Consider the following 72089-nt stretch of genomic DNA (forward strand, 5'->3'; position numbering starts at 1 on the left):
CTCTGGCAGAGGTGAATTGAAGGGTTTGTGCTTTCAAAGTATATTGTAACAAGCACCACAGCAGGAGAGGCATAGCGGGAATCATTCCCTTAGTACAAATATATTGTGCTGAAGGCTGCAGTGGACCTGTCTCACCCCAAGGTGCTCATCTAGGGGTGGGAACCTGTTCCACTTTTCCTATTGTGTCTATAGGTAAATATCCTCCATTCTAACAGGTCTGCAGGGCTCTGCTTGAACCCTAAGGGCAGCAGTCAGTCTTCTTATTAGATTGGTCAATTCCTTGTCTTAACAGAGAATACTTAATATCACTATTAGATATGAACACAATTTATAAGCACTTACCACTCTCAGTAATTTTTTTTGTTGTGATTCTAGCAAAAATTGCAATGATGGATAGCAATTACATTTTACAATTCAGTTTGTTCCTCTTTTTAAAAATACTTCAACAAAATAAAGAAGAGCCTGAGTTTCCAATTAATTGAACATGAAAATAGGCTTTGGTGGTTAATTCTAGAAAGAGATTTAAAGAATTAGATGAAATCTAGCTAATAAAATTCCCACTCCCAGCTCTACATATTTTCTAAAAAATTTCACTAATATTTTTATTAGGTGTTTAAAATTACATTTATTTATTTACTTATTTATTTTGTGGGATAGGGTGTGCACACTGCGGTTTAAGTGTGGAGGCCAGAGGACAACTTTTAAGAGCTGATTCTCTCTCTCTATCATGTGGCCCCTACAAACTGTACTCAGGATGCCAGGATCAGTGTCAAGTGTCTTAACCCATCAGGACACCTAGCCAGCCCATTTTTTTGTGTTGTTTTGATTTCTTATTTGTTTGCTCTATTTTTTTCATACAGATCCCTGACGTAGAATTTTGTCTTCCTTATTACTCCTCTATGCAGTCCAGGTTGCCCTCAAACTTATGAAAATTCTCCATCCTCTACCTCTGAAGTGATGGAATTATAGTTGCCTTCACCACCATTCCTGGCTTTCTGGGTATTTATATTTAATAAATAGAAATAATATTGTACCAAATTATAACTTATTCTAGAGCTAAGAAATTGTTCACAAATACATGAGTTAACCATGGGAATATATCGATATCATTAGCAAATAAATGTAGAATAAAATGTTTCTTTATGTGAAACATTTATAAAGTAGTATAAACATATAGTTATACATATGTTACAGCCATATAAAATATAAATATACTTAGAAACATATCAGAAAGCATGTGTGATTTTGTCATTTTTTCCAATTAGTATTTCATAAAATTAAAACAACAACTCAATCTCCAGGAGCGAAATTAACATTCAAAATCTTACAGATGTTAAGAAAAATAAATATTATATATTTTCTTTTATTCTTAGAGAAAAGAAAATGCAAACTTGTGGGTGAAAATCACCTAAGGCCAAAGTGCCTTTAGTTATCATGGCTGAACGCCATACTTTAACCATTAGTGTTAATATAAGTGCTAAGAAGTGAAATGGTTGTCATGGGAACACATCACAAAACAGCATGATCACTGATATCAACCTCAGTCCTCCACAGGCACATTCAAACACATGTACATGCAATTTCACACACAGGTTTACATACACACATGCATACCACACACACATACATATGAATAAATACAAATAAAAATAAACTTTTAAATAGGGGATTAAAATCCTTGATTGAGGAAGTTAAGATGAAGATGAAATAAGGTCCTGATGCTAACATGGTACTTGGGATCTCATGGTACATGGTGAATATGTAGCATGATCTTAGAGTATATTAAAACCACAAAACACATCTGCTTTATATTTCTCCTTCTCTTGTTTTCTCTTTCTTTTTCCTAATGTATTTGCCTACTCTGTTGCTGCCCATGTCATTGATCTCTCGTAGGTTAATGACTTAGAGGAATAATTTTCACAAAGAACCTTGTGAGAGCCTTGTAGGGAAAGTTGGGAGTAAGGCTTAGGAGGAAAGAAAGCCATGGATGGGGCTCAGTTGAGGGCTTGCTTACCTCCACGTGTGCTGATGACTATTAGGAGACAATCTTTCTTTGGTTTCAGTGGGCAATTTAAATTGAGCATCCATGGACCACAACATGTTCAAACCAGTAGGACTTGAAGGTGAGAACTTATATCATGCAGTTTCTCTACTTTGGGACATTTTCTGTTATTGGTTTGGAGTTGGGGCAGGAACTCAAGGTAGTAACCTAGAGGCAGAAGCTGAAGCAGAAGTCATGGAGGAAAACTGCTTACTAACTTGATCATCACTTGCTCATGTCTTGTTCAGCCTGATTATCTACAGCACCCAAGATCACCTGCATACCCAGGGGTAGCACTGCCCACAGTGAGCTGGACCATACACATCAACAATCAGTCAAGAAAATGCCCCACAGGTCAATCTAGTGGAGGCATTTTTTTCAATTAAGGTTCCCTTTTCTGAATGATTCTAGTTGTAGGCATTCTGCATGCATTTGGCCTTTTGAAAAAGATACACAGTACTACCCCTCAGAGCTGGAGACATGGGGAGCAACTGGGGCCTGCTGGTTAGAGGAAGGAGCAATAGGTAGAAGCTGGGAGGGTGGTTGGATCAAGAACCTAATTTTTAAGAAGACATCCAGTCCAGATGGTCAGCCTCAGGAGAATGCCTAACAAACACTATCACATCAAGCTCCTCCCTTGCTCTGTACTTCTTCTGGAATTCCTAGAATATCAGAAGAATAGAAAAGAGAGCCCACTGAGGCAACCCATTGTCTTTGGACTTGGAGTAGGAGGTAGAAGACAGAGCCTTGACCAATAGAAAAGTAAGATACTAGCCCACTTGGGTGTGGTCGCTTATGCTAGAAATGCAGTTGTAAAGTCAGCACTTGCTCTCTTGCTTCCAGCTGCTAGACTCTGTTTCTGTTCCCCATTTGTGCAGAGGACTGTGATCTAGGACATGTGTCTGTCATTGTGTATGTGTGTCTGTGTCTCTACCTCCTTTTGTATGAGTGCATATGTATATTTGTGAACATACCATGTGGAGGCCAGATATTAAGGTTGGTTTCTTTGTCAAGCACTTTTGACCTTAAGGATCTTTTTTTATTAACTAATTTTTTTTTATCTTACATCCAGAACATAGCTTCCCCTCCCTCCTCCCCTTCCGTACCCCCCATATCCACTCTACCCTCCCCCATCCACTCTTCTTCAGAAGGGGCAGGCCTCTCATGGGCATCAACAAAACATGGCACACTAAGTTTGGGTGAAGAAACAGCATGGAGAACAGGTTCCCAAAAGCCAGCTCAAGTGCCAGGGACAGACAGGTCCTGATTCCAGTGCTGGGAGCCCCAAAAACAGACCAAGCTGCATAACTGTCACACACATGCAGAGGCCTAGGTTGGTTCCATGCAGGCTTTCTAGCTGTTGGTCCAGAGTCAGTGAGCTCTCACTGGCTCAGGTAAGCAATCTCTGTATTCCCCACATCATGACCTTGACACTCTCCCCCCTACCCGGCTCATATAATCCCTCATCTCTCTCTTCAACATGACTCCCTGCATTTGGCCCAGTGCTTGGCTGTGGATCTCTGCATCTTCTTCCATCAGTTACTGAATGAAGGCTCTCTGATGACAATTAGGGTAGTCACCAAGGCAGACAAATTGACAGAACTAGAAAAAAAATCATGCTGAGAGAGATAACCCAGATCCAGAAAGATAAATGTGGTATATATTCACTCAGAAGTGGATATTAGGTATAAAGGATAAGGAAGCTATAATCTACAGCCACAGGGAGACTAGGTAACAAGAAGGGACCAAATAGCGACATATAGATTTCCCTGAGAAGGGAAAATAGAAGAGTTCTCCTGCAGAAACTGGGGGAGGAGGGGATGGAATGGGGGGATGGGAACATGAGGCATTGGGTTAGGTGGGTTGGGGGTGGGGCAGAGGGGGAGAGTAATGAGAAAGATGTCTTGATAAGGGGGCATTTTGGGGGTTAAGTAGAAACCTGGTGCCAGGGAAATTCTCAGGAATCCACAAAGATGACCTCAGCTAAGACTTCTAGTAGTAGTAGAGGGAGTGCTTGACCTTAATGTTTATTAAGGTGTGATCACTTTTGACTTTATTTTATTTATAAGAATGTTTTTGTTTTCGTGTATGTGTATGCACTGAATGTGTGCCTGGCAGAGGCCAGAAGAGGGCTTTGGATCCCCAGGGACTGGAGTTACAGATGGTTATGTTCCACATTGTGGTTGCTGGGAACTGAACCTGAGTCTTCCGAGGAACACAGAGGACTCAGAACTTCTGAGCCTTCTCTCTCCAGACTATACCCTGATAGCTTGAGAGGAAATCTCTCGCTGTATTTGTGTTCACAGATTCAGCTTGACTGGCAGGGCTGTCCAGCAAGTCCTAGGAATTCCCATCTTATTCTCGAGTATGGGAAGGGCGGGAGTAGTGGAGTGGGTGTAGTTGCAGGTGTATATTGCCGTGTACAGGTTTTTATATATGTGTTGCAGATCTGAACTCAGGTACCTGTGTTTTCATGACAAGCACTCTTACTGACTGGGCCATTGCCCCACTGTTTAAATACTCATTTGACTACTTTAAACACAAGTGCTGTTTTAGTTTGTTGTGTGTGGATATTTTGTGTGTGTGTGTATGTGCACACGCGCTCACTGTGTAAGTTCCTAGCTACTGCAAAAGCCACAAGAGGGCATCAGATACCCTGGAATGTAATTGCAGATAGTTGTGTGCTACCTTGTGGGTGACAGAAATTAAAGCCAGGCCCTCTGGAAAGAGCAGCAAGCACCCCGACCCACCAAGTCATCACTCCAGCCATTAAAGTATGATAATTTTATCTAGTTTTAAATGCTTGGATAACAGTAGTTAAAATGTGGGATTAGTGCTTGCATGGCAAATGTTTGCAATATAAAATATGCTTACTCTGGATTCTATAGGAAGTCAAGTATTTGCAGTGAAGACTAAACATATCAGCGCAGAATCTTAGCTTAGTAACAGGCTTCACATTGTTATGTTTGAGATAGAGTGCTTAGCTCAATACACTGAAGTCCTTAAGGGGCTTCCCTATCACAGTAATCACACCAGTAGTCAGGGACAAGCTAAGCCCTAAATACAGAATGTGGCCTTTGAGGTGTTGCCAGTGCGAGACATTTCAATTATCACTAACACATGGTTTGAAACTACAACTGAAGTGTGAGATATTTTACCTTCAATGAAGAATGTTAAGAAATACAAGAGCTCTATAGCTATTGATTTAAAGACAATGAGGGGATTTAGGTTCTACATGGTTTCGGGAGTCTCCTTCGATATCTTGAAGACTCTGAGGCATGGTCAGAAGCTACCTTGGCTGCTGGAGGAAAGGAATACCTTTCCTCCACCCTCAGAGCTCTAGACAGCTTTTCTAGAACCTTCCTCCTGAAAGCTAACCTCCTGAAAGCTAACCTTGGGTTGTCCTCCTTCTCGAAACTACTCAGAATCTTTCAGCTAAACGTGTTTCTACCAGTGACCCCAGAGAAAATCTGTTTGCAGAACTCTACGACCCTGGCTGTCCCAGCCAGGATAGGTCATTTGGACTGCCTGTGCCCACAATGATTGAGCAAATGGAGCACAGCTGTCCCTTGATTTTCTAGGAGGTGATTAATATTTTCAAAGCTTTGTAAACCAACTTCCCAAAAATATCATTTAATGTTCTTCCCTTAACCAAGTATCATTTTTTTTTGTTCTTTTTTATTGGTGTGGAGTTTCATACAGACATATGGGCTGTGGTAACATCCACTCACCATTGCCTTCACTCCAGTTCCGTTCCTATTCCCCTCCTACACTTTCTTCCCAACTTCATGTGCCCCTTTATAAAACCTGTGGAATCCATGTATCCCTATCAGTTTGTACATGGGTATAAGGGCATCTACTGGAGCATGGGGCCACAGCTCTGAAGACAGCTGGTCTCTCCACCCCATCAGTTACCAGCGTCTCTTCAGGAAGGGGTGGAACCTCATCCTGTCCCCAGCTTTGATCTTGTGCAGGCCTTGTGCAGCCAATCACAACCATTGTGAGCAGATGGATGAAAATAGTTCTGTCCTGTCTGGGAAACAGTGTTTCCCTGGAGCCACCCATTCCCCCCGCTCTTGCAAGCTTTTCTTATTTCTGCAATGATCCCTGAACCTTCAGAGAAGGGGTATTAATATAGATGTCCCAATTAGGGTGAAATCTCCACAGCATCTCATTGTTGGAGTGATGGCCTATTGTGGCTCTGTGTATTAATGCCCATCTACTGCAAAAGGGTTGAGAGCTGTTCTGATATATGCTAACCCAGTATATGGAACTTATTGTTTTATCATTGACATGACAGATCAAACTGACGCTCCAGGCTGAAAGGAGTTTCTTCTTAAGAGAAAATGTGGCCAATCAGCTTCTGTGAACTCTGTTCTCATCTCTCTCAACAGAATTATCTCCTTCTCTCTGAAGTTGTTTATCATATTTATCTCACCATTTTGTGATCTTTTTCTCAAAAGCTAGTAATTCAGCCATTCTTTTTAACTGTGTGTAGAGTCCGTGTTCCTTGCTGACTTGATGGAGTAAATGCTCAATAAATATGCTTTATTTCTTATTAACAGCTGGATAAACTTGGGCATTTCCAAACAGATAAATATGCACAATGACAGCCCCAGATGATAGGACCAGCATGTCACAGATTTTATTAGATTCTGCGCTAGATAGCGTCCAATCCACCTCACTCAGAGAATAAGGCATAGATGAGCACAGTCAATCTAAGAGGACATTTGAGAGACCATCACAGACATTTTAGTCACACAGAACTCTCAGTCAAACTACAGTGAGCTGATTGCTATCTTGTCTCTCATCCATTGTCTAATTCTATCTTTCTTATCTAATAATATACATGGCACCCACAGTGATATCATATTGAAGGTTATTAGTTAAACCCTAGACAGCCAAAGAAGGATTTTGTAATTATAGAGGTACCTTTTGGCAATATGTAAAATCTATGCCGACAAATACTTATATGTCTGAGACAGTCATACTTCTCTGCAATTCTTAGTGGTAACCTAAAAAGAAATAACCTATGCTACTCAAAATCTTTTAGAATTATGAAAATAATTTTAATAATTTTTGTGTCTTTTCCCCTTCCCCAAATGTTGCAGTGTTTTCAGAGTGGGAAGTACTCATTGGGTAACTTCTCTGTAGGCATTGTTCATATGATGGAGTCAATGACAGGAAGCTTAGTTCCTTTCAAATAGCGGCATGTACAGTGATTGTGAGGCAGCTTCTTGTCCAATGGGGATCTATAAGTAAGGAACATCAGACAAATAAACAAACGTCTATTGTACTAGAAATGAAACATACTATAATAACACTACACAGAAACGTCTGGTTTTATAAGGAGGTTTTGTGTGTGTGTGTGTGTGTGTGTGTGTGTGTGTGCATGTGTATGAGAGAGATAGAGACAGAGGCACAGAGAGACACACACAGAAAGAAAGTCTTAGCTGTTTAGTCCTGGATAGCTTGGAACCCACTATTTTAGATCAGGCTTTCTTTCAACTCTTATATATCCATCCACCTGATTCTTTTCTCTAGCCCCAACTGCTGGATTATATGTGTGCACCAAAGCATTCAACTAATTTTTTTTTTCTTTAAAGAAGAGAGGAAGTATACCTTGAAGGGAAAAATTTAGGATTCTGCATTCTTACGGTCAGGATAAACTATGCTACACTAATAAATGAAGAAAACAATTCACCACAGCAAAGGTTAGTGTTACTTTCTCATTGTGTGTGCCCACTGTGCGTTCAGAAAGTATTCTGTCCCCACAATCATTCAAGGTGATAAAGCAACTATGGACTTGTATTTTGCCTTTAAGACCACTGACTTCTAGGGTCTCTGACATAAGGGACAGAAGAGATTGCTTGTGGAATTCAAAAGTGCTGTGTGTCACTTCCACTCACTTGTGGCTGTTTAGAGGGAGTCACACGTGTTTCTGCTTACTGTGAGTGAACTAGAAAGTGTGGTGTACCTGGGTATCTAGGGAAGGGAGAAGAACTGGGCATGGATGAACACTGATTTCAAACAAGTTTTCTACGGGGATGCTGAGGGCATTTTGTGTGATCTTTGAAGAAAAAATGGAAATCTGTGTATTTCAAAAGAGGAAATGGCATGCATACAAACACGGAATAGAGAAGGGGTAGGAGAGGGTTCTCGAAAAGCCACAAATAGACTTCTTTTCTCATGACATGAAATGAAAGGGTAGAGTAATACCAGAGATTTAATGTATATATAATCTAGGAAATATTACACAGAATGAAGTGTATAGAGCAAAGCATGGTGTTGTTGGAATTTTCTTTGGGCCATTAACCAGCTCCCAAATAAAGACATGGAAACTTATTGTCAATTATGAATGCTTGGCTTTAGCTTAGGCTTGTCCCACCAGCTCTTTTAACTTAATTTAACTATTTCTATTCATCTATGTTTTACCTCAGGGCTTTTATCTTTTCTTTCCTTCTGTGTATCTTACTTTTCTGCTTCTTCTGCATCTGGCTGGCTGGCCCCTGTTGATTCCCTGGTGTCTCTTTTTCCTTCTTCCCTCAGCTTAAATTCCTGCTCCTACTTACAATCCCTTCCCAGAAGTTACACCTCTACCTTCTCCCTCACTTTTGGCCATTCAGCTTTTTATTAGACTAATCAGGTATGTTAGGCAGGCAAAGTAAACAGCAACCCATCTTTATATGATTAAATAAATGCAACACATCTTTAGATGTTAAACAAGCATTCTACACCATAAACAATTGCAACATATCTTTACACAGTCAAGCAAATATTACACAACAGCATGGACACCAAATTTCATTAGCAATGGGTTTATATTTGGACCCTTGTTTATAACTCACAGAGTCTTCCTTTACATAACAGCTTGGGGTAAAATGACCTAGAAGAGAGAAGAGACATATAAAACATTTGCAAGATGGTACAGATGATTCAAAAAATCAGGATGGGAAGAAATGGAAAAGAAAGCAAATTTTAGAGGGCTATGCAGAGGTAACATCTACATCACCCAACAAATAACTGAATTTGGAGAATTGGAGAGAAGGAGTTAAGTGATGCTGGAGCTGAGGCACTGCTGGTGTTGGAATCCATGTTTCAGCAAAGTCATGAAAACCAGAAAGGGATGCTAGCCTATCAATTATGTGTTTAGATAGAAGTCATCCACATAAGAGAACAGCAATATCATATTGTGTTTAAGACACAAGACTGAAGTTCTCGGTGCCAAAGGTCTTCATTTTAAGAATACTAACTGTAGTGCCATTTCATTTGTATTTTAATAAATAAAGCTTGCCTGAAGATTAGAGAGTAAAACAGCTGCCCTGGTCAGCCTTACAGACCAAGTAGTGGTGAAACACACCTTTAATTCCAGTAGCCACACTAGTTTGCCATAGAAACAAAGCAGGTAGTAGTGGTGCACACCTTTAGTCCCAGCACTAGAAAGGAATATAAAATTGGAGTAGACAGTTCTCAGAAACAGTCTCATTCTGAGGATTCCTGGAGGAAGACTTGCCATTTTGGACTGAGGTAGAGGTAAGAGCCAGTGGCTGACTGTTTTGCTTTTCTGACCATCAGGTTAAACCCCAATATCTATCTCTGGGTACTTATTAATTGTGCTACACCTAACTGTACCACTTGCTGATTGTGGAGCTGGCTTAACCTCTCCAGACTTCATTATCCTCATCCGAAAAGCAGGGGTGCTAAGAACACTTTCACCATAGACTTACTATAACCATCAAAGCGGTGGCTGGCAAAACATCTGACATATGAGATGAGATGCCTGAAGAACCTTAGGTTAATAAAGCAATTATTGAGGTAAGATACAAAGACAGGGATTATTACAGAGATGTAAGGAGAAAAGGAAGCTCTTCACTCTAGAGTCTGGTTTTGTTCACTCAGTTTTACCCCACATGCTTACATAAAGGAAGTTTCAGGAACACATGATGCAGGAATTCTAATATCATTCCACTTGCTGTGAAGGCTGCCGTGGTGATTTGAGTAAGAATGGTCCTCGTTTGAATGATTAGTCACAGGGAGTGAAACTGTCTGAAAGGATTGGAAGGAGTAGGAAGCGTGGCCTTGTTGGCAGAAGTGTGTCACTGGGGTGTCATCCTGTCATGCTCCCCACCATGATAATAATAGACTAAATCTCTGAAATTGTCAACAAACCCCCAATTAAATGCTCTCTCTTAGAAGAGTCGCCTTAGTCATGGTGTGTCTTTACAGCAACAGAACAGTGTCTTAGACAGTTACTGACAACGAGATAACATTTCTTCTTAGTTAGAAAAATTTTTGAAATAATACTATTATAATTACAATAAACCAGGCTCCAACTCTGAGCAGATACGACCTCAAGTGTGACCTTACTTCTTTCCTGAAGAATTTCTTGGAATTTCACAAACAAAATGTCTGCCTTTTGTATACAGTGACAACAGTCTTAACTTTCCTCTTATCTAGAGTTTCACCTTCCCAATTGTATCCCAATGGTGGTGGGAAAGAAAATACCCCACAAAGGGAATGGCACTGTTAGGAGGTGTGGCCTTGTGGCAGTAGGTATTGTCTTATTGAAGGAAACGTGTCACTGTGGGGCTGGGTTTTGAGCTCTCCTGTGCTCAAGATACTACCCAGTGTCTTAGTTCACTTCTGGTTGCTTGCAAGTCAAATTATAGGACTCTCCGCTCCATCTCCAGCACCATGTCTACCTGCAGGCCACCAAGCTGCACCATGATGATAATGGACTAAATTTCTGAAAATGTAAGCCATCCTGATTAAATGTTTTTCCTTTATAAGGGTTGCCATGGTCATGGTATTTCTCCACAGCTATATAAATCCTAATGAAGATGCCAGTCCACTGCAAACCAAACCATTATGTGATTTTATTTCAATATTTTATTAACACTTTGGGAATAACCTCAGAATTAATCACAATAGTCTATATGACTGCTGTAAGAACAATAAAGTATGATTCTCCCTTGAGAAAACCATACCCGTACTGGGTATGTCTTGTGCTTTCCCTGAGTATCTCTCAAACCTTTGTGTTGGTCCTGAAACTACTTTCTGTGGTGGAATAATACCCTTGACTTTACCTGAGTGCTGGTGTTTTAGTTTCTATTTCTGTTGCTGTGATAAAGTTCTCTGGTCCAGTAACACAGGGCTTGAAATGATTCTGTCTCATAGTTCATGGATGTAGTCTATCAGGGTAGGGAAGTCAAGGCACAAAGCAATTGGTCACATCACACCTACAGTCAAGAGGCAGAGTGGTGAATGTATGCTTTTGCTCAATTCCCTTTCTCTACTGACATAGCACAGGACCCAAACCAGGGAATGGTGCCACTCATAGGGAATTAATTCCTACCTTAAATAATATAATCAAGATAATACCCGGAGACCCATCTCCTAGGTCACTCTAGATCCTGTCAAGTTGACTACACTAACAGTGACAGGCAGTCTCTAAAAACTCAGATTGCTCCCACCACCAGCTGCAACAGTTGCGAGAGCATGCCCTGCCCATCGCATGGACAACACAATAGAGGCAAACCCATCTGTGGAGGTGTGGTTGAACCAGCCTTAAAGCAGTGAGCATGGGAGAACCGTCCATGTTACTCGTCTGTCATGTGGCAACATGAGTGGGTGATAGCTGGCCCAGAGATAATAAGGGTGGGCGAGTTACCCTTGTCCCCCTACCACCAGCTGCAACACTCAGGAGAGCAGATCCTGCAACTCTTGTGAGCAGTGCAGAGTCAATCCCTTTGGAGGAGGTGTGGGTGAACCAGCTCTGAAGTTGTGAGCATGAAAGAACTGTCCCTTTTACTCGCTTGTCAGATGGTGGCATGAACAGGAAAGTTGCCCCCCTCCTACGCCTACCTCTGGCCCATCAACACCTGAGGCACATACATGCAAGAGCTGCCCCTCAGGTCATAGGAGTGGGAGAGTTGTTCCTGCCCCTCAGCAGCAGTGGTAGCACGCGGAAGAGTGTTCCCTATGCCATGCATGAGCAACACAGTAGAGCTGGCCCTGAAGGTATAGGTGTGGGAGATATGACCCTAAGAACGTGAAAGCAAGAGAACTGACCCAGCTCCTTTATCATTGATGCAAGGGATAAACTTGCCAGGGCAATTCAGGAGAGCTCACCCCGGTGGTGAGGACAGGGGATAGCTGGCAGGCTAACCAATCCTGCAGCTAACCAGGCCAAGAACCAGGGTTATGTGTTGGCCCATCCCGGTATTCACCCCATCTGTGATTTGGTAGAACACATGAAGGAACCGGTCTTGTAGACCCGAAGATAACAGGATTTTCACAACACAGAGAAATAGCATAATAACCAAGAGAAGTCCCCGTGAGAGCCCAGCATTGATAGTGTAGCAGAAACCAGAGTTCTCGAACCAGACCAGTGACTCCTTGCAATGAACACTTGCAAGCAAAGATGCATGGACAAAGGGTGTTACTGAGTGATTCACTGTGTCGCATTACAGTTTCCATGATGAGATTTTTTTTTCCTCTTTTTTCTTCTTTTTTCTCTTAAATTTTATTTGGAGGGGTGGCTGCAAGGGCAGAGGGCAGATATGAATGGACAAGAAATTAATGGAATTGGGATACATGATATGAAAGACACAAAGAATAAAAAAAGAAAGATTAAAAAAAGAAGAAAGGGTCATAAATTTGGTTGAGAGTATAAGGAACACAGGAAGAGTTAGAGAAGGAAGAGGGAGGTGTGGAAAGGTGTAAATACTATTCTCATCTATGAAATTCTCAAAAAGCATATTAACAATTCTATTCATTCGTGTGTTCTTTTTTTTTTTTTTTTTTTTTTTTTTTTTTTTTTTTTTTTTTTTTTTTTTTTTTGGTTTTTCGAGACAGGGTTTTTCTGTGTTTTTGGAGCCTGTCCTGGAACTAGCTCTTGTAGACCAGGCTGGTCTCAAACTCACAGAGATCCGCCTGCCTCTGCCTCCCGAGTGCTGGGATTAAAGGCGTGCGCCACCACCGCCCGGCTTCATTCGTGTGTTCTTATGCTCCATGCTTTGCTACTGGAAATAATGTAACTTCATGTACAGTGTTTTAAATGTCTTCAGAAATAAAATGGTATAACTAACACATGGACGACCTTCAGGTGCTTCAAGGATTCTTCCAGAAATCAAATACTTTTCCAGCACAGCTCCTCATTTTTTCTTGTAACAAGCTCAAGGTTATTGATGCTGTCTGTACCCAAGGAAGGACAAACAGAGCTTGGAAGTCAAGGGAAGAACAAGGTGAACAGTGCTCCCTAGACTTGGGAAAGATTGGAGGAGGCCTTGGGTCCTGAAGATGGGATGGCGTGGATTTACTCCCTGTCAGAATGTTCCCAGAGGACAGGGAGACCTACTTGCCTAAAGAAGTAGGTCTTCAAATTGGAGAACTCAGACTTGCTGATTATTGCTTCCCCCTAAGTGTGGGTTAAAGGCAGCAACACGGCTTATGCTGATGAGACCTCTGAGCTGGAATGGAGGCACTGAAGTGCTCAGCATCAGGACATGTGATAGAAAGAGACTTTCAGATGGTTTCAGACTCTGCCATGTCCTCTAAAAGAAAAAGATAGCAGCAATGACCAAGTCGCAGTCATCCCAGAAACATGAGAATTTCTTTAACACACAGATTTCCAGTGCAGAGCCTGTGCTCCCAACATCGTCACATGTACATGTACCATATTTGCTTCTTAAATAGAAATTGTTTCTTAGTTTTGGGTGGTGCTGGGGAGGCTTCTGAGTTGCATTCTCTGGGTCCCATGATCTCCGTACTTTAATTCATAAGGCTCATCCATATGGGAGTGTCTTGCAAAAAGCTAATAGAAAAGGTTAAGCAATATCAGTTCATAGATTAAAGAAACATACACTCCAGAAATATGCAGACAAAATAAAATCAAATATTTAATAAAAATTGGAATGTGCATAGGATAGTGGTACCTCTTGGAAGACAAAGGTTATCTTAAAAAGTTTTGTTCTCCTAAAACTGCCTCTATATCATTTTAATCCTTTTAAATTACTGAAAATTACTATTTGTTTTATTTTGGTGAAAGAAAAAACATGCATTAACTTTAGGGGATTGGTTACAGTGTCCTAAAAATATGATTTAGGTCAAGGTAGATAATAGTGTTATTTAATTTTCTCTGTTTATAAAAATCCTTCCTTCTTTTATCCCTTCCTCTTTCTCCCTTTTTCCTTTACTCTTTTCCTTTCTCCCTCCCTTTTTCTTTTCTTTTCTTCCTTTAGTACTTCACTTATTTTCTCTTTCCTTGTTATCTTCCCTTTTTTGTATAGTAAACGTAACAATTACTAAATGATGAATTTCTCATAATACAATGGCAGAATTGTCTGTTTCTGTCTTAAACACACACACACAGTCACACATGAATAATGTTATGTTTAGCTGCATACAAACTTAAATGTTTTAGGTTTTTACGAAGAAGTGTGTCGTTATGGAACACTCATTTTTATTTCTGGCTTTACTCTTCACATGAAGACTTAATTGCTCATGTTATTGTATCCGCTACAAAAGTGGTTCTCAACCTTCCTAATGCTGCTTAGGAACTTAGTACAGTTCCTCACGTTGTGGTGACACTCAAGCAATAAAATTATTTTCATTGCTAATTCATAACAGCAATTTTGCTACTGTTATGAACTGTGATATAAATACCTTTGTTTTCTGATGTTATTAAGTGACACCTGAGAAAGGGTTGTTCAACCCCCAAGGGGTCATGACCCATAGGTTGTTCGACCCCCAAGGGGTCATGACCCATAGGTTATTCGACCCCCAAGGGGTCATGACACATAGGTTGAGAACCACTGCTCTACAGTCTTCTCTTTTGTATGACCAAGTCTTTCCAACCATTCAGCCTGTGTCTTTGTATTTGAAAAGTATCTCATCTATAGAGTATAGGGTTTATTATTAAATTTTATTTATTCTGAGAATCTCAGCATCTTAGTTTGTAAAGTTGTTATCATAATTTGACTAAGATACTTTTAGCTTATTATTTTTAGATTTTTCCCAGTTATCATTGCTGATTTTATTTCTCTTTTCTTGACTTATATGCATATTTTTAAAGAAATTGTCTGTTCCTGGATGGAGCGGGGAGAACCTTGGAATACCCACAGGGCAGGGAACCCTGACTGCTCTTTGGACTGGGGAGGGAGGGGGAGGGGAAGTTGGGGGATGTGGGAGAGAAATGGAAGGAGGTGGAAATTTTTAATAATAATAATAAATAAATAATTGTCTGTTACCTTTTATCTATATTAAGTCAATATCTTTTAAACATTGAAAATACTATATTTAATGATTATAATTAAATAATCAAATAATCAAAGTATTATTTATGATTACATTTAATATTAGGTTCTTTTGGAAAATTGAAACTCTTTTTAATTTATATAGTTTTAGAAATGTGGAAAATTTATAGGGAGCCAGGGGAGAAATCAGAAATGACAAAAGATCTGGCCCGGGAACCAAAGAAGATAAATGAGCAGATACATTTGGCCTGAAGATGAGAAAGCGCAAAGATAACATTTGTCTTTAAATCAATGGAGAATTTCATATGGTGACCAGATGTTTTTATCTTCACCCAGAAGAAAAGAAAGTAGCATTGACTATAACAAAGTAGACTTAATAATTTCTAGGGGGTAGGGCAGTAATATTAACTCCTCATTTCCATGAAGGTAAAGTTCCTGAAAAATAGCAATCTTCACTGTGGTGAATATGGCTTTATGAATATATCCTTTGTTCCTGATGACTGTTCCATTCCCCTTATTCATAAAGGATGCCCACAATTGATCTGCCATTGATAATGTTTTTCAGGTGTGTATTACCAACATGAAGACCAAAAGATGAAATGAGACTGGCAAAGTACTAAAAATTTGCAACCAAATACCAATGGCATGTACCCATTGATTTGATTAAGACAAAACATACAAAATAAAACTGCAAGTTTATTCAGGCAGAGGGTCACATACAGATTTTATAATTAAACATAACCTGTCCAGTCAAATTAGTGGTTTATTTTTAACTAACTGTGTCCCAGGGCTGGGGAGATGACTTTGTCAGTAAAGTATTTGCTGCCCAGGCATGGTGGCATGTGCCTGCCATTTTAGGGATCAAGGAGTGGCAACAAGTAGATCCTCGGGGCTCACTGGCTGGTTAGACTAGCCTAAAAATTGTGAGCTTCAGGTCCCAGAGATCTCTAACTGTCTTAAACAGTAAGGTGGATGACTCCTGAGAGATGATACCAGAGGTTTTCCTACAGCTTCTACATGCATGCACACACACAGAGAAAGAGAGACATGTGCAATCACACTCACCATATGTACGAATATACTTACACATCCATTCATTCATCCATCCACCAATTCATCCATCCATCTATACATACATATGAGTAGATAAGCATAGTTAACTTTGCCTCTCTGAGTGCACCTTTAGTGTTTTGTAAAAAATTTTCAACAGCCAATGAATCATTTTATGTTCTTTAATTGATAACAATATTTCTTAGAAGACTTGCCCTGCTGTTTTGATTTCTATTATAGACTAAGCCAACTTACATAAAGATGTGCATGTAGATCAGCTATCAGCTATATGAGGCTCCTGAATATAGTTTCAGAAGTATTAGAAGTCATTATTTGACTTAGCACAATTGGTACTACTCTGTAAATGGAGACTGTACCTTTGCTTCCTGGTCGCTCAGATCCGAAATTATATTAATTACAACATTGCTTGGCCAATGGCTTAGGCATATTCCTACCTAACTCTTTTTTTTTCCTACCTAACTCTTATATCCTAAATTAACCCATTTCTATTATTTCATATTTTACCACAAGGCTCATGGTTTGTTACCTCCTACTTCTTGGGCAGCTGCATGGTGTCTCCCTGACTCCACCTTCTTTCTCCCTGCATTCAGTTTAGTTTTCCTACCTACCTATATTCTGCCCTTCTATAGGCTGAAGAATCTTCTTTATTGACCAATGGTAATAAAACATATTCACAGCATACAGAAGGAAATCCCACATCATCATTCCTCATGTTAAATGGTGGAATATAATTCCTCTTTGCTTTGAATCCAGCATAGTCTGAGTGAAGTGTGGAGCAATACAATGTGATAACAGTGACGTTCCAGGAACTCTGGGATTGACTCAGAAGAAAACTCATCATTTCTACCTGAGTCTCTGGCAATGCTCACTCTGGGGAATTTCCCTCAGACCCATTTACGATGCTATGGAAGGCTCAAACAGTATGGAAAAGTCACATTTGGTGACCTAATTGTCTTTGTTGGATCCTCAGTCAGCCAACTGAACTTGTTTGAAGTGATCCATCTTGAACACTGACCAAGGCTCTGTCACTAACTGGATCTATGTCAAACTACTCTAAGCCTTTATCTACTCAGCCTTCATCTTCGCTGTTGATTTTTAAAAACAGCATCCAGTCCCATTAGTCCCTCAGGCGACCGAATCCCCAGATAACTGCAAAGTTCAAGCTTCACAGAGGAGACATCCAACCTTTCAAACTGTGACAAACAGCACTAAATTGTTGTTTAGAAGCAGTAAATTCTGTAGTGGTTTATTTTGTAATAGATACTTGTCATTTTGCTGAAAAGTTGTAAACTTTCATTAAAAATTCACCTTAAAATAAATGGACACAAACACATACCATTTTATTATCCATGCCAAAAAAAGCATATATATAAATGGTTGTGTGTGTGTGTGTGTGTGTGTGTGAAGCCTAAACTTGAAAATGAGAACATATTGATTTAAAGCTCAACCAGAAGAAAAGCTGAATAAATTGTCTAAGTACTTCAGCTCTCTGTTATCTTCACTTAAGGAAGTAATCATGCCAGCATCACTCATTTCTTAAACACACACACACACACACATTTTTTTCTAGTTAGAAAGTAGATAGTGAAGTAACAAAGATGACTCAGCATTTAAGAGTGCTGAATGCTTCTGCAGGGGACCTGAATTGGGTATCTAGTAACCCCAGTATTCAGTGAGGTCATAATCAACTTTAATTGCAGCCCTGATGGATTTATAACCTCTGACTTCACTGGACACCTGCATCTACCCACACACAGACATTCACATATACACACAACTCAAACTAAGATTAATTTTTACTGTGGAATAATCCCTTCACACACTGTGAAATTTGTCACTGTGACTAATTTAATAAAGAAGCTGACCAACCAATAGCTGGACAGCATAAGATTAGGTGGGAGAAACAGACTAAGGATACTGGGAAGAAGGTGGAGTCAGAGGAGTTGCCAGGAGACATAGAGGAAGCAGGACATGTTGGGGGTCAGGTAAAGCCACGAGCCACGTGACAATATACAGATTAATAGAAATTAGTAAATTTTAGTTAGTGATAAGCCTGAGGTATTGGCTGAGCATTTATAAATAATATTAAGACTCTGTGCCAATTATTTGAGAACTGGCAGGCAAGAAAGAAAAGTCCACCTACACATATTTTTAACAGAAAGAAAGCAACATACAATATCAGATGGCATTTATAGCCAAATTAACTTGAATGGAATCATTATTGTATATCTGTATCATATAACTCCAGTAATCAAAGAAACAGTAGTATCAGTGACTAACGTTTTTAATTTTAAAATGAAGTTTCACTGTGTAGCACAGGCTGGTCTTGAACCTACAGTCTTCCTGTTTCAGCCTCATAAGACTGAGATTGCACTTCTACACATAGTCCCTGACAGACACTTCCTTGAATCTTCTTTTCCATTACTAATCTCATAAGCATGCAGATGTTCTTTAATTTGCACTCTTAAGAAGTGGGTATTTACTTCCCTCACTGAAGACAAAACAGACAACAGAAGTACTTAGCTGATTTATTCAGTATTTCCTGATTGAGCTTTAAGTCAGTGTGTTTAGACTGTTCTTTTCCAGGAATCTCAGCACAGACCAAGTTAAATAAACCAACACCAAATCTGGAAGCATCTCTCTGGATTTCTGAGTTCTGAGACCATGACTGCCTGAGGAATGAATCCTGTCTTGCTTTTGGGAAATACACAGTGGGAGAGATAGATGTTTTTCACAAGGAATCACAGAATGAAGAATTCAGATCAGATTTCACTCTGGATAGCATAATGCTAGTGTCTTTCAACATTAAACTTTGAATTTTGTTCTAATGAAAACAGAATGTGAAATATGGAACCAAAAGAGTGAAGAGTCTGAGTTGAGGTCTCAGGATAGAATAACAGCAGAGAGGCTTTTAGAATCCCCATCTCCAGTTTCCCTTCGCAGACGCCTCTCACCTCTCCTCACGTCTGTGACAATGGTCTATTACTGGTTAATACACGTGAGTTTTCAGAGGAACCTCAGCTAAAATCCTCACATGTGTTACATCAATGGAGTTCCCTAACTATAGAATAAAGGAACATTTCTAGATAATGGTGTCTAGTTTGACCTCTGCTCACTTGAAAAACCTCTTTTCTAGGCAGCCTCAAAACACATTGCTTGGGGGCTGGAGAAACGGCTGTTCTTCCAGGGGACCTGGGTTCAATTCCCAACACCCACATGACAGCTCATATCTGTCTGTAACTCCAATTCCAGGGGGTCTGACATCCTCACACAGACATACATGCAGCAAAACATCAGTACACATAAAATAAAAATAAATTAATTAAAAAAAAACATTGCTTGCCAAGCAACTTGTCGTTTCTTTTTCCTAGCAGACCACCTTTTCACAAGATAGATGATGTATCATCCTGTCATCTACCAGCTTTTTCTTCCTCAATGGGCATATTTTTGTTTAGCACAGCTCAGTATGACAACCACTAGCCACAAGTGTTTATTGGGTGCTTGGGATATGACTAACGTGACTGAGGAAATGAATCTTAAATTGTGCTTTATTGTGGATAATTTAGGTGGCTTCTGTGATTAGTGGATACCATATTGATAGCCCAGTCTAAGTCACAAGAGGAACTGAGGAAATGAAGAACCAAGGATTCCTTTCCTTTTCTGTTGTTTTAAGTCAGGATGCAGATGAAAGCATATACTTGGCTTTGGATCTCAAGACTGTGCTCAAGAATTTTTTTCAAAAGTTCTCTTAAAGTGACGATTAAGTCAGCTGGCTGGACAGAAACAAAACAACACATGCTACGTTGGTTCTGATTTCTTTTCTAGCCTAGTCGGTTGCTCCTCTTTGTCACACTCTAAATCCAGAGAGGGAAAGAAATGAGATGAGAGTAGGAATATCACGTCAAATACCAGAGCTCGGCTATGGGAACTCCCAGTTTTGAAGGCACTGGGAAGTGTGGAGAGCTCTCAATTCTAACCAGGTCTAGAACATCCTCACCTCCAAACGGGCAGCAGAAAACTGGGAGTAATAGGTTACTCCACAGACAGCTCTACCTGTTGGAGGCTTTTTAGAAATAAAACCAAGAGCCTTTCGTGGTCTAAGTTTGACTTTGGAGCAAGCAGAGTCCCACTGCTGATCTCTCAATGTCCACTTCTCTAGACCTGTCCCCCGACCCCTGACCCCTGATTTTGGTCTCACATTCCCATGGTTCTGTCTGACATTCTTGTTAGCATCAGTGCCTCCCTAAGAATTGTTAGATACTTCTCAGTGAAAAGATTCTCCATGCCTGACTCAATTTTATGAGTGTCTTCTCCTCTCTTTCTTAAATCTTGCTTCCATAATTCTTCATTATTGTTTGAGTTCCATATACCCTCACAGTGTTGCTTTTTTATTCTTCTTCGATTGACTAGTTGTTCTCAAGAGAACCAGTCTGGATTACCTACTCTGTTATCTTAGTCACTGCTCTCTTTCTGTAAGGAGACACCATAACCAAGCTACTTATAAAAGAAATAAAGCAATTAATTGGGGGGCATGCTTACAGCTTCTGAGGGCTAGTTCACTATTACCATGGCAACAATGATGCAGATGCAGGGTTGATGCTATAATATCACCTGCTCCAACTGGAGCAACAAAAATTCCAGTCACTGAATTATTCTACAATAATTCTTCTAAAGTTTATTTATGACTTGGGATCATGAGATATTTGTATTTTCTCTAGAAAAGGAATTTAACATCATCGTTGAATCATATAGAAGTATCATCCTTTGGAAAATGTATTTGTTAATTCATTAAAATCAAATGATTGAAAATATTGATATGTTCATCTCAGTTTCAGACCAAACTGCTTGGATCTTTGTAAAAACTAGTTTTGTGTGTCAAGGAGGAGTTTAAGGCCTGTCTGATACCCCAAGTTCACCTTTTACACAGACATCTATCACATGGAGTTGTCCCCATGCTCTTGTCTTTTTGATCTCTCCCTGGTTGGGCTTCTGCTCTACCAATAGTTTCCATATCCCAGACTCTGGTCCTCACAGCAGAGGTGGAGGGTGGTTCTGGTTCTGTTTTCTACGAGACTTCTGCATTCTATTATCTCTACAAATATAAGGTGAAAAATATTTTCTCAATACTTTTATTAATCTTTTTATAAAATGAAAATAAGCTCACATGGTTGATTAAGGATGGTTGATATTGTTGGGTGGTTGTGGGGTTGTACATTGTCTTGGGTTTATTGTTTTCCTTTTTTCTCTTTTTAACATTACAGTTTGAGTTGAAACATCTCTAGCTTGGGGGGGGGGGGCATCCTCATAAAATGAGGCCTTGTGTTTGCCTCTGGGGGATGAGGTCCTGAGTAGTTGAACCACAACATTTGTGTTCATGTTCTATGTCAACTGAGCCCTTTTTTCCTGAAACACCTTTGTTCTTGGGTTGTTGTACAAGCACCACCCCTTCTTTAGTGATTTATGGTTAAACTGGTTTTATCTGAATGATTTGTGTTTAGGGAAATGAAAGAAAAATACTATTAACATTTTTTTAGGCCCTCTTTCAAATAAAAACAATAAATATAACTGTAGATGTAAAAAAAAAAACCCAAAAATTTAATGACTAAATCATAAAAGCATCGGAACTCCTTTCCTTAAAATATATTTTGTATGAACTCAACTTATTTTTATTTCTATTGAGATGTATTTGTCTTCTTTGTGTGCTACATTTTGGTAATTCAATACATGTATAAAATATACAATAACCGGGTCAAGATCAGCTTTTCCATTTTTTCAAATATGAATCACTTTTATGTGTTGGAAAATTTGTAATTTCTAGACATTTAAAAACATATTGAAGATGATTTTAACTAATAATTGTGTGCTGTGGTATAGAAGAGCAGAAAGTAATGACTCCATTCTACAACTCCATTCAGTTAAATTCCCAAGTATATCTTTACATCAGGCTGGGTGTTTGTGATATGTATTATTCTCCCCAACTCTCCCAACTTTAGTGTCCGTTTTTTCTTCCTTAAATAAGATAAATCTTAAATTCAGAGTCATACATAAAAGCTCTATGGGTTTATTAATGCTGTGATTATTTGATGAATATTGAGATTGTCAAAAATGTTTTTTGATGTGTCATACTGTGCCCTTAGTCATATATATATATATGTATATATATAATAAATTTTATACATATAAGCTAAAAGATCTTAAGAAAATAAGCAAAAATAAAGGATACTCTAGTGCAATTTTTCTGTTCAGTGCCTTCCATGATAGCAGCTGAAAATAAGATCCAATATTGAAGCTCATATGAGACGGGTAGAAATAGTCTTTATTTGTTTCCATATCTTGTGCTACAATCATGGTTTTAATAACTTTCTGTCTGACTCACCAGGAAGAGCTTTGACATATTTTCAATCCAAGTCTCTGAAAGTGGATTTTATTTCCTCCTCTCTGTACTTTAATTTTCTTCCTGCCTTTGTCAGTATGGAAAGCTTGTCAGTAATTTTATTAGCTCTCATAGACAAAAGGTAGAAAAAAATTATTTCTGGTACCGTGTGTGGAAGCTATGATATGGCCCAGTAAATAATTCATCGGGTTTCTTTTAGGGTGTGATATATTTTCTGTGACTCCCTGAATATCAAATTCTTCTTCTTTGAAGCAGTTTTTCAAATGCTACAGTGATTTAACTAAGATATTTTTTTCCTTGGCTAAAATATATTTCCTTGCTTTTTCTCATATTACATAGCACTGTAGAAACAGAAGGACTGCCCTCCAAAAGATCGTGAAGATCTGTTCACCTTTTTGGTGTTTTGGTGTATCCTACACATTTAGAACTGGCTGACACAATATTAGCCTCAGTAAATACTTTGGTAAATTAACAAATGAATAACATGAAAGAACTTTAGACTATTAGAAAATGGAAAGAATTCAGAAGTCCTGGCAGTTAGCCCCCACAGAGTAATTAGGAAAATTGTGAAGACAGACTCCCAGGTCATAGTCAAGGTCAGAGATGGGAGAACTGTCTAAAACACAACTGACCTGTGGTTGCTTGCTTTTTACCTCCTCCTACAAAGTCCAAGTCAGTTCTGGGGAATTTGAAACATAGATGCTTCATCCAGGTTCCTCTCCAAGGTATCTGAATTCAACAGACAAGCTTCCCCCATCAACTCAGGGTCTGCAAAGAACCACTTTAGCTCAGCCTTACCCTTCACCATTCAGCCTTCTCATATTTATCATTCAGATGCTTTACCTGGAGAGACAGAAAGGTCTGGCCATTGGTCATCCTGCTTGCCCTTTAACATCCGTAGGAACTGTCATGACTGAGTGCCTAGCACTTGAACTCTGTTGAACTCACATCCATCTCACTGATTGTTAAATATTGATTTTTCTTTCTTCTTGATGTTTATATCTAAAAAAATTATCTGCCTCAAAATTCTTATTCAATGCTTATTTCTAAAGAACATAATCTTTAACAATTCCCTTTGTAAATGCTTTCTCTTTCTGAACACAAGTAAAACCTTGGAATGACTTCACTCTGACTCTCTGCCCTATTGCCATTCCAAAACCTTAGTTCACCAGTATCAACAGAGTCCTTACACAGACACCAAGGGTGTTACTGCCTTATGGGTTCCTTGTTGCAATTCAGACCTATCTGTTTTACCCACTAATTCTGAAAGTTGGTTTTTCTGTTGTGTGGCATTTTCTTGGGAGTCTCTATCTACCCTAGGTAGAGAAAACAGTGATTGATTAATCTTGGTAGTCAATTTGACACACCTAGGGAGAGGGTGTGTCCATCAGATTTGCCTGTGGGTTTACAGCAGGGCATTTCCTTGATTGCTGATTGATGTGGGAGAACTCATACAATCGTGAGTGGTATCATCCCTCCACATGGCATGTGGGCTCAGGCTGTAGAAGAAAGGTAACATGTTCAGAGAGTCCGGTTTTATCCCATGCTTTTTCGGTTACAGTCCAGCTGTCTTGGGGAGAGGAGTGGAGGGAGGGGGAGAAGGGTGGGAGGAGGGGGAGGGAAATGGGAGGCTGAGAGGAGGTGGAAACTTGTTTTTTGTTTATGTTTTTTTTCTTTCTTCTCAATAAAAAAAAATTATATAAAAAAAAAAAGAAAGGTAACAGAGGCAGTCACAGGAAGTAAGCCAGTAAACAGTATTCTTTTGTGGTTTCTGCCTCCAGATTCCTGCTTTGAGCTCCTGGACTGTCTTCCTTCAGTAAGGGACTTAACCTGTAAGTAAAACAAAAACAAAACAAAACAACAACAACAAAAAAAGCCTTTTCTAGTTGGTCATCATGTTTATCATGGCTACAGAAGAGCAAACTATTACAGTGAAGCTGGGTGCAGTAGAGCATCCCTGTAGACCCAGGACTTTGGAGGTAGAGCCGGGGCAATCAGAAATTCAAGGTCATCCTTGGCTCCATAGGAAGTTTGAGGCCGATCTAGACTGTCTCTAATGTACTTTTTATCAATTTGGGCCTTTTATGTTACAAGTGCACGTGCTATATGTCCCCATTCCTATGTTGTATATGTCACAATATATAGTTATACACAGCTGCACTTAGTTTATGCAGAGCTGGGTATCAAACCCAGAGCATCGTGTGTGCTACACGAGCACTTTACCTACTGACTTACTTCACTAGTAAGCCTGACTCCATTTTAAGATTAAAAGTCATCTTGCTACAAGGTCAAAAAAATAAGTTTATTCCTGTAAAACTTGAATTTGACCAGGTCTTAAGCCATATTGTGGAATTTTACATGTTCCACCTCCCTAATGAAATGTCTTAACAGATAATTTTGATATGTTCAAGTTCCCACATAACTAAAATTCTGCTGGAAATCCCCCAACCTTTGAAAACTCCCTAGATTTGCAATTTGGGGAGGGCTATATAAACCCCAAACTGTGTTTGATGTTGTTTTTCAAACCTCATTTTAGGGAGATATCCCTGTATGACAGAAAATAATACTTGTTTAATTTGACCAAAGAACTTGGGTAATGTTCTTTACTCTCACTCAGTGGGATTAACAAGCACATGGGCTGTAGCTTTAAACTAGTTTGTTTTGTTTTTATAACTGATAGTTTCTTGACCTTTAAGAAAGCTGAGAATGCTTCCTGTTTTTGAGAGCAGAGTAGAACAGAATGGTGTAAGCTTAATCACAAAGAAATGTTGCTTAAAGAATAATATTCTAGTTTAATTATAAAATAAACATTATTTATAATAGACTACTAAAATGCTCTTGTTTCCCCATAAGTATATAATTTAAAATAGCTACATTCTCAAGTATAATTTTTATTTAGGTTGGCAGATATAGTTTTACTTAGAGGATATAGCTGGAACTATACAAAGAAATGAATCATGAAAAATAATTTGATTTCTTTTTCACATTGTTTTTTTCTGACAATAATAAGTGATATCTCCTACTTTTAAAAATCACTCTTCTCATCATTCATGCATCTGTATAAATTCTTTTGCTTGAATGGTATTTGCCTGTAAGTATTTGTGGTATATGACTATAATCAGTTAAAATGCAAGCGAATAGTATTCCACTAATGTTATGTGATCTAGATTTCAATGAAGCATAAGACATGGAGATTTCATGGGGCAAAGCAAGCAAAACAAAGATAGGCAAGACCTGGGGAGAGGAGATCAGGTTTAAATAGCCAATCACCTACTCAATACCTAATTCTCCCTTCATCCTTAATTATATCCAAAGACAATGCTGAGCTCATTTTCTGTTGGGCTTCTACTGCTGGGCATGCAGCCTACCGTTAAGAATAATTTGGTTCCCCAGTGAGACTCCCTTGGAGAAAACTAAATTTTCATTTATAAATGGTTATCTATTGGAGATAGCTTCTGGGTTAGGGATGGGATCATGTTTCCCTTCTCTTTTCGACTCTAGGACCCCAAATAGTGCAGACCCATGCAGGCCCTATGCATGCTGCCTTAATCTCTATGAGTCACATCTGTACCAATCATATTGATTTAGAGGGCCTTGTTTTCCTGGTGCCCTCCAGCTCCTTTAGCTTCTATACTGTTCTCACTCGCTCTTTAACAGGGCTCCCTGAGCCCTGGTGGGAGGATTGGATGGAGACATCTTATTTAGTGCTGAGTGTTCTAAGGTCTCTCACTCTCTGCATACTGTCTGGCTGAGGGTTTCTATGCTCTTTCCATCTGTTGCAGTAATAAGCTTCTCTGATGATGGCTGAATATGTGATTGCCACTTTTTATTTATTTACTTGTTTATGTATTTATGACAGAAATATTTAGTTTCACCCTATGTATCTGGGCTATCTAGCTCAGGTTATTGGTCACCCAAGTAGTGTTTGGTATGGGCTCCATCTCATGGAGTGGTCCTTAAGTCAAATCAGACACTGGTTGGTTATCACACAAGCTTTGTGTCCCCATTGTGCTAGCAGATATTGCAGGCAGGATATCATTGTATATCAAAAGTTTTGTGGCTGGCTTGCTGTTGACATTTCTTCTTTGATAGCTTGCAGAGCTTGTACCAAGGACATTAGCATGCAGGGTACAGACTCTATATAGGAACTAGCTCAACTTTTCCATGTTCAATGAATGATGTAGGTGTTGTCTTCAACAGTAGGACCTCGCTGTCAGTTTGTGGAGACCATTCTATAGTATTGACAACAGTTCGGATTGTTTGGGGTTCCCATTGGGGCACTCAATAGAATATAACCCACTCCCAGTACTAGAGGTTTCATTTGGTCACAAGAGATATCCAGTTGGGGCTCTATCTCCCTGTTATTTGGTGATTTTATTTAGATACCTTTATATATGTGTACATATTAGGAAATATCTACTATATTAGGTTTTCATACTATTGCACAAATGGTCTTAAAATTTAGTTTTCTCTCCCTGCATTCCTTCCCTAGTTCTCCTCCTCTCCCCTTCCAAGTTCATCCACCCATTACAGTCCCCCCACCTATCCATTTGAAACTATCTGTTCTATTTCTTCTTTTTTATTGAGAAAAGGAAAAAAAAAGTTTCTGCCTCCTCCCAGCCTCCCATTTCCCTCCCCCTCCTCCCACCCTCCTCCCCCCACTCCTCTCCCCCTCCCTCTCCAGTCCAAAGAGCAGTCAGGGTTCCCTGCCCTGTGGAAAGTCCAAGGTCCTCCCCACTCCGTCCATGTCTAGGAAGGTGAACATCCAAACTGGCTAGGCTCCCACAAAGCCAGAACATGAAGTAGGATCAAAACCCCGTGCCATTGTCCTTGGCTTCTCATCAGCCCTCATTGTTCGCCATGTTCAGAGAGTCCGGTTTTATCCCATGCTTTTTCAGTCATATCTGTTCTCTTTCTGTTTCCTAGGGAGACTTATTTGTACCTCCATCGTCCCCTTCCTCTATACCTTACCTCCATGGTTTTATGGATTGTAGCTTTGTTGCCATGGATACAACAACTCACATCCACACATAAGTAAATGCATACCATATTTGTCTTTCTGGACTTGGGTTACCTCACTCAGGATGATTTTTTTCTAGTTCCATGCATTTGTTGTGTATTTCATGATCTTGTCTTTTTTAAGGCTGAGTAATCCATTGTGCAAATGTACCACTTTTCTTTATCCATTTATCTGTTCAGGCTGTTTTCCATTTCTGGCTATTATGAATAGAGCAGCAGTGAGCATGCTTGAGCAAATGCCTCTGCTGCAGAATGAATTGTCCTTTGGGTATATCCCCAAGAGCGGTATAGCTGGACTTTTAGGCAGGTTGATTCCCATCTTCCTGAGGAATCACCACACTGATTTTAATAGTGCCTGTATGAATTTGCACTCCCACCAGCAATAGATGAGTGTTCCCCTTACTTTACATCCTCACCATTATAAGGTGTTGCTTGTTTTATTGATGTTAGGCTTTCTGACAGGTGTGAGATGAATTGTCAAAGTGGTTTTGATTTGCATTTCCCTGATGACAAAGGATAAAGTGTTTCCTCCCATTTGAATTTTGGTCCTTGACACTTCTCTGTTTAGAACTGTACCTTATTTTTTAAAATTGGGTTATTTATTTTCTTGATATCTAGTTTTTTGAGTTCTTTATATATTTTGAATATTAACCCTTCATTAAATCTGTAATTGAGAAAAATATTTTCCTATTCTTTAGGTTGCTGCTTCATTTAAATAATGGTGCCCTTTGCCATGCAGAAGCTATTCAGTTCCATAAAGTCGCATTTATTGGCTGTTGATCTTAGTGCCTATGCTAACAGTGTTATGTTCAGAAGACTTTTCCTGTGTCAATGAGTTCAAGACTATTCCTTATTTTCTCCTCTATCAGATTCTGTGTATATGATTTTATGTTAAGGTCTTTGATCTAGTTGGAGGTAAGTTTTGTGCAGAGTGGTAAGCAAGTCTCTACTTTGATTCTTTGTTCAGTCATCCAGTTTGACCAGCACTATTTATTGAAGATACCGTCTGTTTTCCAGTGTGTATTTTTGGCTTCTTTATTTAAAAAAAAAATCAAGTATCCATATGAATGTGGATTTATATCTGGGTCTTCAATTTGATTTCATTGATCAATGTGTCCATTTTTGTGCCAATACCATGTGATATTGTATTACTACAACTCTGTAGTAAAATTTGAGGTCAGGCATGGTGATGCCTCCTGTAGTTCTTTTATTATTTGGGATTCTTTTAGTTATCCCGGGTTTTACTGTTTCCATATGAAACTAAAAATTGTCCATTCTATATCTGTGAAAAGTTGTGTTGTGTTGGAATCTCGTGGAGATTGCACTGTATCTGTAGACTGCTTTTGGTAGGATACCCATTTTTATTATATTAATCCTACTGGTCCAGGAGAATGGGAGACCCTTCTATCTTTTGATAGATTCTTGAATTTCTTTCTTTAGTTTCTTAAAGTTTTGTCATGCAAATCTTTCATTTTCTTGGTTAGATTTACTCCAATATATTTTATATTATTTGACATATACTGTATAATTATTATATTATTGTGAAAGGTGTTGGTTACCTGATTTCTTTCTTAGTCCATTTCTATATAGGGAGGCTACTAATTTTTTTTTTCTTGGTTTCTCGAGACAGAGTTTCTCTGTAGCTTTGGTGCCTGTCCCGGAACTAGCTATTGTAGACCAGGCTGGCCTCAAACTCTGCAAGATCTGCCTGCCTCTGCCTCCCGAGTGCTGGGATTAAAGGCGTGGGCCACCACCGTCCAGCTACACTAATTTTTGTTAGTTAACTTTGTATCCAGCTACTCTGCTGAAAGAGTTTATCAGCTGTAAGAGTTTCCCAGTGGAAGTTTTAGAGTCACTTATATATTTTCATTTTTTTGAAATGAGAAATTTTCTCATCACTATTTTCTCATCTTCAAATGTAGATAATTTGTGAATTATTTTTCTATGTATATATCTTTGATCTCCTTCAGTTTTCTTATTGCTCTAACTAAGACTGCAAGTACTATATTGATTGGTATAGAGAGAAGGGACCTCCTTGTCTTATTTCTGAGTTTTAGTGGGATTGCTTTGAGTTTTTCTCCATTTAAGTTGTTGTTGGCTATGGGCTTGGTGTAAACCGCCATTATTATGTTATTATGTTGTTGGCTATGGGCTTGGTGTAAACCGCCATTATTATGTTAAGGTATATTCCTTGTATCCCTAGTCTCTCCAATACTTTTATTATGAAGTATTGGGTTTTGTCAAAGGTCTTTTCTGGATCAGATGAAATATTCATGGTTTTTGTCTTTCATATTTTTATATGGTGTATTGCATTTATTGATGCAAGTATGTTGAACCATCCCTGCCTCTCTGGGATGAAGTCTATTTGATTATGGTGGGTGATCTTTTTTTTAATGTTTTAACTTGGTTTGTAAGAATTTTATTGAGAGTTTTGCATCTATGTTCACAATGGAAATTTTTCTGTAACTATCTTTCTTTGGTTGGTTTTTATTTGGTTTAGGTCTCAGGGTAACAGTGGCCTCATAAAATGGATGGGCAATGCTCTTTTTATTTGTATTTTGTGGAACAATTTGAGGCATATTGGCATTAACTCTTCTGAAAATTTGGTAGAATTCTACACTAAAACCGTGTGGTGGTCCTGGGCTTTTTTTGGTTGATAGACTTTTAATTGCTGATTCTATTTCACTTAGAACTAAAGGGCTTTGTAAGCGTAAATTATTTTCATTTTGATAAATAAACCTTGCCTGAAGACTAGAGGAAAGACTAAAGCCACTAGAGGTCAGACAATGGTGACACACACCTTTAATCCCAGCATTAGAGGGAATATAAACTGGGAGGAGAGAGCAGCTTAGTCTGCTTAGTTTACTGTCCCCAGCCTTAGTAGAGTTATGACTTCTCTAGTGGCTTGGCTGCTTTGCTTTTCTGGTTTGGGGGTTGAACCCCAATTTCTATATCTGGATTTTTATTATTTGTGTTACAGGGCTGCTTAAATTTCTTATCTGATCTTGTACTTTTTAATTGGCTTGGTTTGGAAGTTTGTACATGGCTCTGCTCCTTTCTTCCTACTTGGAACAACGGCAGGAGATAGCCCCTTTGTAAACACAGGACAAGCCCAGTCTAACACGTCTTTGTGCAGAGAGAGAGGGTTGTAACACTGTTCAGTGTTTGAGTATTTGACTAGAGTGTATGAGGCTCTGGGGGCAATTCCTAGCCCTAAAGAAAGTGAGGTGGTAGGATGAGAAAGAGGTGTATATTAGAGGTAAACATTTTTTTTTTATGCCATGGATCTATTTTATATGGGCTGACAAGGGAGGGGAACTTGATTGGGGGAAGGGGAGGGAAATGGGAGGTGGTGGTGGGGAAGAGACAGAAATCTTTAATAAATAAATAAACGGAAAAAAACAGAAAAAAAAGTCTTGGGCATCTTTTCGGGCGTCTCTAGTTCTATTGGAAAAAACAGTAGCAACAAAACCAGTTTCTAAAATCCCTTTTTCAATATTTTAAAATCACTCTTTCCCTTGCTTCCATAACCAGATGCCAAATGTGATTTCTAAGTGGTGAGATTGTACACTTTGCAAAAATCAACTAGACAGGTCCTTTTTTCCTTCTAGCATAAACTACAGACAGCAAAACTAAATCAATCTTCCTGGCTGTCAGGGAAAAGTAAAATATAAAAATAAATCTTAAAGAAGATGAGGAAGGATAGATGCTAGGGTGGGAGCTATTTAAGAGTAGAGCTGCTTTATTCTCAGCTCCACAAATTGAGGACCACTGAGGTATGGCCCCACTTACTATCACCAGTCTGGGGTCAGTACTGAAAACTCACATGCCCAGAAATAGAAATGATGGACCCACTAAAGGAATTCAGTCCATTCTGTGAATGAATGAAAAAAGCTGGAAGGGCCTGCCAGGCTATGCCATAGGAATCTCATTAATTGACTTCCTAGTGGTGTATTTTAGTGGGATTAAAGTTCAATTTGTAGAAAACAAACAGTTGCAAGAGAAAGCTGATACTTTGGAATCCCAATCCCATCATTATCTGTAAACTCTAGAAGTCGGGTTAGGGTTATTTTGTAACAAATCTGTTTTTAAAGATAGAGTCAATGAATGGGTGGGATATAAGCTGATACCTGGAACTCTCCTCGTACTATAGTTTCCACAAAAGCTAAGTAAGATACTCTCAGCCTTTTACAGATGGGCATGAATAAAATCTGCCTTAATTAAGGTTCCTATCACTATGAAGAGACACCGTGAACACGACAACACAACAGCAAAAGGACACATTTAATTAAGACTGGATTACAGTTTCAGAAATTTAGTCCATTGTCTTCATGGCGAGAGGCATGGCAGTGAACAGGCAGACATGATGCTGGAGAAGGAGCAGAGAGGTCAAGATATTGATCTGTAGGCAACAGAAAGTGAGCTATCTACCACACTAGGGTAGCTTGAGCATATATGAGATCTCAAAGTCGGCCCCTACAGCACACCCACTCCAACAAGGCCATACCTCCTAACAGTGCCACTCCCTATAGGCCAAACATTCAAACACATGAGTCCATAGGAGCCATACTTGTGGAAACCACCACAAAGTCCATTCATGAGACAGAATGCTACTCAGGCCCACAGGTGGACTCTTGTATTCTGTAGTAGGTGACATTACTGGAGTACTATTTCAGTCAAAGTATCTGGGGTCTAGAAAATGTTGGCCAGGATAGCTAGGCACAGCACACAGCACTTGATGGGTACCTGGAGAGTTTGGGAATGTTCAAAGAAGAAGAAAAAGAAACTCAGAGAGATAGAAAATTCTGTTTAGATTCTCGGAGGAGCCTCCATGCGTTATGTGTCTGATTTTCTAGCACTACTCCAAGAAATGAATAAATGAATATATCTCTGATATATATGTATGTATATGCATATGTGTATGTATATGTGTATGTATGCGGTGGATGAGTCCTAGGAGGTCAGAGGCTAACACTGTGTCACCAAACAAAACAGGGCAGGTTTGTGACCTTTCTGGATGGTTCAGGAGACAACCTTTCTTGATGTATTTCCCAGCTGGTTTCTAGAAGCTAATCCCATTTTCAGCTCATACCCTCACCATCTTCAAAGCCAACACTGCAGAGTTTCTCTGACCCTACACTTTCTTCATACCTGTTTTGTCATTGTCCCCTTCTGCCCTCCTTTTGTATATTTAAAAGACCCTTGCAGTTACGATGAACTCAATTAAGTAGTTCAGATTAAACTCACCTGCTCCTTAGCGCTGTGACTGAGGATGCTGAAGCTGCAGCTGTATTAAGGAGCCTGCTGACTCTTAGACTTGTGCTTGAGACACTGCAGTTGTGACGAAATGGAGGGTTGTTATAGGTCAAAAGTCAAACTTACTTTGGGCTTTGTCATTTGATAACCAACCATTTTTACTCTCTGTCTTAAAATGCTTGGGGTACAACTCCCAGACAGTATCGCTAAGTTTAGTGTCATCTCTAGCCCCTGCCAACCCTAAAGCTAAGAACACTGTAACGTTTGAAACCTGGAAGAAAAGAGCTCCGTGCTTTAATGTAGCTCACCAAAGGAAGACCTTCACTGATGTGCGTGTTAAGCACAAAGACTTATAACATCCTTTGTCCCACGGCTACAGAGGCTCACATAACAACTTTCCGTGGTAGAGTTTCTCACTCAGAACAATGGGACTCTGGGTCTCAGCCACAGTCACTTATATGGTTCAGGTTTAAAAAAAAAATCTTATTTCATTTAAAGTATATCTGCCTCTCTACATCAAATAAACCTGAATTTCATTTATAGTCTTAGTCCCTCCCTGCTATGCAACATATGTTCGTACATCTTGAAAATTAGAAAGTGGTAAATATTTTTCCTGCCTAATCAACTTAAATATTTTGAGTGAGCAATTTTAGTAAGTAGAAAATTCCCTATCTCTACAGGCCCAAAAGTATAGACTTGATTAGTAAGAATGTTCTAGAACAATGCTACCATTACTGTAACCATCACCATAGGTAATGATTTGAATTTTAGGTTCTATTAACTGATCATTTCAAGAGCTTCAAAGCTGCTTAGGGCTGGTCGCTGCTCAACCAGACAGTGCAGAAGCCATATAGTTGTTTTAGTGCCTGACTGGTGGACAGCATATTGGTGCTGTTGACTTATCTGCTTGTACATTAAAATATTATACAAACAATAGATGAATTTCTATGGAATTCTGGGAAATCTTCCATGGGTTATTTATGTTGAAAATTGTTTTTCTGAGAGCTAGAAGGATTGCACAGAGGTTAAGATTTATTGCTGTTCTTCCAGAGGGCACGAGTTTATCTCATAAACACACGAAACTCTAGCTTCCTGGGACCTGATGTCCTCTTTTGGTTTTCATGTACATATGCACACATGTCATACAGACATGCATACACAGACACATTAATTAAAATAAATCTTCAACATTGATTTTAAGCTTGATTGTAATTTCAGAGTAAGTTTGGTTATATTAATATTTTGATAGTTTTCATATCTCTGTTTACTTTGTTGTAAATGCAAAATATGATACACAGAGAACTAAACCATGCTGTATTGTTATTGTGCTTTATCTGTAAGAGAACGGTACTCCAAGACAGGAGCAAAGAAAAACAAATGCAAACAAAAGCAAATGAATACTAGAGGCTGGAGGTCATTCTCCTAATATATGGGATGAAATATTTAGAAGCATGAATGGGCTTACTCAGAGAAATGCATTTCAATACCATAGCAAATCATGCAAAATGTGGTGCAGTCAGGTCCTGACACCTGGTAGGCTGAATTAGGATGTTTCAACTTTATCATGGTATAAATGTGATTGTGCACTGAGCAATAACTGAAGTTCAAGTTTCGAATTTTGATTTATTCTGAGGATGCTACTTTGTGGCATAATACTCTTTCATAATGCTGGGCAGCAGCCAGGGGCCTCGGCTTCCAGTCCTTCCCATAATCACAAGGACAAACATGTTTTCTACAGCGTGTTATTTAGCTAAGCCATCATATCAGTAGATTAGTTATTTTAAATGACTTTTTCTTACTAACTATATCTTTAACTTATAAAGTGTTTCTATTACTTAACCAATTCCTGGTGATTTTGTGAGTCAGCAAGTCAGGAAGGATTCAGGTAGGTAGCTCCCATTTCAGTGTCTCATGCAGGCTGGTACTGTATTTATGTGAAATCTATACTGCTGGACAATCAAGTTGGCTGTTGATTCTGACTGTTGATTCTTAGCACCTGTATCTAAGATCTCCTGTACTTAGTCCCAGTTGAATGGGATTTCTTGTCTAGTGACCTTTTCCCTCTGGAGCATGGATCCCACGACAACATGACTTTTCTGAACTAACCTGACAAAAATTACCCAGAGCTACTACGACTATGTCTATTTGGCACAGAGAGTTACTAAGGAATCATTGGGCACAGCAAAGATAAACAGGGAAGTGAGGCAGAACTTACAATAGGTGACAGACATATCAGGCTAAATTCCAGGTGTGTTTTTAAGATATCGTGACCACTAATAAGGAGACTGAATCAGAATTCTGACTCCATGGCTGCACTCAAAAACACACAAACAAGCAGCTCTACACATTCTTTATTTATTATTAAGAAAAAGTAAAATAAAGTAGAGATTTAAACTACATTCCAAAATATTGGCTCAGATGCCCTTACCAGATCTATACAGCTGACCAGAATGGGTGATAGCACATTTACAAAGAGGATCAGGTGCACATGGCTTCCTAGCTCAGTGTCCACAGGTTCAGACGTTCCTCTCTCTGCTCCTTTAATTGTCATTTCCATTTTCAGGCCCGTCTTAGCTCCAAGTGATCTGTAGCTCACACCAAAGAACGCTCTCCCTTTCTGTTGAGTACTTATTCTTCAACCATGCACACTCTGTGTCATACCTCCCAAGCATGCTCGCATCTTCATGAGGACTGAAGGAGGAAATCTAAGACTGAACTGCTGTACATTGTTAAGAGGGATAGTGGAGAGGTCTTAGAGTCACGCGAGGCTCGGCAACTTGCTTCTTATATTTTTCCTTTTATATAAAATAAATGCATTTTGGACTTTGATGTCTTTTTTACCAAAATATTATTATTGCACACTGGAAACCTGAGTGTAAATAGAAAAGGCCATAATCTGCAAGAGCTTCCAAACGAGTTCAAAAGTTTCTTAGGCTCTATCACACTAGCAGGCTGGTTTGTGCCAGAGACAAATGGCTCAAGTTCAAGCAGCCACAGGGGTACTTTCCTAGTGACTCATTCCTGATAATGCAAGCTCTTAGTTACAGGCTGCTCAGAAGCCTCTTCTCTGGCTAATGAACAGCTACTTTGTGGTCCTAAGAGTTCCTGCTATTTCGAACATGATAAGAGCATAATTTTCCCTGTCAAATTGGATATCCATTTTTCTAATGTTCTCTCTATTTCAGATGAGAGGCCCCTTATCTTTCATTATTTTAATTTTGGAGACAAGGGAGTCGAGGTCTAATTCAATGTGCTTTTTCATTTAATGAGGGAAAAAAGACCTCAGTAAATTTCCTTTCATTTTTGTAAATTAAATTTGAGTTACATGGTCATTTCTAAAGAACAAGCACACCATAAACTTAGCTTTGTTCATGGTATGTGTCCTGTACACAGGACATGTGAAAAAATAGGTTCAAACAGCTTATGGAATAGGCTTCCTCATTGCTTTTCCTAATATCCTCAGTATTATTTAGCTCTCTTTCATGTGTACCCTTCTACCTCCCAAGCCATTTAATTCCCCCCACATTGGTTTCTTCTTCACTTTTCATAGCTCCTGTGTCCTATCACTACCTACAGAACTATGCAGTTTGTAAATTTTAAACATATATGTGCATATATACGCACACAGTTTCACAAAAATGACTCCATATTGGGGGTGTAGATAATGTCCATCCTAGAAGTCATAGATTGTCAAATACAATGCCCAGTGTCAGATGTGAGATACCTCCACTTTAAGCTCTTAGTTGTCTCAATCTAAGAGACTCCGAAAACAATGCTGGCTAATCCTGTTCTTGGTTGCATGCCAGAACTGTAGAATAAGTTGCTGTTGTAGACAACACACACTTTGGTCACAGGACAGATTCCAAATGGTACTGACCAGGAAGCATATGCTAGCTTTCATTCTATTAGAAGGTCATATGCAGGCTTCTGAAACAGAAAAGTTATCAGTGGTTCTATCCAGTTGTAAATCCTGAAAATTGTAATAATGACTGACCCGATTAGGTATGTCGGAAGGTCAATAGTGGTGCTAATATCTTGGGAACTAATGCCAATAAACAACTGTCTTGTAATTAAGCCCTTCCTAGTGGGAGGGAAATCATGCTTGGTACTGTAAACCTAGTCAAGAACAGACGTCATGGACAACAGAGGAGGACCTAGTACCCTCAGTTCTCTGAAATGACAGAGAACCTAACTACCTCTGAATCCATACCCTTGCACCAGTAGATTAATGCACGTCTTTTCCTGTTCAAAGAAGCTTCACTGTGCAGTGAGTGGAGGTCATTACCCAGAACCACAACCCGTCAAAGTGCGGAGAACAAGTGACTCTGGAGTGCTCAGCCTGACGGGATTTCCCCATCACATCTGCTCCTCAAACTTCAGATGATATCCTGGAAGAAGTATAAAGATTACTCATGGAGAAGGACTGCAGGCATGACAGAACTATTGTACACATGAACTCACCACGGCTGTGGTTGTTTGCACAAGACTGCTCAAGATCAAGCCAGTCCACATCCTAGACCGGAGGTGAGAAGGACTCATGAGATACTGCATCTAACTGAGCAGCTGCTGGCATCTGGCTGCCATGGGAGAAAGGGTCCATTTTCTTCAGGAGTGCAGCCCATGCTGTAGTGGATGTCCCTACATCCATGCACCTACAGGCAGTACTAACTAGATTCAGGGGGGGGGGAGAGAAAGAGAGAGAGAGAGAGAGAGAGAGAGAGAGAGAGAGAGAGAAAGGGAGGGAGGGAGGGAGGGAGGGAGAGAGGGAAAGAGAGAGAGAGAGAGAGAGAGAGAGAGAGAGAGAGAGAGAGAGAAAGAGGAGATGAATTTGGGAGAGGACATGGTGGGAGTGGCATCCAGGATGAGTTGGAGAGGGTAGGAGGGGTAGATATGATACATATGAAATCACCAAAGGATAAATAAAAATTAAAGTACCTAATGATAAAAAGAAAGAGCCATAATTTTCACTTATTTGGCTCTTATGGGGACAGGTTGAGCTCCACACAACTCATGAATATGTCTGCAAGGCAAACAACAAATAATGAGACCAGTTTTCTTTCAGATATGCCTGACTCCAGTCCAAGGCTGCACAAAGAAAATATCCTTCTAAAGTTCACACTGGAGATAAAATTGCCAACTAGGGTTGTGCTAAAAGTTGATTTCTGAACACTTATTATATTTCAGAAGCACTGTTAGCTTGGCCAGTTGTCAAGGCATCGAATTACTCTTTAATCAAAGGTAACAGAATGCCTTCTCTTTGATCTGTATTTTGAGCATAAATTTTAAGTATGTGCCAAATTGGCATCTGTGCTGTTAATGAGTAAAGCGGGATGCCCTGTATGTAGAGGGTATGGGAAAGACTGGAAACCTAAGCCTGACAATCACTAACAGATTCGCGCCAGCCTTAAATTCTTCTATGAGCAAACTGATGTTCTTCAAGCATTCTGCAGAGGAGAAATGCACCGCATGGGCTAAATGTCATAGTCTCCTGGGAATGCAGTTTGATTACTCTTTTGCATGTTAATCACTGGGCTACCATATGACCCAAGGTCCATTCCTCGGCATATGCTGGAGAAAAATGGAAATATGGGCCCATATAACAATCACATAAAAATGTTCTTAGCAATATTAATCATAATGGTGTAAACAACCTCAGTCTGGAAACTGATAAATGAATAAATAAGATCCAGCATGTCCATATCATCAACAAAAGGAGCAAAATATGAATATTAATATATTATAGTACATGCACACATTTACTAATTGGCTTAGGATATCATAACAAAGTATTAGAAAGCAGATGGCTTAAGCAATCAAGGTGTGTTTCTCAAGGCTGGAAAGCTGAGCTCCAAGTGTCATTTACATTGATTTGTTCTATTACCTTCCTCCTTGGTCTGTAGATGGCCATCTTTTCCCTGTCTTCTACACAGTCTTTTTGAGTGCATGTGTTCTGGTGTCTTTTGTAAAGCCCTATGGGTCCAAGGCTTTCCCAAATAACACCAGTCTCCAAATTCAGCCACATTTCAAGATATTGAGAGCTAGGATATCAATATGTCTGGTTGGCTGGGAAACGACCCAATCCATGATAATAAGATGCTACAACCTGAAGATGCCCCAGAATCGTTGTTATGTGAAAAACAGTCAACCTAAAAGACCTCATCATATATATCCTCTTGTATAAAATTCAAGACTATGTAGATGTATAAAGGCAAAAACCAGGATAATAGTTTCCCATATCTAGGGGAAATGAAATCTAGAGGGAAGCTGGAAGGACACAACGTCCTTACAGTTGTTGACTGACATGATTTGCTTTGGGGGGAGTATAGCAAGTTGTAAAAGTCAGATTTCATGAATGGTCACGCAGCATTGTAGTTATATTAGAATCCACTGAATTATACATTGTAAACAGGCAGTTTAGGATATTTGGGCTTGAGAGTCTTAGGAAAGCTGTTTAAAAAATACATGTACAACCAATGCAACACACATTCCCACAAGCTTCTCCTTTGTGTCCCTTTTTACTCACTGACAATGTACTCTAGATTACTTTAGTCTCTTAAGACTAAAATCAGGCAACTTAGTTATTGTCTCTTCCCTCTTTCCTCCCTGCAATGGCACCTGAGCTTACGTGATCTTATAGATTATTGTCAAGAAAAATCACCTGGTCCTCTATTAGTGCGCTTATGCAAACGACCACAGAGATCTACACTGAGTCAATGAGCCTTGGATGTAGCTATCACTCCAGTGGTCACATTTATTCCCAGTCCTTTGCATCCTTCGTTCACTCCCTGACTGCCTCTCCTCGCCCCAGAGCAAGGTTTGACAGACAGTCTAGCAACCCGCTCCGTGGTCTTCTCAGGGTGCGTGGAAGAGCCTGTCTCTAACTTTCTGCTCCCAACTTCATGTATCCCTGGCTGGGGGAACTTCAGTAAAATGGAATGTCTGAGTTTCAGTCTAAGAAATGGATTAAACTTTCTCGGTTTTCATAGCTCCTGGTGTTTATCCATTCTACTGCAGTTTTTACTCTTGGCTAAAGACAAGCTATGGTGTAAGACAGTGAGCAGAGTATTTTCTCACATCTTAGTAGCATCTACTTTCATTGTTTAAAAGATGGATTTGTCCTTCATGGGTTGAGATGGGAAGAATTAGGTGAATAAGAGCGAAAGCCAAGGACAGCATAACAAGTATCTATTGTATATCTTTCCCCGTACATCTGGCCTAAGGTTTCTGAACTCAGTCATCTCAAATATGATGTTTCTATTTTCCTATATAGCAAACCATAGTTGACAAGATCACAGAGTCACACTGGCATCCTGCCATACTGATCAAATTTCTAATACTAGGCACCTTGGTTGGATGAATTATGTGTATTTGTATATAACAGAATATCAAATAACTACTAAATTTTATTATGTAAAACAATACTGCAATATATGTAGAATAGATCTCAATTCTGTAGAAGAATGTATGTTATATTCAATTTTCAAAAAAAACTAAATAAATACCCACCGATAAACTCGGTGATTATCTCTAGGTGGTAGAATTATGCATAGTTTTAATTTTCTTTTGTTTCTACTGTTAGTCTTTCAGACTGTTTTAATGAACAGGCATTACTTATATATTTTTAGGGAAATAGAAAACTGTGGTAAATGAGCTAGATCCCAGAGTGTCCTACCAGGATCTTTTTATTTTTTATTTTTCCTGAAGATCCCGTATGAAGTAAGATCCATCCTTGGGATAGATTCAGGAGCCTACTGGAGTTGATCGTGATAGAGCATGGGCAGCAGAAGAAGGAAGGTGTCTAAATAGGAAGTAAATCTCCATTGCTCCACTATTATTAGTGCTAAGTAATATATAGAGAGATATAGATATATGTGGGGGGTGGGCTGAATTGAGTCTTAGAACACTGTATTAGTCAGGGTTCTCTAGAGGAACAGAACTGATAGAATGAATCTCTCATATGTATGTATTTATATATATTTAGGACTTATTAGAATAGTTTACAAGTTTTGGTTATGAGTTTCCTGATGGAAAGTCCAAGAACCCAGTAGTTGTTCAGTTCATGAAGCTCATGAGGCTGGATGTCTCAGCAGGTCTTCAGTATACTCCTGAATCCCAAAGCAATAGGCTTTAATGCCAGTGAAGGAACAAACTTGCCAATCAGCATGAGGGCAAACAGGCAAAGAGGAAGTACTTCCTTCTTCCATATCTGTATATACTGTATAGGCTTCTAGAAAAAAAAAGCCCAGATTGATTTGGATTAAAGATCCAGATTAAAGGTTTGTTTTTCTACCTCAAAGATCCTGATTAGAAGTAGATCTTTCTGAAGTGAACATTAAGCATAAATTCCTCACAGGTGTGCCCTCCATTTTGGGGTTTTAGTTAATTACAGATATAGTCAAGTTGACAACCAAAAATAGCCATCACAAATACCATTTATAAATATTCTTCAAACAAACCAATAATGTTGGCATTGAAAGACAAAGAGTAGAAAATTTCCAATAGGTCACTAATGCTCAATTATAGACAATGAGATAATTCCAAACACCAAGGCCTCAGGCACTCTGTGACACAGAAGTTTCAGCCCAACAGGTCACAAAGTAAATGCCTTTCTTTTACCATCAGTTTACATAAGGCTTTAAAGTCCACAAATGCAGTATCATTTCTAAGTGGGATAAATAATTTCTACACTGTATTGAAATTAAAGAAAACATTATGTGAACAATTTAACAACTATCAACTCTTTTCTCCTGTTAGTATCCACTCTACAATACTGTGTATATTTTCTAGAAACCCCATTTTTCAAACTAACTGAGTTTATAATGTACTCTCACTAATACAGTATTAATATTTGCACTGTCTATGCTTTAGAGAGCCAGTGGGTAAGTTACCCTAGGCATTTCACTCTTACAACTGTATGGTTGTTAGCTGACCAGATGCCCAATCTATCTTTATACATCACCATCACTCTATGTAATGTTTTATTTTAATGTAAGGTGGTACAGGCTGAGCATTTGTGGAAGGCAATAAAGAAATATTTCTAAAGGTGGCAATACTTGAAGCTAAAATGTGGATTTGGAGATCAAACATAATTTGATTGCATCTTATCTATGACCGCCTTCACTCATTTTGTTGATACCTACTGCATTTCCTATGCTTTGCTAAGTGAACCCTGTTAAAATAAGAGAAATACTGTTTTTATCTTCTAAGTTTGTGAGCTCAAGAGGAAGGCTCATTACACAGAAGATACAAAAAGGGGGAAATATCCATTTGAAAAACAAAAAAAAAAGATGCCAATGATAGGCTACCCATCTTATAACTGTTCTGCCTCACAGACATGGTAATTTTCTGGTACCATAAGACTAAAAAAAGGTTTTGTTTTTTTTTTTTAAAGAAAAAGAGTAAAGAATCCCTACAGACCATGAAAATCACAGAGATCATAAAGATGTTTTTTCTATGTAAAACAAAAACATGCAACAAATATTCTAAATATTTTAAAAATTAATCAGTATATTCAATGTAAAGAATGAGCAAAGAGACCTCATGTTAATCTAATATAGACTAATGGCCATAACTATTTTGCTATAATCAGGGCTGTTGGTTTATCTGTTTTGCAGGATTTGCAGCTTACATGTTTCTGTGTTACCATGGTTATCCCAGAGTCTTCCTTTTGTTGGTTCACAATGAATATTTTAAAAACCTGGTACTTGATACTCTTAACTACTCCATCCCCTGTTCTATGATATAAAGACAATATCAGTGTATTTTTCTCTCCATTCTAGTTATTTATGAGCATATGAGCTCTCTACCTGAAAGATGTCTTATTGTTGATGAGTCATAATTTCAGTGCTGACAGCAATGGGCCTCACAGCAATAAATTTCACCTGTGGAGTCAGAGATGCTGACCTTTGAGGAGGTCTTCTCCCCCCCCCCCGTGTGTGTGTGTGTGTGTGTGTGTGTGTATGCGTGTGTGTCTTGGTGTGCTGCCCCTATCTCCCCATAGGTCCCTCCCCCATTTCTCTTTATCTATCCCAGGTGAGGAAACATTGCTATCATCTCTCATTTATGGGGATAGAAAATTCTATCTTCTATCCTCATAAATGACAAAAGACAAAATTCTTAAACTTGTGTCTAGCAGTGGACTACGCAGTAAGGCAACATTCACCACATGGGAGCAGACAACAGATTAGGCATTACCTGTCATCACAGCAGACAAAGAAGAAAGCATATGAAGGTCTGGTTGCTTTTAAGTCCAACCCTAGAGGGGTCGAGCTATGAGTCATTGCAACAACCAATATTTAGACCAGAGAATAAATGTTGAGTGAGAATAAATAGGAAAGGAGTTTATAGTCCCTGTGCAGCTGTCCTCTTTCAGTTGGCAAGACAATATTTCATTCGATTTCCTTTACATACTCTTGTGCCTAGGATATAAATGACCTCTCTGGTTTGCAAAAGAAAGTTCTGCCAAGGATGTGTTGATCTAAGGGAGCTATAAGTCTTGTTACCTAAAGGGAATGTTTGAGAGATTGTTTGCATGGGTAACAAAATGCACTTGAACTCTCCTGAATTAACACTGATTAATGTCTACTAACAAGCAAGTTTGGATGAATTTTCTCCATCACAAACTACTGCCCAACCCCTACTGCAGAGCTGATTGCCCTAGCATCTAACAGAGGCCTGACAAAATACAAATGATAAAAATAAAACCCACGAACAAACAAACAACAATAAAAACAAAACCTCTGGATTGAAAATGACCACTTTAACAATCTTGACTGGCTCAAGAGATGATATAGGGATCAAGGAATGCTATAAACAGTTTCTAGAGTGCTCAAGTAGGCTCCTTTGGAACCTGGCTTTGCATGTGTTTTTTCATCTGTCCAGAGCTCTATGTTAGCTACTGTACAGTTTTTATCAAATGGGTGGCCCCAACATCTGGCACATTCTTCTAAAACATTCATTTAATTTTATAACAACCCATTGGTAAGGTGAAGGAACGGTTACTTTCAAATGGTTAGTTTCCTCAAATAGAAAATGTATGAGCAGAATTAAAAAATAGAACCTGTATGTTTTCCCTTGTGTGTTACTCCTTTCAGGTTCTTTTCACTATTGTGGTGAATAAGAAAGCCCCGCCAGGTGCATATATTTGACTGCTTAGCCATCAGGGGATAACACTATTTGATAAGTGTTGGAAGGATTAGGAGGTATGGCCTTATTGGTAGCAGTGCCACCGGGGGTGGCTTTTGAGGTTTCCAAAGTCCTTACTAGGCCTTCTCTCTCTCTCTCTCTCTCTCTCTCTCTCTCTCTCTCTTTCTCCCCCTATGGATCAACTCCAGCACCATGTCAATGATTATGGACTAAGCCTCTAAAACTGTGAGCAAGGCCTGAATTAAATGGTTTTCTGTTGTTTTTGTTGTTGTAAGAGTTGCCTTGGTCCACGTGTATCTTCACAGCAATAGAACTAAGACAAATACTGTTCTGGTTAGTTTTTGTTGTCAATCTGATACAATGTGGGATCAATGGAAAGAAGGAACCTCAGTTGAGAACTATCTGGATCAGATTGGTCTGTGGGACACTGTCTTGATTGGTGACTATGTGTGAGGGCCCAGCCCACTTAGGTGGCACGTGTACTTGGACTATATAAGAATGCTAGTTAAGCATGAGCCAGAGAGTCAGCAGTGTTTCTCCATGGTTTCAGATTCTTGCCATGGTTTTCTGACCCTGCTTCCAGCGATAGGTTCTGACCTGGAATTGTAAACTGAAATAAACCCTTTCCTACCCATATTGCTTTTGATCATAGTTTTTGTCATAGCAACAAAAGCAAACTAGTACAGTCATTAACAATCACTAACTCTAAGAGGCATGATTCAAACTTGCAGAAAGTAGACATCCATTCTACCTTGGGCTCTGACATTAACCTGAAGCTTGGAGAGATAGGACAGTTCCTCCCGGGTCTTCTTCCCAGGTATTTCCCTTAACATTGCCCTATTTTTTTTAATTGCACTCAATAACATTAACTGGAGTATTTTTTAATTTACATTGTGTTACTCTCCCCTTAAAATATTTCTAAAAATTTTAGAATTTAAAAGAATCACTTAAGGAGCATGCTAAAATTGTACAATTCCCAAGCTCTATTCCTGGATATTCTGACTGGGAGGTTGATCAGCATCCAAGAGTCTATTGAAAACAAGAAGGTGGGTGTGAGTTGGACCACCTCTAAGCAACTCTGCTCTGAGTCAGTGGTCCATGGATAGGAGGGCCAGTATCTAGTATGTAGGTGATTCAAGTTAGTTTTCCTAACATCTGCTAGGCCCTATGATTCAGCCTCTTGGAGATAACGTCAGCACAAACTTTCCCAAAGATGCTGTGATCAAACTTTAGTCATAGGCATGATGCCTCCTATTGCTTGCTATAAATTTAATAATTTTTGCAGTTTCCCTTCTAAGAAAACAAAAAATAACAAATTGTTGCAGTTAGATATTATTCTCAGCTTAATCATACCAGAAACTATGAGTTATCATTTCGGTGAATGGATCTTCAGAACTTTCAAGTACATTTCCTGTGAGTAATTTTTGCATCCCAAATGATGCCAACTTACTTTAAATATATTGTCAGTATATAACCAGGGAGGGGTCTGTCTGCCTCCATAGCTTTCCTCAAAAGAACTGATGGCATTTTGCTTTGGTTTCATCATTGTTGAGTATATCTGTTGGTGTTGGGGAAGGAGGCTGTTAAAAACTGCCATAATGCACCCAGCTTTGAAGGAATTACCTAAAGAAGGCCAAAATGGAGAAAGGAGATAATGTCACACTTTTTTTTTTCAAATAAAAACAAAAAGTTCTTTCAAAGGAAGACAAGTGCTGAGGCTTCATGGCAATCCCTGCCATATCACTCAGCTTTTTCTGTAGACTAAAGACAGGGCAGCCTCTTTGGCTTCAACATCTTTTGAAGACCTTCAAACATTTTGTGTGCAAGAATGTTAAACCTAATTTGGAGAATAAAAAGTTGTTGAATTATTCCTGAATTCTTACAGATGTAAAAGGTCCCAAAGGAATGTTGATGAAGATGGCACCTGATTAAGGAATGAATTCAGATTTAGAAGGTAGAGATTCAGGAAAGAAATTGGGCTTAGAGGGTAGAGATTTTAGTTTTGCTATCAGAAACCAACTTTCTAGGCTGTCAAGGATTCAAATTGACATTCTATTCAACATGGGTTGTTAAGAATATTGGCTGTGAGTCAGATTCCTAATGATTTAATATCTCCTCTGCTACCTCTGACTGACAAACTTGAGTAAATTGTTCTCTCTAAGCTTCAATGTCCTTACTTGAAACTGGGAATAACAACAATACATTTTGTACTGGAGAAAAAAAAAATATCACCAAGTAGGGGAACAGAGACTCCATGAACATAACAGTCAAACAAACAAATGTTCTCCCGATTACAAGGACATTAAGACAGCTATAACTATATAAATAAGACCCACTTTTGAGTATAGAAGCTTTCTCTAACCACTGTTTTCCCTTCAGCTTGCCAAGTAACCTTGATTGACAGTTCAATGTCACATTTCCTAAAAAAGGAGGCTGTGCCTTGAGGAGATGGGACAAGGAGTAAGGGGAAATGAATCAGTGGATAGAATCTAGCATTGAGGTTTCTGCAGAAATTAGAGAGGTCGTCCATCAATATATGGTACAGCAGGAAAGTAAGGTTGTAGGTAAACGTACTCTTTGCTTTTTTCTATGTGGTTTATGCAGAATGTAAGCAAAAGATTTCGGGTATTTTAAAATTATGTTTGGCATCTAGGCTGAATGCTCTCAGTCATAAAACGACTCTTGAACTAAAGCCATGCAGTACTAACAACAGAAGTTTTAAAACCTATGCTATAAATACTCAAATCCTGAGAAATGGCCAAATCTACCTTGAAAGTCTTTTCTGTGTTCTAAATCCCACCCTTAGATAAAGCACAATGGATTGAGAAGTATCTTTCTGCCTTCCTAAGTTACAAGCTGCTTTCCAAGGTTGTCAAAGCCCAGGAGCAGTGACTGGGATACTCATTCTTTCTCTTTGGACTGTGGAAATCTGCTCCAAGCTGGAGTCTGCATGAAATAAATTATAAAACAATGACTAACCCTGCACAAGTCCCTGGATCCACACTTAGTTGGTTAACAACTTCTGATCAGCATTCTGATCATTAAGGGGTGGCAAAAACTGACCTACAGAAAAAGGATAAGACTTGAAGAAATGATGGTCAATTCAAATGGGCAAGATACTTAGTTTCCTTCTTACATTAGGAAATCTACCATCAGGGAGTCTTAGTGACAACTAGGACCAGGATGGTGACTTTACTAGGCTGGTTAGTGACCCTGAATCATACTGTTATCTATCTTCCCCTACTGTTAAGCCGCATCCTTTCCCTAAAGCTTAGTAGTTTTAGATGCTGATACCATAGGTTCCAAAATGCAACACCTCATGAGAAGATAACTTCATATAAGATGTCTAATAAAGTACTATTTTGTGAATCTGTCGGGTTGATAGAATGACAATGTTTCTGAACAACTAAGTGCCCAAAGTCACCAGAGGAAAGATGTGTTATAGAAATAACATCAAACCAAATAGGAAATCTCCATCTGGGACAGGAAGTCTAGTCGCAGGGAAGATGTTTCCTACCCTTTACTAGGTTGGACTAGGCTTGTTAGACTAATTTTTTTCTGTGACAATAAATTTTATGTGCCAAATCATAAACTGAAATTTAAAGTGGGAATAATAATGTCTATGCTTAATTAAAATGATAACAAGTTGACAAAGTATTAAAGATACAAAAGAAAATTAAAAAGTTGATATAAAGTGGTCCAAAAGTACAATGTCATAGTACTTTTAAAAAGTGAGACGAAAATAAGGATCAACATTTTAAATTATCATGAATAAATAAAACCCAAATGACAAAGAAAGAAAAGTAAAATTAGAGACAGTAAACATTAGAAGGTCCAAGACAAATACTGAAATTAGAAAGTTTGGGATTAAGATAAGAAAATTAGAAACTGGATTAGAAGAAAGAAGAATGCTGTAAAATGTTTAAAAATGAGATGTAATAAGCATTAAGAACATAAAAATTCATGGGCTTAGGAAGTTACAAAGAGTAAACTGGAGCAATGATGGAAAAAAGGCAAGGCCATTAGTTTTATCTCAGCCACGGGAACAGAAACTATGCATACTCTTTTACGATGCTTGCTTCTGCTCAGCTCTTTTCAGGGATGATGGTTCTCTTCTTACATTTCTCAAGGCCTTATTTTTTAAAAAAATTCTTCTCTTTAAAAGAGATCTAAATCCACAGAACCAACAGTTTCAAGGGGCCCCCATATTTCTTTAGTATGCAATCTCTTTAGACAAGTTTCTCTAGAGGAACAGAATTGAAAAAATGAGGATGTATTAGATTGGCTCACACTATTCATCTGGGTAGTCCAACAATGGCTACTTCACCATGGAGAAGGTGGGAAACTGGTAGCTGCTCAGTCCCTGAGGTTAGATGACTCTTTAGTCTCAGTACTGAAGGCTCAGAGCACTCCTAGAAAGCCTCTCATCTGCAGTCCACATTGTGAGCCTAAAGAAACTGAGTCCTGAATGTAGTGGCTGGGGCAGTGACCACAGGGGAAGCACAGGATAAGGGAGCCTGTCAGCTACATGCAAACACCATGGGATGAAAACACAGCTTTCCCTTAGGACCTCCTATTATATGACTACCGTGGGAAGGTGCTGCATGCATTTAGGGGAGTCGTCCCACTCCAAAGAAACAATCGAGAAAGTCCCTCACATGTGTACTCAGGAACTTATCTCTTAGTTAATTCCAAATCCAGTTTAGCAGTCAGCCTTAACTGGTTGGCCATAACAACTTACTAAGTGAGAATTGATTACCTACCTATTCCTGCAGTACAAGTCTTCTTGATGAATAAGGTAATATTCCAGAACAATGGTTCTCAAGATTGGTGCACACTGCTCTTGAAAAGTATTTGCATGTTGTTGTTTTATCCCACATTAAGTAATCCTGAATGTGCAGTCATTGGTTTCCCATGGATGTTTTTTTTTTCTCACATCATACACCCTGATCACATTCACTTCCTAGTCTTCCCATGTCCACCCCTTCTCCCCCATGACAACCCCTCCCCCGGAAAAAAAGTCTGCTTTGTGTTGTCCTTATATTCACTGGAGCATGAGCATCATCAGACTCCCAGTGGCCAGTCCGCTAAGGGAGGGTGAGTTTCTCCAGGTCTGAATACATGCCAGAAGTCACCACCTACATCATGTCCCTGTGCTGTGGGTGGGTGAGGGATGGGGGCAGCTGTCCTGCGCACACTGATTTTAACATGGCTTCCGGTGGCAGTCCAGACCAAGAGCATCCTCATGGGCTTCGGTGGTAACACGGGGATCAATGAGGCCCTTGGCTGTATTGGGACCTCTGACTCACTCACGTCTCGTGGCACCTGAGGGCTCAAAGCCTGAGGACCTCATCAAAGCATCAGACAGCTGCACAGACTGCATGCATCCACACGGGTCTCAGATTTTGTTGTGACCTGGGGCAGCACTATGGACCACCAACACTAACAGGGCCTCTAGTGGCATTGCGGGTCATAGTGGTCCTTTGAGGAAGGTTCAATGCAGAAAGTGAATCTTTCCTCAACTCGGGCTTCTGTTGTTGCCCACCTATGGTTAGGTGGCTGGTTCCGGGTCTGAGTGTGTGTCTACTTAAGCTCCAGGCTATTGTACACCATCCAGACAACCCTACAATGGCAGCAAGTAGATCTCAGATCTCCCTCTCACCTGACACTGCCCTCATGACTCCAGTTCTGCCTCTCTCCATAGCGCACAAGTCTCTGTGATTTTTCTGTCTTTCCCACCTTGCATTACGTATTTGTTCTTTGTGGCATTGCTGGCCACTGCCGCAACTCCTTACCCTCATCCTCTTCAATGTATGGCCAGGTTCTCAAGATGCTAACGCTGACTAAATGGTGCAAGCTTTATGCACACTGTTACAGCATAAATGTACTAGGAAAGATCTTAACCTGCTTCCATCTCAGAGAGGAGAGGCATGGCGACTGCCTCACTCTGCTTCTTTTTCCCAGCATTCTGTTATTTTTTCACCGCCTACCTAATTTTCCGTCCTATCAAAGGCCAAGCAGTTTATTTATTAATTAACCAATGAAAGCAACAGATAGACAAATGACCCACCTCCATCAGCACACAAATGCGAAAGAGTTAAACAATATCTTGAGCACATAGGAAAGCAAATATTTCAAGTTTAGTGACATATTACTCGTCCTGTTGATTCCTCCAGACCTTGTTCAGATTTTTAGTTTCAAATTTTTAGGGGGATCAGAATTTATGTGTATGTATTTTATGTGCACTTATATGAACACTGTATTCCCATCATCATCCCACTTCATCCCCTATCACAACTGTTCTGCTACCTTTCAAATTTTGGCCTCTTTTAAAAATATTGTATGTCAATGAATATATAAATACAACCTGCTGAATCCATTTAGCTTAGTATTCTTCATTTGTATATTTTTAGGACTGACCACTTGGTATTGAATAACCAGCCAGGGAGCTCATCCCTGGGGAAGATTAATTCTCTCTCTTTCAGCTTGTGACTTTTCATCTACGGCTGGAGCCTTGTAAGTATTCCCTGCATCTACATTGGCCTATCCACTAGTATTGTTATCATTCGCGTCTGTGTAAGCAGCCATGACATTAAGATTTCATTACTGTAGCTTCCCTGTGATACAGAAGACACTATCTGGCCACAGAATCCAGATGTCTAGGTGTCTGGCTCTTACAATCTTTCTGTCTCTCTTCCATAATGCTCTCTGAGCTTTAGGTGGAGGAGTTGTGCAAGAGGTATATGAGCTGGAGATAGACATCCATGTTCTTTGAATTTTGACAGGTAGTGGATTTCTGTAATGGTGTTCATATGTTGGAAAAAACGAGCTCCTTTGATAGTGGTGAGAGGTACAGTTATCTGTGGGTACAAGGATAAGCATTTAAGATGCAGCTGTGAGGAAGGAAATGTAGCAGTTGTAGGTTACCCTCTAAGATCCGCATCCTCACTGGTCATGGGTAATTTGCTCGCTTTACAGTACCAGGTAAGCTTTCCCTACTATTGAGTGGGTCTTAACTCCAATTTAACAGCTGTTACTTACCACCAAAATTTAAGAACCACTATTACCTTCTGACCTTGGCTTGCCATACTGATCATTGTTATGGTTCATGTGATTTTTGGGACATCACAGAATGAGTTCAAAACACCAGCACCATGTGTTCCATTGTTATCTGCGTAACCACTGATTTTAATTTTTTAGCAGTATGATAAAGGTTCTTAACAGTGATGACACACCAGATTCACCAGGGAACTTTCTATCAGTGTTTGGGCACTTGGTCTCACTTGTAGTGATTCTGGATGCATTGACTGGGGAAGGAAATGAACACTGATGCTTTTTATAGAACTTCCTGAATAATTCCAATGTGCATCTGTAATTAAGAATTCCTGTACTATAGGAACGTCAGCAAATTCTGCATTGCATTTGCAATGATCCTGTAACTTCGTGTGAAGGCAATGTGTATCTGTTCTGACAGCATAAAAGTAAAATATTAATTAGCTGAAAGAGGGATGACACTGCCTTGATTTGAGGTCTGCAGTATATATCCCAGGAGCTTCAGAGGCAGCTGTAAAGAGAGACCATGGACATTTGCTATTGTGTATGAATGAGAGTTTTCTAAACACATGAAGACAGGGGTGTTCCAGGAGGAGCAACTCATACCAATGCTGGTGTGCATTAAAAGAATGGTACAGCTGGCATAGTTCTCCACACCAGGGAGCCCAGAGGGTGGAAGACTAGCGAGATAACAAAGAACTGCATCACAGATGGCCATAGACTTAAACTTACATTACGATGAGGATGCTATGACCTTCCAGCCAATCATAGAAGTGACAGTGAGAGAGGAGATGGACACCTGTGAGATCTTCTAAGGAGAATGAAGCATTGGGATTTTCCAGTCTTTGAGAGCTACTGGGAATAACAGGGAAGGGAAGAGTTGGGGATCGTCTTTGTCTAGCCTCAGAGAAGTGGCCTTGGTGTGAAATAAGGATTCTTTTCCCTTCCTGTGTGCATCTGCAGTCCCGCTAGCTCCATTTATAGACATTGGTTTTATTTCTGTTCACATTCCACAAGTGTCCATGTCTATGTGTGTGGTTCTGGTTATGGACTCTGTTGATCCGTTGTTTGTCCTTTTGCAACTTGTTACTAATTTAATTATTAATTAATACAGCTTCCAGAGAGCTTAAAGTTCAACAATGTAAACTCTTTAACTCCTTACTTAGGATATATTCAGAATGTTTATGTTTCCATGTAAACTTTGAAACCAGATTTTGAATTAGCGTAGACCTCTCCTGAAGAGATTGACAACACTGAATCTCCCAAACTTATGCAAAACAGACTTTTTAAAAGTATCTATTTTTTAACTTTAGAATATAGTATAATCCGTTTATATATACTCAAGTCTTTAATAACTTTGATGGACTTTTGATAGTTGGATATTAGTCAATAGGCTTCTCTTATGGCCCTTGATATTTTGCTACTATTCTTTTTTTATTTTCTTTTTATTGAAAAAAATTTCCGCCTCCTTCCAGCCTCCCATTTCCCTCCCCCTCCCCACTCCCCTCCCCCTCTCTCTCCAGTCTGAAGAGCAGTCAGGGTTCCCTGCCCTGTGGGAAGTCCAAAGTCCTCCCCACTCCATACAGCTCTAGGAAGGTGAGTATCCAAACTGGCTAGGCTCCCACAAAGCCAGAACATGAAGTAGGATCAAAACCCAGTGCCGTTGTCCTTGGCTTCTCATCAGCCCTTTGTCTGCCATGTTCAGAGAGTCCGGTTTTATCCCATACTTTTTCAGTCCCGTCCAGCTGGCCTTGGCGAGCTCCCAATAGATCAGCCCCACTGTCTCAGTAGGTGGGTGCACCCCTCGCAGTCCTGACTTCCTTGTTCATGTTCTCCCTCCTTCTGCTCCTCATTTGGACCTTGGGAGCTTAGTCCGGTGCTCCAATGTGGGTCTCTGTCTCTATCTCCATCCATCACCAGATGAAGGTTCTATGGTGATATGCAAGATATTTATCAGTAAGGCTAGAGGATAGGGCCATTTCAGGTTCCCTCTTCTCAGCTGCCCACGGAACTAACTGGGGACATCTCCCTGGACACCTGGGAACCCCTCTAGGGTCAAGTCTCTTGCCAACCCTAAGGTGGCTCCCTTAATTAACATATATACTTCCCTGCTCCCATATCCACCCTTCCTTTATCCCAACCATCCCATTCCCCCAAATTCTCCCCATCCTCCCCTTCTCACTTTTCTCTCCCTTTACCCCCATTCCACTCTTGAATTTTGCATGCAAATGGATAGAAATAGAAAACACTATCCTGAGTGAGGTAACCCAGACCCAAAAAGATGAACATGGGATGTACTCACTCATAATTGGTTTCTAGCCATAAATAAAGGACATTGAGCCTATAATTTGTGATCCTAGAGAAGCTAAATAAGAAGGTGAACCCAAAGAAAAACATAGTTATCCTCCTGGATATTGGAAGTAGACAAGATTTGCTACTATTCTTGTTAGCTTTTATAAGAATGTTTTGACAAGTTTTAACAGATATCATTAAAATAATCACAATATGAGATATGCTCTTCAATACTCTAAATTTCATTTCATTTCTTTTAGCTATTTCTATCTCTTTCACACTTCAACCTCAAATAAAGTTATCAAATTAAGTTTTCTGGTTTTAAAATTCCATACAGATAAATGAGGTACACACACCCCTGTGACTTGCTCAGTGGGACATTTCTGATCTTCATTTGTGCTGTCGGGTAGTGTCGCAGCTTAGAAACAGAAGGTCTATTTAACAGCCTCTGGTTTGATATTAGAAATTCTAGTGCATAATCAACTGACGTAATTACTTTGAACTTCTCCTGGGGTGATGGATAACAAGAATAGGCAGCTTCTGGTTCTCAACATGGCTGGTTATATCACAGTCTAGGAGGCAAGGGCAGAAGAGAGGGGAAGAGACCAGGGTTCTATAATCCTCTTACAGAGCAGTCTCTAGTGACTCAATGACACCCCTCACCCTTGCCACCTATAGGTTCCATTTGTTCCAATAGCACCACCATGCTGGAACCAAGTCTTTATCACAGGGACCTCTGGAGGGCAGTTATGTAAATGGATGCAAGCATGACCCATTTGCTTTCTCTTGCTACGAAGTTTCTCATCAAATGGTTGGACAATAACTCGCCCCCCTCTCAACACATTTACTTCACTGTACCCAGTATTAAGACATGAGTTCCCACAGCCTGTCAATGCTTGCTGTTCTCAGCCTTTGCTGGTTTTCCTTGCTTTTCGGTAGTTCATTTGATTTTGTTTAATACTGGTAAGAACCCCAGAAAAGTGACCAAAAGAATTGATAATAGTTACAGTTTTTTTCTTCCCATTTTCAGAGGGAAAAATTTTTTTTTAGCATATTTCCATTGTCTCTAAATGCTTTTGTTGAGTATTTATAACCTACACTTTTCTTTACTGGATTGAAAAACATTCCCTTCTCATTTTATAAGTCTTTAAAACTCTTATTTTAGCTTTGCTGAATTTTCCAGATGCCTTATGGCACATGATATTTTCTTTCCCTCTACTTTATTTTAATCTAGTAAAATGTATCGCTGTGCTTTAAAATACTTTAATTAATCCAGTTTGTTGATGATTTTATGTATCACTAGACTTTACTGACATTATTTTGGGAATTTTTATAAGTATTTTCATTTTAAATATTTATCTTTTATCTTATTTTCTGCTAAAGTCTGCTGAAAATCAGGAATCAAGATTACGCTGACCTCATAAACTTAGAACTATTTCCTCTGTTTTTGTTTTCTGGATGTGTTTGAGAATTTTTTTCCTTCCATAAATGGTTGGTAGAAGTGTACCAGAGAAGCCATCTGCTGTGGGCATTTGTTGATTTGTTGTGGGAAGGTTTCACTGGAGACTGAATTCTTGAGTGGATATCGGACAGACCAGCTGTTTCTGCTTTCTCCTGTCTTGATTCTGTAGCTTGTGTTTTTCCAGGCATTTTCCTGCTTTTGACTTTTTGCTGTTACTGTCAAGTCATTTAGCATCATCTCTGGTTTTCTCCCTAATGTGATGTCTACCTTTTCATTTGTGAAACTGCTATGCAACTCTTTGTCTCCTCGCTCTTGATTAGACTTGATAAGCCTTTGCAGACCTTTCCTCTGTTAATGCCTCCAACACTAATTTTCTACTTTATAGATACTTCCATTGCTACACGTCATTTCCCACCCCATAGAGCTCAGTATTCTTTTTTTTCCTCTTGCCTTTAGAGTTAGATACTTCAATCTTTCATTAATTCTCAGCCTTTCCTGGCCTCTTAATACCATCTACATATCAAGCTAATATTTTCTTCAGCACACAGCTGTATATCCTACGAGGTTGAGTATTTATTAGCTTAAATTGGCAATTATTAGCTTATAACATATTTAAGTTTCACTCTATTTTTATATTTATGAGCTATTTAAAATCTTTATTTTCAAATACATTTTTGATTTATTTTGTTAGTTAATAATAGAAAAATTGTTTATTTCTAAATAGTTTTGGAGTTATAACAAACTGCAGACAGATTTCATACCCGCACTACTCAGCCCTGCCATCCGTGCTCCCTCACAACTAATGGAAGAGTGGGGCTGCATCTCTATTGGCTACTTACTGGGGGGCCGCTGCTCACATGGAGTCTCAGCTAACAAAGAAAGAAAATGTCAACACGAACCGGGTGTATTTACATATTAATGACACTTCTCCACATTGCCATACATATCTGTAGTGAGACAAACATGATCCATACTGATGTCTCCTACTACAGTCCATTGCCACATGGGTCCTTCTACACTTCCTTCTTTGCGTACTGGTAATGTTCCACTTCAGCAGAGTGCCTCTCTTAGTCTTTTTAAAATGAGTTTGGTTTCTTCTCATTCTTTCTCAGCTATAAACACACACACACACACACACACACACACACACACACACACACACACACCATGCTTCGATCACATTCCCACTGTCCTTTTTTATTTCCTCCTTCACTGACACTTGTCTTTTGGCAACAGTTTCCCATTATGCCCATGTCTTTTGAAGGCCCAGGATAGCTCATCTGAGCATGTGTGAAAATTCTTTACTTGAGCAAAGGCTTCTTACGAGAGACTGTGAGATTGAAGAATATGACATTCCCTCCCCAGCAACCTGCCTATAGCTCTTCAGGAGAGGTGTGGTCATATGTGCCCCTTCCTACTCTTAATGGTTTCCTGTTGTGGGAGCTCCTTCCTCTCCTTCAGCCAATAGCCGCTGAGATACCAGCCCACTGGGGCGTGGTCTCTCTCCCTTTAAAAAAGCGGCCACTTCCCTCTGCTTGCGCTCTGGCTTCTGGCTCCTCTTCCAGCGACGAGGCTCCCTTCCTGATTGAGCAGAGGGCTGTTGTCTGGGACTGTGATCTGCAAGTTTTTCCCCTTTAAATAAATAGCTTTTCTATTGGTCATAATTCCAAACTGGTATGGGATTGTTTGTGACTTACACCTTCAGTTTCCCATGCTCTGAGGTCTGTCTTGAACAAAGTTAATATAGCTTATCTGGAAATATTCTGATTCATATTGCCACAGTGTACATCTTGCTCCATTACTTTGTATAAAGTGAGCTTCTACAGAAACACATAACTGATTCTTAGTGATCTAGACTGAAATTCTGTTTCTCTACTGATGGATGTAGACCTCAGGAGTCTTTAGGTCCATTTGATTGGAAAATTTGGAATTTTTTTTTCAACGCTTTACTCTGAGATGATGTCTGTATTTGAGGTTGAGGTGTGTTTCTTGTATGAAGTAGAAGGATGAATTCTGTTTTCATATCCAATTTGTTAGCCTGTGTCTATACATGAGTTGAGTCCATTAAGGGATATTAATGACCAGTGGTTGCTGGTTCCTGTTGTGTGTGTTTTCCCCTTCTTTAGGATTTACTGCTGTGAGATCATCTACTGTCTGTGTTTTTGTGGATGTAGCTAACTTCCTTGAAATAGAGTTTTCTTTCTAGTACTTTGTGTAGGAGTGGGTTTATGGCTAGGTATTGGTTAAATCTGGTTTTGTCATGGGATATTTTGTTTTGTCCATCTATGATGAATAAACGTTTTGCTGGGTATAGTAGTCTGGCATCAGTGGTCTCTTAATGTCTGCATGATGCTTGAGCAGTACCTTCTGCCTTTCATTGTTTCCATTAAGAAGTCAGGTCTAATTTTGATATGTCTGCTTTTATATGTCATGTGGCCTTTTTCCTTTGCAGCTGTTAATATTCATCATTTACTCTGTATGTTTAGTCTTTTAATTATTATGCTGTGAGGGGATTGTTTTTTGTTCCAGTCTATTTGGTGTTTTTTTGTTAGCTTCTTGTATCTTCATATGCATGCCTTTCTTTAGGTTGGGAAAGTTTTCTTCAATGATTTTGTTGAATATATTTTCTGTGCTTTTGACAACTCTGAGATTTCATCTTACACTTGTAAGAATGGCCAAGATTAAAGACACTGATGACAGCTTATGCTGGAGAGGATGTGGGGTAAAGGGAACACTCCTGCATTGCTGGTGGGAGTACAGTTTTTTTGAAAATCAGTATGGCAATTTCTCAGAAAATTAAAAAACAACCTACCTCAAGACCCAGCAATACCACTTTTGGGTAAGTACCCAAACAATACTCAATCATACCACAAGGATATGTGCTCAACTATGTTCATAGCAGCATTGTTTGTCATAGACAGAACCTGAAAACAACCTAAATGCCCCTTGACCAAAGAACAGATAAGAGGATGTGGTACATTTACACAATGGAGTACCACATAGCAGAAAAAAAAATGACATCTTGAAATTTGTAGGCAAATGTATGAAGCTAGGAAACATCATATTGAGTGAGGTAATCCAGACCCAGAAAGACAAATATCATATGTACTCACTCATAAGTGGCTTTTAGACATAAAGCAAAGAAAACCAGCCTACAATTCACAATCCCAAAGAACCTAGACAACAAAGAGGATCCTATGAGAGATATACATGGATCTAATCTATTTGAGAGGTAGAAAACAACAAGATCTCCTGAGTAAATTGGGAGCATGGGGATCACAGGAGAGGGCAAAGGTGGGGGGGATGGGAGCAGAAAAAATATATACTTTAATAAAAACAATTAGAAAAGAGTCTCTAAGAGTGAGCTCATTAACCAAACTTTTGGTCACACATTCTTATGAGAGGAAGAAATTTGTGCACATTTCTGTCATTCTCTGTCTTTATCCATCATCCTTTTATTTAAATTATTTAAAATGTAAATTCATGTAACAATGTTAAAATTATACAAATAAACAGAGAACAAAATGTAACAAGAAGTGGATAAATGTTACAGATTTTTAAATGTCGTATTTTATATTATAAAATAAATTTACTTTCTGTCATTCTTGAGTAAAAAAATCAGTCATTCTTTCATACATCAATCAGTTGTTCTTAAGAACTAATCAAAAGGAGCTGTGCTTTTATGACACTTTCTCTAATATATATCATAATAATATATTAATAAATTATGGTAATATGATACACAAACATACAATGCATGATATGTTATAATATTTATTAATACTATGCTGTATTATATATGTTTAATGCATTATAATATATATTAAAGAGAGAGAGTGAGGGAGAGACTGTTCTTGAAGTTGATATGTACAGAGAATGACCTCAGCTTCCATTCCATCTTCCAAATGCTAGGATTACAAGTGTGCACCACCATGCCTGGTTCTATATGATGCTCTGACTAGCACCCAGAACTTTGTGCATGCTATGTAAGTACTCTATCAACTGATATATATCCCAAGCCCTGTTTGATGTCTTCAAAAGTGAACTAATAAGCCATAGAAACTCTTCAACAGAGAGTTATGCTCCAAGTTTCTAAGTACTTGGATGTGGGTTTCTATGAGAAACATAGAATAATAACATCACTGTTCCAAACATTCATGTTCACAATAATATTTCTGTGACATGAGTTTTTCTCTAATTATTAAAATGTCATCTTTACCTTGAAGTACAGATTAAGTGTATTTATGTTTTATAGAAATGTTGTCAAGGTTACACAACCATTTGTTGCCAGAAAAGGTCAGAACTTTTGAAATAATAATCATTCTGAGAAACATAAATTTATGACTCATATTAAGCTCAATAACGTCTATGCACTTTTCTCCATTAGTAAATATTTTGTGCAGGCTATCCATGTGATAAGCAGTGGGCTGTTTTCATTTAAAAATGATCTGATATAGTTACTTATAAAAACTCCATCCTTCTTAAATTTGCAAGTGAGGACAGCTGATTTCACATAGTAATATTTTTTTTGATGTGGGGTTTCCCTCTATATGCTGTGATTACTAAGCAATACCTACATGGTACTTGCTGAGTGGCAGCATCTTACTACTCATTTATTAATGTCATATATAATTTTGATATTAATCTATTAGTCTTTTTGTATTATTGAGGAAATTTGGGCACCAAAGAGTTTAAGTCATGTGTATGTTTTTTATAGCTTGGAAGAGGTAACTAGTGTGTACCCATTTGTTTGTTTTAACTACTGAGGACATGGAAGTTAAGTTGGGAAAAAGGAAATAGATGTCAGCTGCAACTATTTTTGCATCTATGTTTTTAAGTTTTAATTGTTCATATGCTTATATATCTATTGTGAGTCATAATTTATGAAAGAAATTATCTCTCATAAAAATTTCAAATTTTCAATGATCCAGGAATACAAAAAGGAAGTTTGGTAAGCCCAATCCTGTTTTCTACCCTGGTGTCTATTTTGATATAATTTTAGAAAATATGAGAAGCTCATTTTTTTCTTCTTCTGGTTTTATCCCTTCACATTTTGGACTTTAATAGAGGTAGGAAGAGTTTAAACTGAAAGAAAAAAAAACACTGTTTCCAACCTTTTATAGGCATGAAGAAGGGTGAGAAAATGGCGAGGTTGGAAATTTACATTCCTCCAGTCTAAAAAGGAGGATGACTCAGAGAAGCATTTACTGAAAGACAAAACTAAGATGCTCATGGAATGGCTACCATGATGGATGAACAATGACCTCAGTTATGGCAGCAGCTCCTGGCTGGAGTTTAGAATCACTATGGACCAGGGAGTCCAGTGCCTCTGTCTCTCTCTTTTGAATAAGAATGCCCTCTGCATTTTTAACATGCTTCAGCATTGTACAATTGAAGACATAGAGAAAAGGTAATTTTGCCTCATAAATCTTCATCAGATGAACTCTTTTAGGGGAGCTATGCTTACCTTTGTAGGTACATGCATAGCCAATTTTGAGCTAGACCTTTCTAGAAGCAAGCTTGAACTCGATGATCATCTGGTGATTTTTAATGAGATTATATACCTGTTTTTTTATAAGATGGACTCCCCATCCTCTAGACACAGAGAGCCTTATACCAAAGTTGTTATCTAGTCTAGGAAGAGGGGTTGTCTAAGCACTTTTGTAACCAGGAAAGATGGCGTCATTCACTTCTGGTAAGATTTACAGTGAGAATAACAGGTCCCCTTCTCAAATATGACACATAAAATCTACCTGTCCTAATTCCTACCCTTTTTCCGCATTAATTTTACAAGTCAACTTTCACAGAGAATCTCTTGAAAATTCTAGGTTAAAGATAACTTTATTATTAAAATTCTGATGGGAAAATCATGGATAGCATTAAAAACATAGAAAGAATAGTTTAGCATGTTTGCTTTGATTCAGTATTTTCCTAAATAATATATCACCAACATGAGGTGTTTTGTCGGGTCCTTCCCATTTTCCATTTTCATGAAGTATTACAACCAATAACCAGTAGCACTAGTAAGTCATGAGAGTACCAGGTCCATCACATCCTTTTAGTGATCAACCATCAACCTAATCCATGCTCTCAGCATCTGCTGACAGGAAATCTGCCTCAGCTCCTTCTCATAGCTGGCCTTGATCTACTCTAATGTGACCCCACATTTTAGTGAAAGAGACTTTTTGGTTTATTCATGCTTTCCATCAGACACTTGAGTGAACTTGGTTTGTCTGACCATGTCCATCTCAACAAAGTCAGAAAGAAAAAGTGAGACATAAAATTGGTACCAAGAAGTGGGTTTGTTGCTGTGATAAACCTGTGATGTGGTTCTTAGTTCTTTGGAACTGGTTTGTAGGACAAACGTGATACATGTCGAAAGCCTGGGCTAGGAAAGCCCATGAATGCTGTCTACAGAGTTTAGAGGGCCATTTTGATGGGAAGGCAGAGAGAAATGAGGACCCTGTAGGCTTGGCTCATACATGATCAAAGGGGGAACAAACACTGTTGGCAAGAAAGCTGGGACCCATTCAGGTTGTAGCAATCAATTATGCAAAGAAAATCAGTAACTTTCCCTTTCAAAATTAATCTTTTGAATTGCTTGTAGTTTACTCTGCTGTGTATTGGTATCAGTTCACAACACTACCTAGTTTGTTCCGAGTCTTATGGGACAATATGTTTTCCCTATTGATTTACAAGCTTACTGCTGCTTTCTTCTGGATTCTGATCTGCATTTGGTTTTGATTCCGAAATTTCCACTCTGGACCATAGGTCATCTGTCTGTTTGTACACATATGCCATTCCATCTGGTCGATAATGTTATCTCTCTTCCTGTTTGGTTTTGTATGATTAAATGTTCTTGTGCTTTTATTGCTCCATTTGTTGACATTAAGTGATATCCTTTTGCACCTGACTATTATAAATGAGGCATCAACAAGTTTATTCTGCCTCCAATGTACTTTCTTGTCATCTGGATTTTTTTAACTTTTATGATTTTTACATCGACAGAGAATATAATGCTTATATTTCTTTTCTGTCTATGGCTGAACAATTTGATCATCATTCCATCTTTTAACCTGTGTGCTCACTCATTTCTTCTCCACTTTACATGACCTGAAGAGGAGATGAAGATGAGAATGCGCAGATAACAAACATGGAGGTATAAACATGAGGACACTGAGTGACATTATTCATAAGTGCATCTTGCATCTTAAACTAGAAAGGGAGGAAGTGAGGATAGAATGGGATTAAAGTTGATGAACATTTAACAAATAACTTTGTGCTAGAGTTTCTGTCAAGAAGCAAGAACTATGGGGGAGATGGGTGGAGATCCACAGAGATGGCTATTGTCGAGAGCAAAGCAGCTGGTTTTGCTTTACAGCCAGAAGCTGTGACACTAATTGATCCTAAGGTCCAGGTTATGACTATGAAAGGAAATTTTAAGAGTTGAGATGATCTTTAGATGTAGAGAGGTCAAAAAACAGAAGGCAGAGTGAAGAAGTCACACATTCTGAAGAGATTGCATTATCCGGGGATACAAAAGGGCTGGGGGGCAGGGAAGGTCCCTGACAAGGTACCCAGGTGTTTGACCTGGAGAGTGCTGGAGCTGTGTGGACCTGATAAGGACAGACTTTCTCTTGAAGATAGGGGGACAATTATCTGAAGTCACCTTAGGGAAAAAGGTTGCTTCTGTCTTGATCAGTTTAGACTTTTGTAACAAAGCACTAGGCTTGCTGGCTGCAAAGACTCTTATTTCCGCCACTGTTAGAACTTGGGTCTTCAAAAGCCAGCTGTCGTCACCTTCCACATCTGTTTTACAAATGGCCACCTTCTCAGTGTGTCTTTACATTGTGTGTTAGTTGGTTTGATATCAGGAGGGTGGGAAGACATTAGGTATTGATTCTGTCCTCATAATCTACTTCCTGAGGTACTAAGGGCCAGCACACCAGGATTCTGATTAGTGGTCATGGGAGTGGAACATGAGTCCTATCTTTTGCCTTGAGTGAAGACATAACATTCTTAACTGTTGTCAACTGATGACTATCTAAATAGGGTTTTCGGAGCCCTGAATCCTATGAGATTACTGTACTGCACAAGGCTGTCTCAAAAAGCAAGGCCATACCTCCTGTTAGAGTCAGCCCAAGTGACCTGTCTGTTACCCAGACAGAAAACATGGCTTTCAAAAATCTGTCTCTTCCAGAAATAGTATAAAGCCTGCCCAAAATGTCCAGTGATGCCATGGTCTCTTCCGCCACTCTATCATCATCCCTTAAGGGCTCCACTTTTCTCTTTGCACCCTCTGCAGAACACTCTGCGTGCCTCATGCGAGTTCCTTTTATGGAGATCCCAAGGACCAGGAAGCTGAAGGAATTCCAGAGTGACAGGTTCCAGAGGCCACCCTGTAGCCAGCAGAGAGAGTATTAATCCTGCTTAATTATTTTTATTTTTTGTTAAACAAGGTTTCACTCTCTTGGCTTTGTTTCCTCTTAAAGGCCCCACCATTGATACTATTACCTTGGGGTCTGCAATTTCAATGTGGGACTTTGGGGATGACATAAATATTCAGTCCACAGCTGCCTTGAGAGCTAGGAGGGCAGCTTGAAGGAAGAAGGTGGCTGGGGAGGGGAGTCTCCCTGGGATGTGCCGGCTTCCCATTTCAATGAGGAAGATGAAAGGGCTGCACTCCATCAGCAAGACTCCAAAGATGAAAGGCTTTGGCTTTGTTTGTGGTGAAGAGGGAACTTCAGCTGGCCTAGCTAAGGAGGAACATTAATGAAGTTTGGGTTAAAAGAGACCAAGAGTGCTGGTGGCAACAAGCACTTGCCCTGGGAAAGATCCTGAACAGACTACAGTTGTAGACACTAAGGACAACAGATGGAACCACGTCCTCAGGGGTTGTCATCATTTGTGTTGCTGTTGCCTGTTAGATGCAATTTGAGAGATAATTTCTATGATTTTTCTGAATTTTTAATCTTTCTTCTTTTTTCCAAGAATTTTACATGGGAACAATGTATCTACATCATTCCTACCCCACTCCCTCTCCTCTAAGTCCTTTAGTGTCTCCCATTCCCTTTCGAATTTATGAGCTTTTCTTTAATTATTATCATTAGGTATACATACTTGTATTTGCAACCTACTGAGCCCATTTAAGGTTGCTTAAGTGTGCATGTATCCAGGGCTGATTTTATTGTTTTAAGTCAATTGAACTCAGTGTCCCAAAGTAAATGAGCTGATTGTGGTTCTTTTTACTGATTTTGTTTATTTATTTAAATACACACCCACTGTCTCTGTCTCTCTGCCCCCCCCGTGTGTGTGTGTGTGTGTGTGTGTGTGTGTGTGTGGTGCGTACCCTCATGGTCCGTAAAAGAGGTGGTTGAATTTCTGGAACTAGAGTTACAGGCAGTTGTGAGCCACCCAGTGTGAGTGCAGGAAATGAATGTAGGTCCTCTGCGAGAGCAGCATGTACTCTTCACTGCTGAGCCTTCTTCTTCATACCTCTGTTTTGTTAGTAGTTCCTTTTCAAACTCTTAGTTGAACTTTATCTATTTATCAATCTTTAAATACTGTTTTGTTCTTTTGAAAGCTTCATTCATACAATGTGTACGATTTATATCCATCTACCACTTCCTCCACTCTGCATAACACCCCTCCCCATTCCCTCCCAACTTGATATTCTCTCTTTGATGTTGTTATAAATAATCCTCTGTATTGATCAGGGTTCTCTAGAGGAACAGAACTTATAGGATGAATATATATATATATATAATTTAATATATACTACTAATATAATTATTAGTAACATATATACTAATATATTTATTATGTAATGATATAATGTATAATATATAATAGATGCCATTTTATACATATATATGAGAAAGGGCCTTTATACATACATATGAAGGGATTTATTAAGAATGACTTAAAGGCTATGACTCAACTACTCCACTAAATAGCTATCTATGAATGAAAGGTTCACGAATCCAGTAGTTGTTCTGCCCACAAGGTTGGATGTCACAGCAGGTCTAAAGAACCTGACAGTGCAGGAATGGACTTTCCAATGCGAGGAAGCAGGCAAAGACAGCAAGCTTCCTTCTTTCATGTCCTTTCTATAGACTGCAGACAGCAGAAGGTGTGGCCCAGATCAGAGGTGGAGCTTCCCACTTTAAGTATCTAGATTCAGTGTGTATCTTCTCACTTTGAAGCATCTGGATTGAAATTGGGTCATCCTCTTCAAATGATTAAATTAAAAAAAAATCCCTCACAAGTGTGCCCAACCACTTGGGTTTTAGTTAACTCCAGATGTAGCCCTCACACCCTCTGATGCCAATCAGTGCTGCCTATTTTCTCATGAGTACGTGGCCATCCATTGTAGCACGTGCAACCCATTATAATGGTCCTTTCCCCTCTAGAGAGTGGCGTTCCCTCTCTCAGCAACCATCACAGCCAATAGCTTCTCCAGTAGGGGTGAGGCCTCAGGGACCTTTCTCTCATCCATGTTGAGTAATTTCTTTTTACTGGCTCGATAGAATGCCTATTCGATTATTGAAATGTTTTCCTGTAGCCTTCAGATCTATCACCAGGATGGGAATGGCAAAAATAAACGTATTCCACGTAGTAGAATGGTCATCTTTTGCCCTGACAATGATATAGCCCATTCATATTCAATGCACAAAAGTGCACAGGAGAATTGGTGAGTAGAATGACAATTCTGGGGAACAATATTGAGGATGTTTACATAATAGCATCCTAAACAAAAAGCTAGGAATTTACTTTAAGTTAAAAAAAATTAAAATGTATGAGACTGAGTCAGGAAAATTGCTGTGAGTTTGAGAGCATCCTGGGCTACATAGTGAGTCCCAGGCCATCCAGGGCTACATAGCAAGATACTGTCTTGAAAAATTAATGAGGCAGCCAAGAGAAAAAGAAAGACAATGTGTAGTTCAAGTTGATACAGTGCCCCAACAGCAAGAAAATAGAAAAGACATATAACCTTACCCTTGTCACCAAGGGCAGAGTACCTGACCTTCTTCAGCCTACGCATTTGAGGAAACTCAGAGCATCTTTCATTTATGCGATCTGGCAGTAAATAATTGTTTTAGAAAATGAATTCATTATGCCTTTCCTAAAGACAGCAGTAGTTTAGGGAAAGAAGTAGGGCAATAGATCCAGCAAAATGTGTCCATAAAAATGTCTTTAATGTTTCTGTGTAAAAATGTTAGATTGAGGCAAGAAAAACTGCACAATTTTCAAAGATAAATAAATAAATAATTTTGAGAAGCCAAATAATTATTTATATGCATATGTTTGTATGTATGTGCAAATATATGTGTACGTGTGTGTGTGTGTGTGTGTGTGTGTGTGTGTGTAGGGGTGACAGAAGAAGGCACCGAGTCATTTTTCAGTCTCCACCAATTTTGTTTCTAGAAAGGGCCTCTCTGCAAAACTGGAACTCACACCTTCTAGACTAGGCAGGAATCCAGCACATCCCAAAAGACCGGTGTCTGACCCTCTGGGAGCTGAGGTTACCGGCATTTGCAGGCACACAGCGGTTACGTTTGTGCTAGGATATGAACGCTGGTTTTCATGGTTGTGAAACAAACACACTTAACCACTGAGCCATCTCCCCAGACCTATGCGGTCACTTAAATTTTAAACCTTATATAAATGTCTGGTGCTGTTTTTGTATTATTAGTAACAAGGGTCATTATAACTAACAGGCATTACCACAGCCAGTGGAGTGAAGTGGAGAATTCACAGATAAGATGAAATGAGTCAAAATTGAAGATGGCCTGTGATTTCAAAGCCTTTGCTTTCCTGGCAATGTTTCTTTTAAAGAAACAGACAATCCAGGGCTTAGAAACCTCTCTGTAGTGACAGATTTTTTTAAAAAAAATTTTTTTTAGTTACGTTTGTTGAAACAGACTTTGGCTTTTGTTGCTTAATGGTAGGGCAGTGTCTTCAGGCTTAGCACAACTATGTCTGCATTCATTACTGAAACTGGGAAAGATTTGATTGTTAGGAGGGAGGATATGTTGTTCTGGGGTTATATCTGGAAAGAGATCATCACAAAAATATGTGTGCTCTAACCAAATGACGTGTATGCTTTCCTTTGTGGTTACCATAATTGTAACAGCTGAAGCATATGCTGATTCTCATGATGAATCTGGCTCTAATTACCACCAAAAAGATACAGCCATGCATAAATAGTGTTTGTTTCTCATCATATGGTATGCAAATGCTGAGTGTCACTTGTTCTGGCCTGGGTGCTCTTTTTAGAATCCAACACTAGCATATTAAAATTGGCCTTCTGGGCAAAACCTTACTACCCAAATTCTCAAATGTTATAAGGCTTACTGAATTGCTCTTAAAAATCAAAATTATGGATTTTATAAAGCATGCCTATTTTATTATTATTAGAAATTACAGAAAGAATTCAGGTGTGACATTTTGGTCAGGTTAGCCAGTTATGTTCAGGGGAGAAAAAAAAACATTTATTGGGCATCAAAAATTGCAAAGAGAAAGAGAAGTAGGTAGACTTTATGGAGAAAAAAATGTCAACTAATGTACAAATCTATACTGCTTGACTGACAGAAAGTTCTGGAACAAGTGTCGATACCCAGTATATCCTGCAGTGGGTCATATGCAGGTGGCTCTGTGAAGTACATGGCCTTGGAAGAAAATGGCTGTCAGAAGATGAGGCAGAGCCGAGGTACTAAGAGCTGAAAACTGCATTGAGCACCTCCTTCCATCAAGTGCTTCTTGAAGGAGAGATGGAGCTGTGTTGAATAGTTGCCTGATGAGAAGCTGGATCAGATCAGAGGGCATGAGGAGTGTGTATATCTCCCCTATTGCCTATGTAAAATCCCTCTTCTTTCTGTATTTATGGCCTGATGCTTTCTACTGGGTGGAGGGACAGTGTTGACAAGTTGATTAGTGATAAGCAAAAAGATCAAGAAGGAATCGTGAATGCAGGCTTGCCATTGCTTGAACAACTTCAAAGCCTCAATTAACAAGTAGATATGTATTCTGATATGGAGCAAAAGAGTATGGATATGAATTGGTTCTGAAGGATATAACCAGGGATGACCATGAAAGAGTCCTCTGTACAGAGAGTGTATTGAAAGATAGCAAGCACCAGAGCTGTGAGCCCTAGACTGAGCTAGCTGTTCCTGGAGACAAATTCTCCTTTTGGTCCTGTTGGCTTATCTGTTTTGAGCTATATTTCTTTCTTAGCTCACTTATATAATAAAATGGACTCTGACCATTTAGTCTTTTTATGTGGAAGTGACAAGAAGCATGAGGAGAAGTATTGTCTGATATCCTAAGTACCTATTGCATGTGCTCAGCATGAGAAACTTGTTTATTAAAATATCTTTTGTTTATTTTTGGTGATTTTGTACATATGTACAATGTATCTTGATCACATCTACTCCAAATTAGCCCTCATATTCACCCCAGAAACACTCAACACAGTCCTTCATAATTCTCTCTCTCTCTCTCTCTCTCTCTCTCTCTCTCTCTCTCATAACACACTGAATTCAAATAGTGCTGCCTCCTATAATTTTCACTGATCTTTGTTTGAACTTGTTCTGGTCTTATGTAAGTCTTTGTTTGAACTTGTTCTGGTCTTATGTAAGTAGCCATATTGCAGTCAGTTCATGAGTGCAATGTCCATGTCATTAAGATATCACTTTATATATACATCTACATCTACATATATATTATACAGAGTAAAGACATAGAGACTAGCATAGGTTATGAGAATTAACTAATACCTTGTTATAAGCTTTTTATCCACATCATATCCATTGTACCATGCTAGCTTCTTACACACACACACACACACACACACGTATGGAAAGAGGGATAGACTAGCCTTGAAGACAATATTGGAAGAATTTAAACAATAGCAAAATGCTCACAGAGAATAAGCAGGTTAAAAGGATGGAGTCAGAAAGAGTAGTGAGAAAAAATCATCCAAAACTCTATAGAGGTGGCTTGTGTCTTGCTCTCTGCTCAGACACCAGGGACCATTCATCCATGGCCATCTTCTAGCACCATGTCTATCTAGTTAGGGTTTCTATTGCTGTGATGAAACATGACCAAAGGCAGCCTGAGGGAAAAGGGGTTTCTTATGTTTATACTTCAACATCACAGTTGTCATAATAGGAAATCAGGACAAAAACTTAAGGCAGAAATCTGGAGACAGGAAGTGATGATGATACAATGGAAGAGTGTTCCTTTCTGGCTTGCTCAGCCAACTTTCTTATAGAACCATTAGCCCAGGAATGACACAACTCACAGTGGGCTGGGCCTCCCAATCAGTCACTAATTAAGAAGATGCCCTTCAAGCTCACCTCTAGCTAGTCTTTCAGGCTTATTTTCTCAGTTGAGGTTCCCTCCTCTTGGATGACTCTAGTTTGTGTCAACTTGGCATAGCTAGCGCAGTAGTTACATTCATTCCTTCTCATCTAACACTGTTGTACTTATCTCTTCTGAGCAATGCTGTGAACTCTGGTAGTCTGGGTTATATAAAATGATTTCAAGTCATTTTAGCTCCATTCTTGGGTCTTCTATTGATGAGTCAAGAATCTCCATTCTCTTGTCTATAGGAAGGAGGCAGACTAGAGCTGTAGTAACTACACATTGGAAAAACTCAAAAATATACCAGCTTCCTTCTCACCTTCCTACAGCTTTCTAGGGCAGAAGTAACATTTAAGATTTGTCACAAAGCAGAAGACAAGGCTCAGATGATAAGAGTACTTGCTGCTCTTGCAAAAGACATACTGGTTCCCAGCCTGTATCAGGCAGATAACAACTGCGTATAACTCCATCAGCAGAGGATACAGAATCCTCTTCTGGCTTCTGTGGGCACGCAAGCACACACACACACACACACACACACACACACACACACACACTTTTATTTAGGAATTGGAGACGTTGTTTTAGAAATAATTGTATACTCTAAGACATCATATTTACCTATTGGTGTTTATATGCCTAATGAAAGTTTTCCATCCCATTTATAAAAGCTTTATTTACCTGAAGAATTGGGCATCTTTCTACATAGACAAAGCTCTAGACTTGTATAGATACTGAAAAAGACAATTTATCCTGGCTGAAGTGCTCTGATTTTGAATAGCAACTAGAAAATAGTTCATCACGTTCTGTGGACTACTTGGACATGTCTTCCTTTATTTAAAAAAAAAAGAGCAAAGTATTCAGAAATATTTCTAAAAATGAATGCTTTTTCTTTTATTAAGAAGGGTAAAGCACGTGGCCACTGGGATAAATGGAAAGCGTGTTCCCTCTAATTTAAACGATAGATATAGCCGTGCAGAGAATACAAATGATAATTTTAACTTTCAAAACATATATTCACATCTGACACTCATCTGACAATGTGATTGGCATTTTTCAGCTTTATATGAAGTAGCTAAATGCAAGTCACAGCTGACAAGAGACTCATATTGCAAAAAAGAACAGAACCCGTAGAATTAACACAGACTTTCCCTCTTGGTACAGCTTATCTTTTCTTGTAAAACTTCCATTTACCCACATTACCTTATCATCGGGAAGAGAGTTGCCCTCTTTAGAAATTTACCCATCAGCCTTAAAGACAGCTGCCATGTTTATTTATTTATTTATTTTAGCTTTTCCCATGACCTTGGATTTAAAAAAAAAAAAAAATGTTTCTTAGACTCAAAATTTTACTATCTTCATTGAGTCCCTTAGAGTAGGATACAAAATAATTTTTATTTCTATCTTTAAACTTACTTAGTCTGAACTTGCTTAATATGCAAGAAAGTATAGCAAACCAGCTGTGTGTGGCCCTTAGTTTTGAGTGTGACAGTGTGACCCAGGTTTTGTGAGTTACATTGCTGGCAGAGTTCAGAAAATATAATCCAAATCCTTAAGTCTCAGTTTTGAAGAGCATACTGGCATAATATTATGGACTAAATTGAAATTTAAATGAAAAAAATGCTAAAAATGAAAACAAAAAAGACAAAAACTATTGGTTGGGATCCAGGCGGAAAGCTCTTCCAAGTCTTTTTCCTCCCAACCATCCTCCCCTCTCTGTGGGTGATATAGGGAAGAATCCTGGGGAAGCTGCCTGCTGTGGAGGCCTTCTCCTTCCAATTAAAATGACAAAGCTTGTGTTTTGCCCCCATTTCCCATTTCAGAAGTTGTGGGACCCAAGAGTAAAGATGGTGCAAAAGAAAATTAGAAAGAATGAGGTGACCTACAGTAGTTATCTCAAGACCTTCCAGGTAAAACCAATAGCCTTGACTAATAAGGTTACTACCGAGTTTTAAATGTAGTATTCTTATATGACTTGAGAAAAAGCAGCTTCTAGAACAGAGTAAGAATATGCAAATAAACTAAATTGTCCTTTAACTCCAACGTTAATAAACACCATTAACGAATGAAGATTCAACGTACCTCTCCCCCCCCCCCCCCCTCTCTCTCTCTCTCTCTCTGTGTGTGTGTGTGTGTGTGTGTGTGTGTGTGTGTGTGTGTTTTCAGGTATGCAAGGGAACATGTGTGGGAGCAATTCAGGTGTCATTATTGGGTCCCATCCATGTTGTTTCTGAGAGTCTCTCACTGCCCCAGAACTTGGTTAATGGTTATAATTATCAATAAAATATCCACGTCAGTGTATCATATAAATTTGCTTTCTTCCTCAATTTGTTTATGCCTCTTATTTTTCTGTTTGAGGAAACACATGGCTTTTATTAGATTTGTTCTTTATCAAGTTGTATTGGATAATGCTATATTGTTTTTTAAGCTCCAAAACAAAAATTATTTTTAAAGATTGACGAAAACACCATCTGTAGCAACTGAAATAATATTAACTTTTTTTTTCTACTCTCACAGCACATGAATGTTACATAAAGAAAGGGAAAATCATTAGTCCCTGGCTGAGTTTTACAGTGTCAAATAAGTATGCTAATTTTGTTGGCTAGGTTAAAAGACTCTGAAATCAGAGGTTTGGCAGGGATTTGAAAAAAAATCCACATCCGTATATCTCAACCACTGGTGCACTGAACTGAAGGTGGGTTTGGGTTCTAGAGGAGAAATGAGAAGGAAGAC

Source organism: Microtus oregoni, unplaced genomic scaffold (genome assembly GCF_018167655.1).
Source record: "Microtus oregoni isolate MIOR12 unplaced genomic scaffold, Mior012 000004F_ref0000308, whole genome shotgun sequence".
In the NCBI taxonomy this organism is placed as follows: domain Eukaryota; kingdom Metazoa; phylum Chordata; class Mammalia; order Rodentia; family Cricetidae; genus Microtus; species Microtus oregoni.